The sequence below is a fragment of the Cetorhinus maximus genome, chromosome 18, assembly GCF_964194155.1.
Source record: "Cetorhinus maximus chromosome 18, sCetMax3.hap1.1, whole genome shotgun sequence".
NCBI lineage: Eukaryota > Metazoa > Chordata > Chondrichthyes > Lamniformes > Cetorhinidae > Cetorhinus > Cetorhinus maximus.
The window spans coordinates 97,356,752-97,428,840 of record NC_135896.1 but is presented as its reverse complement, the minus strand read 5'-3'; the positions used below and the strand labels follow the sequence as shown (position 1 = coordinate 97,428,840).

General features: G+C 42.1%; 1 protein-coding gene across 2 annotated transcripts; it reads left to right on the top strand.

The window, feature by feature from the left end:
* Window positions 1–14,902: 14,902 nt before the first annotated feature.
* Window positions 14,903–65,824, top strand: spred1 (sprouty related EVH1 domain containing 1). 2 transcript variants are annotated; one of them, XM_078563254.1, is made up of 5 exons: window positions 14,903–15,071; window positions 31,636–31,804; window positions 38,701–38,750; window positions 63,315–63,476; window positions 64,560–65,824. In XM_078563254.1, the coding sequence occupies exons 1-5, from the start codon at window positions 14,931–14,933 to the stop codon at window positions 65,217–65,219; spliced, it is 1,182 nt and encodes a 393-aa protein (XP_078419380.1). In that variant the 5' UTR covers window positions 14,903–14,930; the 3' UTR covers window positions 65,220–65,824. The 2 variants fall into 2 exon arrangements, with proteins under 2 accessions (XP_078419380.1, XP_078419381.1); XM_078563255.1 differs by lacking the exon at window positions 63,315–63,476.
* The last annotated feature ends 6,265 nt before the right edge of the window (window positions 65,825–72,089 follow it).

Sequence of the window (72,089 nt, the reverse complement as noted above, 5' to 3'; positions counted from 1 at the left end):
TAGATACAATGTTTCATATTTCCGAAACGTCTGTAGAGACATTGTGATTTAATCCATTCCAGTATCCGTCAGGATAGACCATTTCAAGTGCATTTGCTGCATCAGCTTTTAAGAATATTATTCCATGGTCTGATTTTCAATGCAATTTAAACGTGAGCATGAGTGACCTATGTGCAGTTCAGATCAGACGCTTTCAGGTGGCTGTTGCACTCCTTAAAACGTTAATAATTGTTCAAAGTGTTCATGGCACATGAATGGCCCCTAACACAAGCATAAATATGTACTTCAAAGAATTTAACCTTTTTTTACAGTTGCTTAGGAAGCACCAGCACTCTGTACTAGTTGCTGCACATTATGCTTAGATGGTACAGTTGTATAGTGGCAGGTTGTGATGCTGGAGACTGAAGTTTCTATTGCACAATTAATCTCCTCCTTCTTAAGCAGTGCCTTAGGATGGAGGATGGCTTGTTTCCACTCTGGTCCATGGGGTTCTGAGGTGGCTGATAAGTCCAATGCACGATCTGCAGACTTTGTCACATGCGGGGCAGGTGGTGCTTGAAGAGTCAGGTAGGTGAGTTGTTTGGAGGTTTTGGACGTAGAAGGAGCCCTTCGACGCCTCAAGATCACCTCTGCATGTTCCTGACCAAGTTTCTCAATGTGCTCGGCGCTTTCCTAAATGGATCTTCTCCATTTTGGTTCTCTCCTGAGTCAGCGGGGGATGTTTGACCACTTCAGGGATGCTTTGAGGACATCCCTAAAGCATTTCCACTGTCCTCCTGGGACTCCCCTGCCATGGCTGAGTTCCAGCTAGAGCAGTTGCTTCGAGAGTCTGGCGTCAGGCATATGAACGACATGTCCTGTCCAGAGGAGCTGGTTTGGAGTGATTCCTGCCTTGACACTTGGCATGTTGGCTCAGGAGAGGATGCTAATGTTGGACTACCTTTCTAGTGGCACAAGTAGCAATATCAATTTGTCCAACAACTCGCCTTTTGCAGATCCTTTTTAATTAGAGCAGTTGAAATTGAGCAGGAGTCCAAAAAGCACAATAACTGTTCAAGTGATTATGTGACATCAGAATGTAATAACTCCTGTTCTTGTCTGCTATGTTGCCCCAGCAAATGGCACCAACTATTTTTGTAACACATAATTGTTTTGCCATCAGTCATGTTGGGGATTTAGGATAAGGGTGTGTCTATTTGCATAGAATACATTACCAGCCGTATGACTTGAGTTGGCAATGTTGGAGATGTGTTTTCAAAGTAAATGTCATCAAAATTCTTTGAGCACTTTTTATAGTTCCATAAATACTAATGGGTTGTTCTAATTAAAATATTATAGGGCTGCTTTTCTCTAATTGCATAATTCCATAAAATTCAACAAACAGCTTCATTGTTCCTTCCAGTGAATCAAGTCCGCAGTCTGCATTAGATATAGCCCACTGTTATTACTCTTTTGTGAATGCCTGTGGCACCATGTCCAGTTGTCATTAACATTCCCATGGGACTCTGTTTAAAGAACAGTGCAATTTTTTTTAACATTGCCATTTTTATCTTCCATTGAAAATGTATATAATAAACACCAGCTTGGCAAGAGTAAGGATGCCTATAAACCACACAAACTCTTTTTTTTTTCTTCATTTGTTTTAGAGCCAGTCAATTGAACTTACTTCTTGTTCTGTACCAGAAGATTCACTACCTCTTGGCATAGTCGTTTTGCAAATGATGAAGATAATAGTACAATAAAAATAATTGAAATGTATTCAATATATTTAAAGATGCAGTCACATGCCACCTTTTAGTGTGGCTTCACAGGGTGCAGTAGTCTTGAAGTTATGGTATTGGATCAGCAATTCAGAAATTCTACCGTGACCTTGAATCCAATAAATCTGGTAATTTGTGGATCAGGCACAGAAAACGATCATGAAATTGCCCAGATTGTTGTAAAATCCCAACTAGATTACAAAAGGAACCCCGCACCTCCTGCCTGTGGCTATGGGCTGTTCTAATATCACATTGTGTGATTGACTCTTATCCTTGGGGCAACTGGAGATGGGTGATAACTGCTATCTTGCTCGTGCTGCCCATAATCCCAGGAACTTTTTTTCTTAAAAGCACAGTTCCCACTTCACAATGATACTGAAGGTTGTTTATAACTCAAGTCAGCGGCAAACAGAAGAGAACTGTCCAATCCCAGCACACGATGATGGCTGGTCCGAGTTTGGGTCCTAAGGGAAAAGATTCAATGGGCTGAGAAGACAACAACTTCCTCTGTTGCCCCCAGATAATTTTTCCGTTGCTCGTTCCATCTGAGATAATAACGTCGAAAGTAAATTTAATACCTTCGAAATGAATCTGCTTGTCCTTTGTGGTATCACCATCTCCACCAGAGGAACCCCATGAGCTTAGCTCTAGTTCAGGAGGAGTCTGTGTGAAACTGGCCTGGGGGCGATTTTTGTCCCATCAGTGGAGTATGAACGTACCACAACTGATCAAATTTGCGAAGTTAACAGCCCAGTGTCAAGTCATATGTGTTAGCTCATTTAATGCAAAGGAGCTGAACATAAAAAACATCAGCTTCAATAGCATTGCCCTTCTATTCCCTCCCCTTATACTCTTCCTAACATCACGTTAATTGTGCATAATGCTAATAACCCACAACAATGCCATTTAACACTGACAGAAAAGTATATTAAAATAAAATAAATGTGGGAAATATTTGGATTCTTATGATTGCCAGGTCAGAAAGAAAAAGTTGCTTGTGCATTTATGTTGATTTCAATCTCTAGTTTTCAATCCCAATGGCCTAACCCATGTGATATTATTCACTGTCTAGTCAGGCCAGTCTCCTCCATAAACTTACAAAGCTTTTGAGTTTCTGATGAGATCCAGAAGCTCTGTAAACTTAATCTTTGAAGGTGGCAGGTCAAGATGAGAAGCATGTTGAAGCAGTATATGGGATCCTTGAATTTATTCATAGAGTATTAGACTACAAAAAACAAGGACCTTATGCTAAACCTTTATAAAATACTGGTTAGGCCTCTGTTAGAATATTGTGTTCAATTCCGGGCACCACACTTTAGGAAGGTTGTCAACGCCTTGAAGAGGATGAAGAAGAGATTTGCTGGACTCTTGAGGATGAGTGACTTCAGTTATGTGGAGACACTGGAGAAGCTAGGGTTGTTTCCTTTAGAGCTGAGAAGAGGAGATTTGACAGAGGTGTTCGAAATCATGAATGATTTTGAGGGAGAAAATAAGGAGCTACTTTTCAGTGTGGAAAAGTCAGTCACCTGAGGACATAGTTAGGGTTATTGACAAAAGAACCAGAGGCAACCTGATAATACATTGTTTCCACACTTGAGCTATTGTGAACTGAATTGCACTGCCTGGATGGGTGGTGGAAATCAATTCAATAGTAACATTCAAACCAGAATGTTATTCCACAGCTCTAAGGAAAGAACATGGGGTCTTGAATATTGTGCCCAGTTCTGAGCACCGCACTTTAGGAAGGATGTGAAGACTTCAGAGAAGGTGCAGAAAAGATTTTTGAGAATGGTTCAAGAGGTGAGGGACTTCAGTTACTTGGATAGATTGGAGAAGCTGGAGTTGCTCTCCTTAGAGAAGAGAACCTTCAGAGGATGTCCAAAATCCAGAGGATGTCCAAAAACTTGAGGGGTCTAGACAGGTTAGATAGAGAGGAACTGTGCAAGTTGTGTTAACTTGTATTGGCAGGAGTTTGAATTGACACTCCAAAGTGAGCCTAACATTATGTTGCTGATGGTCAGAACTTTAATTTTGACAAATGGCAAATAAAATTAGGTTTATAGAGAAATCCTGGGCATAATTATGCCCTCAACTGACCTGGAAGTGATGTGCAGTGTGGCTGCAGAAAGAAACGTTTTGTGTCCATGGCACCATCTTAACTTGCATTGGTGATTGAAGCTAATTAAAAAGGCATGCCAGATCATGATCAGAACACCCGTGAGTATTAAATGAAAACCTGGTGCAAAGGCCAAGAGCTATTCTGTAATGTAGAAAGCATAAAGAAGCTGTGTATGTAAATTACATCCAACACTAAATTAGACAACCATTTCCGAATGGTTTGATTGTCAAATAATGGGGAGGAAACAAATCTTGAATTTCTGCTATTGTTTAACAGTTATATGCTGCATGTGTTTGTGCAATATTAAAGAATGTACAAACTTTTTGTCTGTTTAAAATATATACTGAGCATGCAAGAGCAAAACTAAAGTGCTCATTTGCGGTTATCTCATTGGAATGCAGCTACAGGTTTCAATTTACTAAACTGCTTTATTTTGATTAAAAGCATAGCATTATCTGCTAATGGTCCCTCAGCAGCAAATGTGGAAAACGAGGACCACCTTTCAGTTATAGGGAAAGGGCAAGGAAACAAAGTTAACTTGGAATTTACTGAGTGCAGTTATGGTTTTACCGATTACTGGCAAATACTACTTTGAATATTCCCCAAACTCATTGCTGCCTTTCTCTTTGGTTTTTTTTTAAGGTGAATGCTTTATAACTTGTTTCTTAGCACTAACCAGAATCTCACAGCCTTATTCATAGTACAATATCGTAGTGATTACAGTCCAAGTATCTAATCTATTTGGAGCTGAGAATAACTTCAATAACACTGGTGTCTACTTCGTAGACTTCAAAAGTTGTTGAGAGCTTTGTGTCTGTGGCTGTTTATTTCTGCCTTTGCCCCAAGGCATCACCACATGATTGGCTTAATAGATAATCTCTTAATTTAGTTTGGCATTGAGCCTTACAGACTGGGAACTCCTCTCTTGCAGTGGAATGCATGGCTAGATGAGAGACCAAGAGTGAGTTTGACCTTGGATCTTGGTCAGCTCGAGTGAAGAGGTCCTTCTGCGGTCAGGGGTGATCCCAGAGTGAACTTTTGGTATTCATAGAGGCTGATTCCAGGGAGAGCCACAGTTGCTGGGATTGCCCAGTGGCTGGATTTGAGCCATCTCACAAGTTTGCTTCTGCTTGCTATCTGAGTCCTACCTATGTGTAGGGAATTGGTGCACGTAACCAGTATAATAGCAGTTTTAGTTTTTGTTTGCGGGGGGGGCGTTGGGGTGAAGGCAGGGTATAAGACACTTTTTCTAAGATGGGTAGGAGAAAATTGCCGGAGGTTTTCAATTCTAGTTGTTGATCCTGGTTAGAGATGCTCATGTATAAAGGCTGAGGAAAGCATGGCTTTGATCTTAACATCTCCATGAACAAACAACATGTACTGCCTTTTAATTGAAGTGAATTTTAATTCCTCACTCTTCACCTATCCTCCAAGGAGATGTTGATGTGCTTGTGGTTGGATTGTATGCTATCTGAATGCTACTGAAAATATTTCTTCAGTTATGAACCTGCAGAATGTATAGGTGGTATTTAACAACTGAGGCGTCACTCCTGAACTTGGTCATGTGCTCACTCAGTGTCCATAGTTGTACACTTCAAACAAAAGGCACTGTAAGCGATTGGGAATGGGAAACCTGGCTGAATATGTATTCGGTAATGGCTGAGGCGTCTGTTGTTTGAGTAATTGGGAAATGGGGAAAATAAGCTCGTGAAGAAGCAAGAAAGTGTGCAGTGGAAAGCATGGTTAGATGAGGCATGGATGAGTTTGAACGAGTAGTTAGCATCTTTGTCAGTTTGCTGGGACCAAAGGTGTGTGTAAAACTTGGTAGCGATGGACAGTGGTGGGTGCATTGGCCTTCTGGCGAATGCCAAAATAAGCCATGTCAATCTAGATGAGTTTGTTAGATGAGGGTGGAAGAGGACGTCCAGTGTTAGGGAGATGAAGTTTCACAAGAGCAACGTGCGCTAGTAGAGCATTTGTCGATTTTCTTTTTTTAAATCTAAACATTCCCTGATGTTTCAGAGGCTTAATAAGGCAAATTTAGATGCTAAGCCTAAGGAGAACATGTTAAAAGGGATGACAAAAAGCTTGATTAAAGAGTTAGATTTTAAGGAGGACCTAAAAGGAGGTGGAAAGGCAGAGAGGTTTAAAGAAGGAATTCCAAAGTTACAGGGCCTAGATGGCTGAGGAATAGCCACCAGTGCTGGGGGTGGGAGGTTCAGGGGGCAGGGTTGAGGGGGCAGGAGGGGCAATGCTGTGCATGGCCAGGAGAATGGAGAGTTAAGGGGTAACATGGGAATAAAGGTTACAAACATAGAAGGCATGAGGCCATGAAGGGAGTGAAATGTGAGCAGGAGAATTTTAAATTGCAGGCATTGGATGACCAGGAGCCATCGGATAGGAGTGATAAATGAGTGGGATCTGGCATGTTATTGGATAGAGGCAGCAGAGTTATGGAAGAACTAAGTTTATGGAAGATGGGAAGCTAGTTGCAGTAGTATCAGAATTGTCGAGTCTGGAGGCAACAGAGGCACAGTTGAGGTGGTGATAGAGGTGGAAGTAGGTGATGGAGAGTATTTAGAGTCAGAAGCTCCCAATCAGGGTTGAATAGAATTTCAGGATTGTGAATGGCCTGTTTGAGAGGGAGAAGACGGCCATGGAGGCTTGTTACTGGCAGGGCTAAACTATTGTTTTGGTCTTCCCAGTGTTTTGTAAGAAATTGTGATTAATTCATGACTAGATATTGGCAAATATTCTGACAGCACCAGCAATGAAGGTCTCAAGGGATAGCAGAGATATCGAGCCGTGTATTGTCAGCATACATATGGAAGCGGACCTTGTCTCTATGGATGGTATTGCAAAAGACGATGTAAAGAGAAGAGGGTCCGAGGATAGGGTAGTCTCACTGAGCTGGACAGAAAGGAAGTTAAGTGGGCAGCAGTCGCACAGGAGCAAGGTCAAAGGACGGCATGATTTAGCGTTCTGTCAGGAAGGGCAGCTGTAGGAGTGGAGGCAGGCAAGGTTCAACATAAAGGTGGTTGTAATCAGTTTAATGAACCAATAGCACACGGGTGGTGTGGAGGAAAGCTGAGCTTGAGGTGAAACACTGTGGAAAAGTTATGCATCTCTGGACTTAGGCAGTCGTAGCGGCTGGAGAGGGTGGACAATATGAGCTGTGAGTACTTGATACATGACTTGCCCAACAATGCCGGTGTCAAAGCAAGTGTCAAAATATTTCACTTGGCAGGGTTATAATCAGCAGGGTGGTATGCAAATACTGAATGTGGAATTTTTTGATTTTGAGCTATCCTTAATAGCAAATGACATTTAACAAATAATTTGAGCTTAGTTTATGCTTCTATTTATTTTAAGTACTTTTTACATGTAGCCTGTTACTTGTTAAATTTGGACTGCTAAAATTTACTATTAAAATGGGTGGTCACCATAGTATTGTAAAATGCAAAATATTGAAACTCAAAATGCCTGAAGCATTAAATGTGATGCAAAATATTTTTATAGTAATGAACAAAATTGAGTCTGTGAAATGCACAGCTTATGCTTTATTCAGCTGTTCAGATATCAGTGCAAATGCAGTTAGGACGTTGTGGATTATTGAATGCAATGCTTTCATCAATAAACCTTGGTAGCACAGCATTGAAAAAACAGTGCAGTTATTTTACTTCAGTGCTTGATTTATTAGAAATGCTGAAACCAGACTGAATTAGTAACCTGACCTTTTCATGCCTGGGTTCCCTAGTGCTCAGGTGGCCTGTGTACGAAAGTCAGGGTTTGGACAAAGCTTGGAGGGTGGTTGCCTTTTACCCTTTCGGTGTGACTTCCATGGCTTCTGGTTTCCTGGTCGTTTCTGTGAATTGGAGTGAGGCATTCAATATAATTGCTTTGCTTGTGACATGACTCACTCTTCAGGCTTCTGTTACAAGCACAGCAGCTGTGTACATTCTTAAACCAGATACTTGAAAGGGAAGAAATGACTTACCTGCAAGATGAGAAATCTAGCATTCATAGTTATTGCTGTAAATTGCACCAACTGCTTGCTATAATCCTGTCTAGGTGAATTGGGATAGTGGATTAAGTCAACAATTCGCAAATGTCAGAATGCTTGGATGAGTGCTATTCCAACAACTCATGTATTAAAACCTGAAAAATGCACATTATTCCAAACCATATAAAATGCTGGAAATTGAAATGAAAACAAGAGCACTGGAAGTACCCAGCTGCTGAAGCAGCATCTGTGGAGAAAGAGAAATACTGTCTGGTTAATGTTTCAGATTGATGATCTTTCATTGGGAGTGGATAAAGTTAGGGATGTAACAATTCTAAAGCTAGTGCAGAAGCCCAGTGTGCTGCAATGAACAGTCATAGATTTAAAAATTGAACGGCTTAGATTTTTTAAATGGCACATTTCAGTTTAATTAGGCATAATGAAACCAGTTTACTACAGCTTCATAATTCAGAGGCACATTCAAGATACACTTCCATTCAGATAAGCAAATAATTTAGCTAACTGTTCCTTATCACTTGCAATGTTGCAGTGTATTAAATATTAATTCAGCACAGAAATGGATATCTAATATATACAGATAGGGGTTGTAACTAGGGGTCATGGATTAAAAATAAGGGGCCGCCCATTTAAGACAGAGATGAGGAGAATTTTTTTCTGAGGGTCGTGAGTCTTTGGAACTCTTCCTCAAAAGGCAGTAGAAGCAAGGTCTTTTGAGCATTTTTATGGAAAAGCTAGATAGATTCTTGATTAATAAGGGGGCGGTGAAAGTTTGTCGGGGGTAGGCGGGAGGTTAACATCGGATCAGCCACGATCTTATTGAATGGCGGAGCAGGCTGGATGGGCCGAGTGGCCTACTCCTGCTCCCAGTTCGTATGTAAGGTTAATTTGAATAAGTGGCGACCATAGAAAACAAGAAAAGAAATCTGAACTGTGAAAGGGAATCAGAATCCCTGCAGTGCAGAAGGAGGCCATTCGGCCCATCGAGCCCGAGATCTCTGAAAGAGCATTGTACTTAGCCCCACTAACCCCACCCCCCCCTCCCTTTATCACTGTAACCTGCACATTCCCTCTCTAGCAAACCTTTCACTGATAAGTTAACTCCCATACTAGCCCCCTCTCCACCCAAACCCCCCACCCCCCCCCCAAAACAATATTTTTACTTCATGAAGGTGATAGCATCTTGGCAAATAGCTACAATGTTCATGCTTCAGGTCGATGATTTTAAAAGGTCATTGACTGAAACGTTAGCTCTTTTTCTCTTTCCACAGATACAGCAAGACCTCATCTAAAGTTAGGGTTACGTTCCTGAAAATTGAGACTTGAAGTGAAACAAGTGAATTATGGGCTCCCATCGGAATCAATGTTAAAGCTGGAGTTAGGTTCCTTCAAACATTTCTTGCTCAGAAAAACCAATGTACAAGTTGAAACACTACTGTATATGTGCAGCCCTGTGCATTCCTGGCTGGAACTTACTAAATAAATTACATAATTGAATATAACAGAAATACTATAATAATTCAAATTGGATAACACTGAATCACCCAAACAAGCCCTGGGTAGCACAGCTTCTCTCACCCATAGCACACACCTCGACCTTTTGCTTAGTTTCCTTTTCCTCTCTCTCCCTCCTTTCCTGCTCTGTCTGTCTGTCTCTCCTTTCCCGCTCTGTATCTCTCTGTCTCGCTCTTTCCTGCTCTGTCTGTCTCTCTCTCTTTCCTGCTCTGCCTCTCTTTCTCTCTTTCCTGCTCTGTCTCTTTCTCTCTCTCTCTCTTTTCTGCTCTGTCTCTTTCTCTCTCTCTTTCTCTTTTCTGCTCTGTCTCTCTCTCTCTTTCTCTTTTCTGCTCTGTCTCTCTCTCTCTTTCTCTTTTCTGCTCTGTCTCTCTCTTTCTCTTTTCTGCTCTGTCTCTCTCTCTTTCTCTTTTCTGCTCTGTCTCTCTCTCTCTCTCTTTCTCTTTTCTGCTCTGTCTCTCTCTCTCTGTTTTCTGCTCTGTCTCTCTCTCTCTCTTTTTCCTGCTCTCTCACTCCCTCTCTCTTTCCTGCTCTGTCTCTCTCTCTTTCCTGCTCTGTCTCTCTCTCTCTTTCCTGCTCTGTCTCTCTCTCTCTTTCCTGCTCTGTCTCTCTCTTTCCTGCTCTGTCTCTCTCTCTCTTTTCTGCTCTGTCTCTCTCTTTCTCTTTTCTGCTCTGTGTCTCTCTCTCTCTCTCTCTTTTTCCTGCTCTCTCTCTCTCTCTCTCTTTTTCCTGCTCTCTCTCTCTCTCTCTCTCTCTTTTTCCTGCTCTCTCTCTCTCTCTCTCTCTCTTTCCTGCTCTGTCTCTCTCTCTTTCCTGCTCTGTCTCTCTCTCTTTCCTGCTCTGTCTCTCTCTCTTTCCTGCTCTGTCTCTCTCTCTTTCCTGCTCTGTCTCTCTCTCTTTCCTGCTCTGTCTCTCTCTCTTTCCTGCTCTGTCTCTCTCTCTTTCCTGCTCTGTCTCTCTCTCTTTCCTGCTCTGTCTCTCTCTCTTTCCTGCTCTGTCTCTCTCTCTTTCCTGCTCTGTCTCTCTCTCTTTCCTGCTCTGTCTCTCTCTCTTTCCTGCTCTGTCTCTCTCTCTTTCCTGCTCTGTCTCTCTCTCTTTCCTGCTCTGTCTCTCTCTCTTTCCTGCTCTGTCTCTCTCTCTTTCCTGCTCTGTCTCTCTCTCTTTCCTGCTCTGTCTCTCTCTCTTTCCTGCTCTGTCTCTCTCTCTTTCCTGCTCTGTCTCTCTCTCTTTCCTGCTCTGTCTCTCTCTCTTTCCTGCTCTGTCTCTCTCTCTTTCCTGCTCTGTCTCTCTCTCTTTCCTGCTCTGTCTCTGTCTCTCTCTCTCTCTCTCTCTCTCTCTCTTTTCTGCTTTGTCTCTCTCTCTCTCTCTCTTTCCTGCTCTCTCTCTCCTTTCCCACTCTGTCTGTCTCTCATGCTCTCTCATTCTCTATCCTTTCACACTCTGTCCCACATCCACCCCCCTCCCCTCTTCAATCACAGCCCCAACTCCGAGCTCCAACAGTTACTCAACAATCTGAGGCTGGGGCCAACTTCCGGTTTGAGGCTGCGCCTGAATTTGGAGCATGGACCCCGTCCGGACAGTCTACAGGGGGCCGAGCCCCTGTCCTGGGCCACAGATGGAGTGGGGGAGGGGCCTGCGGATTGAGTTGGGGTGCCCCCCTCCCCCCTGGGCCACACACACACACTTCACCACCTGATTGGTGATCAGCAGCTTCCTGTTCTGAGCCACCAGGTGACCTCTCCGAGTGGCAGTGACTGTCCCAGTCAGGCTCCCTCCACTGCGCTCCTACTCCTGGGATCTCAGGCCTCAATCTCTCTGAAACCTTGGCCTCTGGTGACAGCGGCAGTGACTCCAGCATCAGGACATGACGGCGCTGGACCAGAATGCAATGTGCGGGGGAGTGGTGGGGGCCGGAGTGCAGCACCGGGGGGGGCGGGGATGCAGAGCCAGAGTGCAGCATGCGGGGGGAAGTGTGCAAGGGCACAGGGCAGAGTGCAGCGCGCTGGGGTGCAGGGGTCAGAGTGCAGCACTGGGGTGGGGGGTCAGAGTGCAGCGCGCTGGGGTGGGGGGGCAGAGTGTAGTGCGCTGGGGTGGGGGGTCAGAATGCAGCACTGGGGTGGGGGGCAGAGTCAGAATAGCGGGCACAGAGGAAGAGTGCAGTGTGCGGGGGCAGAGTGCAGCATGCAGGTGGACGGGGTAAGAGTGCAGCCCCCGGGGTAGGGGTGGTGCAGGGGCCAGAGTGCCGCTTAGGTAAAATCGAAAGTAGCACACAACTGGGAGAAATAGGCCCTAAAGAATAAACAATGTTAAAACGAAACACAGTGAAGTGAGGTGACTTAAAGTGAGGACTTACTCTGCAGCTCGAGCTCCCTCAGTATTTTGCACTTGCAAATAACTATGTCGGTTATGACTTTATAGAACAAGCAGAAGATCAATGAGGGGGATTTCGAATTTATTTCTGTCCGGTGATTTCAAGATCTATTTATACTGCGTAAATAGTAGCACATTATGCAAAATGCTGCCAATTTTTGAGAGACAATCATTTTCCATTCACGCATTTGTCTAAAGCTTTTGATGCATCGATTTTCTCAAATAAACTCATCTAAAAAAGTCTGTTTTGAGAGAAATATTCTTTTGTACAGGGGCCTCTATGAAGGATTACAGTTCATCTCAGCTGTTATAAGGAGTGGAGGAACTACGGGGGTTTCAATGTGAAGAGTTGGAGGAAAAAGAAGCAGGATCTTTTTCAATTATCCTCTTGGTATCTCCCTTTGCCGTCTTGTTTAAACCACTTGTCGTTTCTGGTTTTCCCCTCTTTCCTTCCTTTTTATCTCAAATGTTGGAAGATACTATCAACATCTTGGGGGTTACCATTGACCAGAAACTGAACTGGACCAGCCATGTAAATACTGTGGCTAAAAGAGCAGCTCAAGAGGCTGAGAGTCCTGTGGTGTGTAACTCACCTCCTGACTCCTCAAAGCCTGCGCACAAGGTACAAGTCAGGAGTGTGATGGAATACTCCCCACTTGCTTGGATGAGTGCAGCTCTAACAACACTCGAGAAGCTCAACACCATCCCAGGACAAAACAGCCCCATCCACAAACATTCACTCCCTCCACCAGCGATGCACATGGGCAGCAGTGTGTACCATCTACAAGATGCACTGCAGGAACTCACCAAGGCTCCTTAGGCAGCACCTTCCAAACCCATGACTGCTACCATCCAGAAGGACAAGGGCAGCAGATACATGGGAACACCAGCACTCGGAGATTCCCTTCCAAACCACTCAGCATCCTGACTTGGAAATATATCACTGTTCCTTTGCTGTCACTGGGTCAAAATGCTGGAACTCCCTCCCTAACAGCACTGTGGGTGTACCTACACCACATGGGCTGCAGCGGTTCAAAAAGGCGGCTCACCACCACCTTCTCAAGGGCAATTAGGGATGGGCAAAAAATGCTGGGCCAGCCAGTGATGCCCACATCCCAAATGAATAAGTTTGGTATTGATACAGAGGACAAGGTGATCATGCTTAGTAATTAACCTGATCGTAAAACATGATTGGCAATTGATCATTTATGCATGGTCGCTCTTCTCTTCCGGTTGCTTTAATTCCCACCAAGTTTCAGTCTTTCTGGTACACTTTGACCCCAGCTTCACATTGCCTCCTCCCTCCCAAGATTTAGTTTTAGTCATGTGTTGGTCAGTGTTTAGTGAAAACTACAATACTTTTAGGACAGATTTATCCCTAATTATTTTCTGACATTTCACTATTTGGGCCTAAGACTAAAATAGTTGACCACTGTTGTTAGGGGATTGTGCATTAAAGTAATGCTAATAGCAGAAGCAGCATTTTGTGATTATCCAACATTTACAATAAAATCTTGATATTGACGCAAACATATACAATTAAAACCTTGGGTAACCTGAAAATTGCACGTAATCTCGAACCATTTAAAATGTTTTAAATCACTGAGTAAACAATTGGTGTAAAGTGATTCGGCAATGAATCCAAACCACAAACTTTAGCTCCTTCGAAAATGGTTATGATCTGGTCCCTTTGATTTTATCGTACCTTTCATGTAATTTTGAATAGGTTACTGGGGTAATGGGATGCTCTTGCTCCTTTGATTACTATGGAGTCAATCAAATTTAGCAATCCATTCAATAATTTACCAGCAGTTTTATTAGCAAGGGGCTGAATGACAGATTTCTGATTTGCCACTTTCAGTATGTTATATGCTTCTTTTAGTTTACTGTGATGTTCTGATGAAGCATTAAACTGAGACCCCCATCTTTCCTCTTGGGAGATCCCAAGGCACCATTCGAAGGAGAGCAGGAGATTTCTGCCCAGTAGCTACCCCTGAACCATTGACACCTAAAACAGATAATCTGGCCACTATCTCATTCCTAGGACGCTGATGTGCACAAATTGGCTGCCGTGCTTCCTATATTACAGCAATAATTACACTTAAATAAAATTAACCTGTTGGCTGTAAAATGATTTGGTACATCCTGCAAGATGCTACATAAATAAAAATCTCTTTCCTAATTCATCTCACATTTATTAACCCACCTCTTCCAAGTTTTTGTTATTCATGAGATATGGGCATTGCAGCCAATGCTTATTGCCCAACCCTAATTGCCCTCAAGAAGGTGGTGGTGAGCTGCGTTGAACCGCTACAGTCCATGTGGTGTGGGTACTCCCACAGTGCTGTTGGGGAGGGAGTTCCAGGGATTTCTGACCCAGTAACAATGAAGGAACGGTGATATATTTCCAAGTCACCATGGTGTGCGGCCTGGAAGGGGAACTTGCAGGTGGTGGTGTCGCTATGCATCTGCTGCCCTTGTTCTTCTAGGCGGTGGAGATCAAGAGTGTGGAAGGTGTTGTCGAAGGAACTTTGGCAAGTTTCTGCAGTGCATCTTATAGGTGTTACACACTGCTGCCACTGTGTGTCAAAGGAGAAGGAAATGAATGCTTGGAGTGGTGTGGAGGGTGCCAATCAAGTGGGCTGCTTAGACCCGGATAGCTGTCAAGCTCTTTGAGTTCAGACCCTTGCTGAATAAAACAGCTTCTAAACTGTTAACCCGCTTCCTAAACTTGAAGAAAAGAGCAAGAGTATCCTGTTATCGTAGTAACCCTATATTGTTGTAGTATGCTGTGCATCCACTGAAATCTGACTCCATTAGTAACTGTCCATTCCATTGTGTACGTTTTTTATCATTGCAAATTGTACCTCCTAGTATTTAGAGATGTCACCTTCTTCCTTGCTTCCATGTTGCTGTGGGGAAGTGCCAGATAAGAAGCCAGTTGACTCTTAACGCACTTCTGAGCCACTGATGTGGAGCCATATTGTTGGAGGCTTAGGAGTGAGTCATCTTCCCCTCAAGGTTGGTTTGGACATAAGATGGGAAGAAAATGTGGGCAAGAGCAGGGACGTTAATCTCTAGAAAAAAACCTAATTTGCTGTCTTCTTTTTGCAGTGATAGTTACTTTGCACGTGTGCGAGCAGTGGTGATGACCCGTGATGACTCGAGTGGAGGTTGGGTGCCACTGGGAGGGGGCGGCCTCAGCTGTGTCACTGTTTTTAAAGTTCATTTGGATGAAAGTGGCTGTGATGATTTTCTTATCCAAGGTGAAAGGCTCCGGGACAAAACGGTAAGAGCTAAATTTTTTTTAAAAATTATATAATAATTTGCTTTAATCTGTAAAGTGTTGAAACCATGATATCCAACTTCAGATAAGTTGTTCATAACATTAAATTGTAGCAAAAAAGCTTCCATTTCCTGCGCTACTTCATATATTTAAGCTTTACTTGTTCTGAAAATTAGTATATATATTTATCATGCGCTCCCAATGTTTTGTCAGGCCTGAAAGGTTTATATTTCCAGAATAGTTTACTTGTATTTTACAATAAAGTCAAGTTATCCAGTGTTACAGATTGGACAATTTTAATAAAATAGTATAAGTAAATAAGTAAATAGTAATGATGTTGAGATTTTAATTTAAATTTGAGCGACTATGAATTATGAAGAGTAGATTCTATTTGCATGTTCTCGCCATTCAATCCTCCCAGATCCTGAGGTTTTTTGCCACAGCCTCATATACATTGAGATTAATATACCCGTAACTACCCCCTTCAATCTCCTTCCTTTTTCTCCTCATATGATCTCTTCCTATCCCTGCCCCCGGAAGAAAAACTTGCATTTATATAGCGCCTTTCCTGACCGAAAGACATCCCAAAGTGCTTTATAGCCAATGAAGTACTTTTTGAACTGCGGTCACTGTTGTAATGTAGGAAGTGCAGCAGCTAATTTGCACACAGCAAGCTCCCACAAACAGCCATGTGATAAAGGCCAGATAATCTGTTTTTTTGTGGTATCAGTTGAGGAGTAAATATTGGCTAGGACACCAGGGATAACCCTCCTGCTCTTCTTCAATATAGTGGCGTGGGATTTTTTACACCTCGGTTTCAAAGTCTCATCCAAAATCCAGCACCACCTCCAGCACTGGAGTGTCAGCCTGGATTGCTGTGCTCAAGTTCTGGAGTGGGGCTTGAGCCCACAACCTCCTGACTCAGGCATGAGAGTGCTACGAACTGAGCCGCAGCTGACACCACACGTGTCTCAAACCTCATGGCCTCCTACTGATAACCATGCTTTCAAGCAAAACAAAAACCTGGTCTTCAGACTCCGCCACCTCAGAATGGGCGTTCTTCCATTGGAGCACTGTCCAGCACACCCAGGCCCAATCCCTTTCCACCTCCCAGACACCACTGGGGGCCAAGGTGCCATCACCATTAAAAGGGAGGGGGGGGGGTAGAAAAGTGGAATAAAGACTTAAAAGAAACACACAATAAAAAAGAACAGAGGAAGAGGAGATACAGAGCATACCAGAACATAAAAGGGAAGGGGGAGTAAAGCGGAATAAAAACTAAAAAAAAACACAATAAAAAAAAAGAGGAAGAGGAGATACAGAGCATTCCACAACACACAAGAGGAGGTATGGAATATCCAGATATATTTAAAAATAGCATCTAAAAAATGGAGAAAAATGCAAACAAGCAGACAGACAGAAGGAGAAAAAGCCATAGATTTAAAAACCAGAAGAGGAACAGAGTTAGAATAAACCAATTACACAGAGACACCAGACAGGCCAGTGTCTGTGTCTGTGAATATATGCATATTCATGAATTATATATTGAAAGTATTGCATACGTTACATTTCCTGCCAGTATGACTTGCTTCCTCTTGCACTTCCAGCCTCCCCACCATACTTTTGCTGGTTGAGAATATTCCTGTTATCAGACGATGTGTCAACTGAGTCACTCCACAGGACATCTGCTAGTAACTAATTAAAAATGAGTCTGGCAGTGCACTTTCTGTGTCACAATTTAGTCATGTCTAGGCGTTTGTTGCACACCGAAATGCTCATTAACATCTTTATACATAGCTTCACCGTACCCTTCTGCAAATCTGTTTCGCCACTGCAACCAAACCCTTGTCCTGCCTGATCCACACAGCGAGCCCTCATGCTGTCAATCATGTTGCAACTGATTTTAAAGTTAAAAATGTGATTTATTTATTTATCTTTAAACTTCCAGTTTCTTTGTGAGCATTTTTAAATTCAGACAAGCAATTCTTTGCCAGCCCACTCCTGCTCAGGCTGTTTTCAATTCCTGTATTTTTTTAAAAATGTAACTTTTTAATTTTCTCTCCATTAGTTAATCTGCCTTTTACTGAATTAGCTTGCAGCTAGTCTGTCCTTAGCAATTATTGCTTTTATTGATATTTGATTCCTTTCCCCGGGGTGGAACGGGCGGGGAAGGGTAAAATTCCATTTTCTGAGTCCTTCCCATGATTGATATTTGCTAGCTGCCTGGTTGATTTTAAGTTTTGGTAACTTCTAGAACGAACATTCAGGCAGAAGGCCAGTTCTGCTTAATGACTTCCATGGGAGCGCATTCTGAGCGCAGGCTGCTGACACCTGACCTTTCATTTCCCAAAACCCATTCCAAGGCTCAATGGCACTTGAGACGTCCCTTATTTTATATTGCGAGGCAGTTTGCTATGCTCCTCTTTTAATCTGTTTCTTTGGGTGAAAACCTTCCCTTCCTGCTGCCTTTATACCTCACACATTAATTTGGGGAGACCCTCTTGTCCATTTTGCCTGGCAGTCCACTGAGCTGGTAATTAACTTGAGGGAAAGCCATTCATCTCTCCCTTATGGCTCCCTGCACGCACTTAGTCCATGCTTTAGATGCTGTTCTCCAAATCCTTCCTTCCATCCAACTCTGCTCCAGTTGTATTTATTTCATACTACAGCCTTCGGATTTCTCCTGTCCTGATTGCTTCAACCATCTCTCCCACCCTGGGCCCATTTCCCAACCACCCAGTCCTCTTCCAAATAGTTACCGCCTCAATACCTCCAACCCGGCATCCAAACTCATCACTCACCAGCTCCAAAGAAGAGTCGTAAGACTCTTCTTTGGAGCTGGTGAGTGATGAGTTTGGATGCCGGGATCCATAAGGATCCGAAACGTTAATGGTTTTTATCTCTCCATGGGTGCTGCCAAACCCGCTGAGTTTTTCCAGCATGTTCTGTTTTTATTACTCACTACCTCAGCTGTCCTCTCTTTCAGTACTCTCTATCCTCAGTAACTCATTATACTGAGACACATTCCCTACAACCCCATTATTACTTATACCACCCGAGTTCTTACCTTACTGCCCCACACCACTCATCATGAGGATTGACTAATTCCCCATGGAATTCCTTAACCTTAAGCTACTCACTATCCATGACTTCTCAACCTTAACCCAAAATAATTTCTTCTCCCAATTTATCGCTACTCTACCTCAAATTATTGACTAGCATATGGTACGCATTACGTTGCAACTCACGTGACACTCCCCAAGTTAACACAAAAGCAACACCCTCATCCTGAAAGCTGTATCCTCTCAGACACCAGCATTGACGTGAGCTTAACATACCTACTTCTGTTTTTAAAACGCCAATCTCTAGTTTCACATTGGCAATGTGACGGGAGATCCGGCAGTAATACACTCGAGGTTTTGTGCATAGCAGTCAGGCCTTGTGTCACTTGTGCCCTGTAGCACTTTCCCTTCTCACAGTTTGCTAGCAGAATGGGTCATTCACAGATTATGCTTTTGCAAGCCCCGTCATCCACTTTGTAAACAGTGCACACGGAGTTTCACCAATACCGAGTTTTAAAAAAAAAACTTCTTTAAGGCCGCTGGATGTTTACTGTTCCACAGGAGCACTGAATGGAATCTGTATTTTTTTTTAATGCTGCTGTGATATTATTTAAGGAAATAGTATTTATTTTTCTGGAAACCAATCATAAAACACTTCATACAATATTTACATAAAGCTTACAAGTCCACTGTGCACTGCCAGAATTGGGGCACCCCTTCACTCCCTGGTGCTGTCAGATATGTTTCCCCTTCTTCACCCCAAAATTCCACTAAGGCTATCCTATTTACCCCTCCCCCTATCCTTCACCAACATCCCCCATTCCACCCCACCCCCGCAAAAGCACACGGACACACTGCCTGTTCCCACTGGATACCAGATACCTGTCAGAAGCCCAGCACACCTTGCAGACCATCTTTGTGTCCTTATCATTGAAAAGGGAAAGAGCTTTTTTTAAAAAAAAATGTGTAAACGTGGATAAATCCCTCCCTTTTGCATGTCTGTTCTTCCTCACCCGCCCTTACTTTCGCACATGTTTATATCGCTTTCACAAATAATGGCCAGAGTCATGGAATCCCATCATTAAAGCACCAATAAAAATAGAGCGGGTGGACAGGGGAATGGTGGATGACGGGAGAAGAATGATTAGGATGGGGCGTTATTGAAATGACGTGGCTTTGAGAGAGCTTTTAAAATGTGGAGCGGAGCGGTGCAATAATGTAGAAGGGCCCCATAGCATCCTGACAAGGCAATGGAAAACCCTGTCATCAATGATGGGAGGAAGGGATGGACAATGCACAACACAGCATATATTTTGACAATAACATGAGGTACATCTATAGATGTGATGTTGATCAGTGTCAGAGTACACCATTTTATGATGCTTGAAGCCTTTTGCTTTGTAAGGCACAATGTATTATCAGGGTCACAGTTGTATAGTACTGAGTAAGTCAGATGGTGTTTTTATTGATCGATATTTTACTAGTTTTCTCAGTGCTTTGGGGGTTAACTATGTCGTCTCTATTCTGTGAAAACAGTAAATGAATGGCCACCTTTTATAATCATGCTGATAAATCAAATATTTAAGGGCATAAAGCAGGTAAATTAATGAATTATGCTGGTGAATGAAATAAGATGGAGTGTGGAATGGGGTGGAGAAGTGCTATTAATTACTGGGGCCTGTATAGCCTGGGGAAGGAGGCACAAGTATGTTGAAATAACAGGTGTCGTCTGTGATATGGGCTTCTTGTCAAGCAGGCCTAATGAACTAAACAGGGCTATAAATACATCAACCCCTCCAACCAATGGGGCAGAGGTGGTGAATCCAATAGAACGGCTCATGGGATTGGGAAATGAACTAATTATTGGAATTAAACTATAAATGGGGAAATGAACTAATTTTGGAATTAAACTATAAATGGGGAAGGGAGTAAGGAACAGTGCAAGAAGTGAATTTATTGAAATATGCTTCAACATATGTGCATAAGTCATTGAAGGCAGCAGGACAGACTGACTGAGCAGTTAATGAAGCATACAGTTGCCTAAGTTTTATTAATAGGGGCACCATGTAAAAGAGCAAGGAGGTTATATTGAACTTGAATAAGAGACTAGTTCAGTCTGAGCTGGAGTATTGCGTCCAATTCTTGGTGCCTCAAAATCTACTTTTTGTTCTTAACTGAAATACAAACATGTTCCAGAATATGCATGGTGTTGTTTTTTACTGTAGAAATTGAATTTTGTAACTATCTGCTTTTCTGGGAGGAAGTTAAATGATAGTACTTTATTCCTTTAATGTTTCTTTCTTGAGATGGTCTCTTGGGTACAGGGATATAGCCACTCTTAAGAGACCTGAATGTTTTGTGTTTAAGGGTGTGTTGTACTGTTTAATATTTAACAATATAATGGCGTAACTCAGGAGAATAACAATAGTGTCCCATTGTGATGTGAAGCTGATTTGTATCTTTTACGTTTCCCCAAAAACCTGCCCAAACTTTGAGGCAGACTAGAGTCAAAAAATGGTGTGAAATAAGTGAACATTTGGAAAGAGACAGTCTAAGTCATGTGGATAGGAGTGGGAAGTTGCAAAGGGACATATACAGTCTGTGTGATTGGGTAAAACTGTGACTGATGGTGCTCAGTGTGGGGAAGTGAGGAAAATAGTCTCAGTATCTCAGATCTCTCCTTGCCTTGCATGCTTGTGAATGTACATTGTTTGCTCTCTGGCTTTAATATTCTTTTATCATCGAGTTCCCGCTATTGCAGCATTCCTAACTGTTATAAGTAATGTTTGAATCAATTAATTCCTCTTGTTCTGTTCTAAAATACAATTTTGTTGTTTGCAATGTGCTTTGAGAGACCCTCAGATGCTATCAAAATGCATGTTTGTCTGTCCAAACCATATGCCTAACGTTATCTGATAAAAAAATTTCTTGTAATATATTTTATTGGCACTTTCTGAAAATCCATGTGCAGTACATTAACCGTATTCCCATTATCCAATTCTTTAGTAAAAGATTCTATTAAAGTTGGTCAAAAATGACTTTAACAAACCTGTGCTGGCTATCCTTGATTAGCCTATCTATTTCTAAATACTGACTAAATTGGTCTTGAGTTATGGATTTCAAGAGTTTCCACAACTGGTAAGACAAATTGTTCTATATAATTGCTTGGTTTAACCTTTCTTTCCTTCCCTCCCTCCCAAAACCTGGATGTTACATGAACCACTCCTCCTCTGTCCCAAAGCATCATTTGCATATTTAATGAGGGTTCAAATCTTGAGCTTTTTAAGGAAACTGGCATATCGTAAAGGGAATGCAGTGGAGATTGTACGTATGGATTTTAAGATCACAGAATAATGGATGACACAGCACAGAAGGAGGCCATTCAGTCCATCGTGTTCGTGCAGGCTTTTTGGTAGAGCCAACCAAATAGTCAAAGGTCTTTTGGCGCAGTGGATAGTGTCCCTGCCTCTGAACCAGAAGCTCCGGGTTCAAGTCCCACCTCAGGACTTGATGGCCAAGGAAGGTGCGTTCATAACGTGGCCAAACAGGTTGGGTATTAACCTGCAAATCCTTCCAACACACGCCAATGTCAGGCAGTAAGAGCGGGAGAGATTCTGGGTCAGCCATGTTTTAGAAAGAATGTTGGAGCCTCTACATCACTATCCATAGCTCCAGACTACAACATGCATGTAAAAGTGTATGTTACCACAGTAACTCAAGCTCCCGCAGTGAAGTGTAACACACCACCAGCACCCAACTAGTTCCACTCCCCTGGGCTTACACCATAACTTTGTAATTTTGTTCCCTGTAATTTTTTTCCCTCAATGCATTTACCCAATTCCCTTCTGAAAGTGACTATTGAAACTGCTTCCACCACACTTTCCGCAGTGCTTTTTAGATCACCATGGTTTGCTGCATTTTTTATTTAATTCCTCCTGTTGCCTTTTGTTCTTTTGCCAATCACCTTTAATCTGTGTCCTTTGATTACTGACTTTCTGTCACTGCAAACGGTTTGTGAGGTTGGCCTTATTATAAGATAAGCATTAGGCTGTATTCAGCCATCCAAGTGTTGACCCTTTTGGCCATCTCAGTTGTCCGTGTGAGGACCTTGAGTAGGGAAGTAGAAAGACTGTTGTTTCCATTTGCCTCCACCATCAACTAGCAAATCCCAACAAAAACAGAAGATGCTAGAAAACGTAAATCCCAATCTCAGTTACTCGGCTTCAGGAGAGAAGGAGACTCAGTGGAGGATTGGTTCTTTTCAGAGTCACAAAGTAGCGCCAAATCTCTTTTAGATGCATGGATGAGGCAGCTTTCAAAGAAAAGTTATGGTTACCATATGAGTGGTTAAAACTCCATTACTAACAGACAACCTGCTTCTCATTGCTACACAAATAGCTGTGACCAACAACTTCTTTCAGGTTGCTTTGTTGACTCTGCTAAAGGTCTAAATTATGTGGAATAGCAGCATGTTTGGAGGGGGAAATCGTTCAGAGGTGCTGAGGCACATAGCTTCTAAATTGATGGAGAATGCATTGCATTTAAAATAAATGAAACATGTAAAGTAGTGTATCTCAGCACCGAAAAAGGAAACAGTGTCGCAGATGTTGGAGCGTTTAGAGAACTGGGATGAGAACCAAAAGAAATATCCAAGTGACTGAAGACTTGGAGTAGCTATCAAGTGTAGAAGTCTGTTACCGTGTGCAATAAATGAGCTGCCCCGAGTCATTCAAAACAAGGGCCATATCACTGTTTATAACAAAAACAGAAATACCTGGAAAAACTCAGCAAGTCTGGCAGCATCGGCGGAGAAGAGCAAAGTTGACGTTTCGAGTCCTCATGACCCTTTGCTCTTCTCCACCAAGGGTCATGAGGACTCGAAATGTCAACTTTGCTCTTCTCCGCCAAGGGTCATGAGGACTCAAAACGTCAACTTTGCTCTTCTCCGCCGATGCTGCCAGACCTGCTGAGTTTTCCCAGGTATTTCTGTTTTTGTTTTGGATTTCCAGCATCCGCAGTTTTTTTGTTTTTATCCCTGTTTATAACCCTCTACTCCCTATTAAGCAGCAGCATTATAAGAGAGAGCTGGGATGTGTAGCTGTAAATGATGGTTAGCTAGGCTGTACTCGATGAGGGATGGTAGATCTAAAAATGAATCTTGTTTTCTTAATTATAGCAAATGAACTATTTTTTGGAAATCTGTGAATTATTTGCTTGGTACCACAAAGCTTAAACATTGCTGAGAAACAGTACAGTGGAATCTCATGCGGTGTAAATTGTTGCTCCCTTTGAAGTTTAGTATTCTTGGGTCTGTCCTAATGAGCGCAAGACAAAAGGCTTCAACAGCATGTTTTGTTTTCGCAATAAATCCACAAAAGACGCATTTTCAGAAGGGCTATTGATGAGGGGTTAATCTATTGTTAAACAGCTCTAAAATTATTCCAATTTTTCTATCTGTGTTGATGCCCTTTGCCATCCCCTCACTGATTTGCTCGCCTCTGGCTACACCATTTATAAAACAGTTCTTGGAAGGCATGTGAGTGTTTTGCTTGACTAACACACTAGTATTTTTCTCCTCTTCTTCTCTGTCCCAACCCTTTGGGAAAAATCCTTGGCCTCAGGCAGTACCTTCTTGTCCTTGCAATCTGGCTGAGTTTTGAAGCTGTGGGTAACCACAAGGGGAGAATCCCATGTCCTGACACTGCATGATGTAGTACATTGCTGTACATCTGGGCTGCAGCTGGAATCTTCTTGATGTGGCCTGAAATCATTTCCTGACAGAGACTGTAGACAGGAAAATCGTCTTTAAACCAAGTGTAGATGTAGAGAAACATTTCATCAGGTAAGCAACTTGGCTTCCAAGGTATTGGGGCAGCATTTTCCTGGTTGATGGACTAGGAGGTGGGAGGTGTCGGGAAAATAGAGGGAAGCCGCTTCCCAATGCATTTCCACCGGTAGGAAAGTGTCCTGTGGGGCGGGCCAACAGGTGGACCGGCTGCCCACTCGATGCTGATCCCTCTGAATTTCTGTTGTCAGCTCCCCCCTCTGAGGGCACCTCTGCGTCCAGGTGCCCTCTCAATCCCCAACCTGCCTCAGCAGCGGCCACACCTGCCGGTGGGGCTGCCGAGGCTTCAGCGCTCTCAGCCCTCTGGTTGGGCTGGCAGCATCAGTAGCCCCGCTGCTTTCCTTAATTGGATGTTGAGCACAGATACAGCCAGTTAGGAGGCCACCTTCAGGTAAGTGGCTCCACTGATCTAGTTCCTGGCACATGTGGGCACAAGACCCACATTTGGTCCCGACATCAGGGTCCCAAAGCCTGTGGTAAAATTCCCCCTGGTATCTTCTACCAGAAAAGCAGCAATGAATTATTTAAGTCAACACAGTATTAAAGCTAGATCAAGTGTCTTGATTTGATTCAAATCACTAACCTTTGAGAATAGAGGGAAGAAATATAGGTTCCTTATTAAGAATAAAGATTGGGATAGGGCAAGAATTAAACTATAATTTTAAAAACCAGTTTGTGGCCTAACTGCAGAAACTTTAAAGATGATATTTGAGTGACCCGTGATTGTTGCTTAGTGAACTCAAGATTGGTGACCTTCTGCCATAATGATATGAAATTGTTAGCAAACTTACATAAGAAATAGGAATAGGAGTAGATCATTCGGCCCCTCGAGCCTGCTCCGCCATTCATTAAGATCATGGCTGATCATCTTATATTTCGATTCCTGCGTTCCCATCCAACCCAATAACCTTCAATTCCCTTGCCTAACAAGAACCTATCTACCTCTGCCTTAAAAATATTCAATGACCCCGACTCCACCTCCTTCTGAGGCAGAGAGTTCCAAAGTCACACAACCCTCTGAGAGAAAAAATATTCTCCTCATCTCTGTCCTAAAAGGGCAACCCCTAATTTTAAAACCATGCCCCTAGTTCTGGACTCACCCTCAAGAGGAAACATCCTTTCAATGTCCACCTTGTCGAGGCCGTTCAGGATCTTGTAAACTTCAATCAAATCACCCCTCCTTCTAAACTCCACTGGAAACAAGCCCAGTCTGTCTAACATTTCCTCATAAGACAACCCGCTCATTCCAGATATCAATCTAGTAAACCTCTCCTGAACCACTTCCAATACATTTGCATTGTTCCTTAAATAAGGAGACCAAAACTGCACACAGTATTCGAGGTGCGATCTCACCAATGCCCTGTATAACTGAAGCATAACATCTTTACTTTTATATTCAATCCCTCTAGTAATAAAGGATAGCATTCCATTAGCCTTCTTAATTACTTGCTGTACCTGCATATTAACCTTTTGTGATTGATGTACTAGAACACCTAGATCCCTCTGCACCTCAGAATTATACAGCCATTCTCCATTTAATTAATACTCTGCTTTTTTGTTCTTCCTGCCAAAGTGAACAACCTTGCGTTTTCCCACATTAAACTCTATTTGCCAGACCTTTGCCCACTCACTCAACCTATCTATACCCATCTGCAACCTCTTCATGTCCTCTTCACAACATACTTTCCTACCTATGTTTGTGTCATCTGCAAATTTAGCTACCGTGTCTTCACCCCCCTCATCTAAGTCATTGATGTAAATCGTAAAAAGCTGAGGCCCCAGCACAACAGAACCCTGTGGGACTCCACTCATCACATCCTGCCAATCGGAAAAAGACCCATTTATGCATATTCCCTGCTTTCTGCCAGCCAGTCAATCTTCTATCCATGCTAATATGTTACCCGCCCCCCTACACCTTGCGCTTTTATTTTCCATATGGAAAACTTTGGTATTTTAAACATTTAATTTTGAGAATCAAAGCATTGTTCCTTTGAGTATGATCCAAAACTGAAAATTAACTTTAAAAAGTGTGGAGGCTCATTCCTTTGGAGTTTCATTAGCGTTGGATATTTCCAAAAAATAAATTTTAATCTCTCTCTCTCAATGCAATCCTTCAATCCCTCTCTGCTGCTTTTTGTATCCGATTCGATAATGAATTTGTTATTCTAACTCATGGGCTGGGATGTTTCAGCTTTGCCGCGGCAGGTTTCCCCATGGTGGGCGGATGCGGCAAACCATTCAAATCTCCGCTGACTTCGGTGGGACCAGAAGATCCCGTCGGCGGGAGGGACCGGAAAATCCCTCCCGTCGTTTCTCAGTTGCTCGTTATTGATCCTTCGTTTTGATTTGCTAAAGAGCAACACAGTCGCTTGCCCTGTTGACACGGGTTCCAGCTTTACTTTTTGCATAGTTAGCTGATGAGAGCTTCCAGTGCAGAATGTCCATGGACAAATGCAAGTGTAGCAAGGTTGCATTCACTTGCTGCTGACTGCAAAATGCAGCCCTATGTCTTGAATAACCAAGTGACGTTTTTCACCTACCTTGGCTTCCAGTCCTCAGTTGCCTGCGGTTTAAAATTCTCATTGTTATGGTTGTGAGGAACCAGACATTGTAGGGATTACTGAGACTTGGCTACAAAAGAATCAAATAGTCTGTTGGTTGGGGGATAAATGTTGGCCAACACACTAGGGGTAAAATTCCTTAACGCTGTGCATTAGTCAAATAAATTCCCCATTCTGCTTGACATAATGACACATTCTTGGTCTGCTTTCATTATTGGCTTCAGAAAATGTTTAGTATTTTTTTTCTGTTTGTTTCATGGTCTAGCTATTCTCTCCACTTTCAAGTTCCGCACTGATTTTTTTGGTGAATATTTTGCAAAGCAAAAATGTTCTTGCCGATTTATATTTATCTTTTTTTGGAAAATATACCTGCGCTGGTACTTGCCCCATTGAGGTCTGCCTATGTCAGTACAGTTAAGATTTGCCCCATGGCTTTTCATTGACCCAAGTCCTTCAATGCAAGACACTGAAGATTTTGAAACTGTCACAGATGTGTAAATTTTGCTTTTCGGTTTGAAGTGAAGCTCAAATGGTGGCTACTGTTCCAAATGTCAGAAGGCTGCTTTGATCCTCCATCAGTCTTAGTGTCCAATTGCTAATGGATGTAGTAGACTTGTCACTGCCACAGTTCATGTGATCTGAACGAGCTAATTGTAATGTCCGGAAAACATGTGATTTGGGTAAACCACCAGACAGAAATGGATGTTCAGATGTAATGATGCTCATCTTTGTCAAGCTTCAAACTTGTTGAATTATTGAAAGGAGCTTCTGTTCTATGAAATCTGGTTTAGCTAAGCTTTGTCTGGTCACCAGACTTCTAGGGGAAAGTTTTTTTTTAAATGCTGCAGGCCCTAGAATTGTGGTTAGCTTCTGAAGTTCTCAAAAACAGAAACATGCTGGAAGGAACATTTTTTTTTTGCAGTAAATTATCTGGAGCTTTGATAACTGAATGGAGCAGCAGAAAATCTTTTGACACCTGGTGTTTTTATGCAATATTTTCTTACCATCTTAATATTATGTCATTGAAAATATTTTCACCAGAAAATCATCTCTGTGGTTGATATCTGTTAATGTCAGTCACCTACAAATGTGTAACATAAGGATAGGAATAATCCTTTAGAGTGTTACTGGAGATGAAGATATTGTTGATCCTCGTGTTCCTCAAGTTCATGTGCAGGCATATCTGAAACTCTTCAGTGAAAATGGTCCAATATAAACTCAAAAGTTGTATTTTCTAGGATTGACAAATGACCTACACTCTTAACTCAGTGCCATGTAGAGTATTTGCTTTGGAGCCTATCAGTTGTCAAACTTTCAGACTAGCCAATATTTTGTGTAGAGAGAACACTCTGACTCTGGGACATAAGATTTGGGCCTCTGTTGCTCACTGTTTTTAATTCCTTTCCACTTCAACCATCTGTTTTCTAAGCACTATTGATCTTGCAAATATTCACTCCAAATAAATTGAGGGATTTTTTTTTTCTGAAATGTGAAACCAATACGTTGTTGTCTTCTACTAACTTTGTACCTCCAGATGTATCACAATACATGTGTTAGATGTGCCTTCTGCCTTTATTGAGGTGGAAATCTTTTGATATATATTAGAGGCTTTAATAGCATAACAACATTATGAAGCAAAAAAGATGTGACTTCAAAGTTAAATTGACCTGTTTGTTTTGCACCCTCAAAAAAAAAAGGCAAGTAGTTTTTGCTTTGGGGTTTTGGAACTTTCGTAATAAAATAATTGTATCCTTGTCTTGTAGCCTAGATTATTAATACACCCTACTGTACGGCATTAGGATCACCACTTGAATCGGAAAGGGCATCAAAAAGAGCAGAAAGATTGATCTTGTGTAAAATGGATTAGAGGAGGAAGATATGAACATACAAAATAGGAGCAAAAGTAGGCCATTCGGCCCCTGAAGCCTGCCCTGCCATTCAATAAGATCATGGTTGATCTGTTTGTGTTTTGAATTCCACATTCCCATCTACCCCTGATAACCTTGGGAATCTATCTACCTGCACCTTAAAAATATTCAATGATCCAGTATTCACTGCCTTTTGAGGTAGAGTGTTCCAAAGTCACTCGGCCCTCCGAGAGAACAAAGTCCTTCTCATCTCTGTCCTAAAAGGGTGACCCCTAATTTTAAAACAGTGCCCCCTAGTTCTGGACTCGCCCACAAGAGGAAATATCCCTTCCACATCTACCTTGTCAAGATCATTCAGGGTCTTGTAAACTTCAATCTAGTCACCCCTCACTCTTCTAAACACCAATGGAAACAAGCCCAGTCTGTCCAACCTTTCCTCACAAGACAACCCACTCGTTCCAGGCATCAATCTAGTAAACCTCCTCTGAACCACCCCCAACGCATTTACATCCTTCCATAAATAAGGAGACCAAAACTGCACACAGTATTCAAGATGATGTCTCACCAATGCCGTGTATAACTGAAGCATAACATTCTTTTATGTTCAATTCTTCTCATTATAAAGAGTAGCATTCCATTAGTCGTCTTAATTACTTGCTGTGCCTGCATACTAACTTTTTGAGACACATGCGCTATATTGAAGAAGATTGAAGAAATTTAAAGTGCAATATCTAAGGGAAATATAAATATAGAAATAGAAAATCGGAGATTGTGCTCATCAAGTAAAGAGAGATTTTTCTCCCCACCCCAAGGCAAGCAATTTGCCCCAACAGGACAGATTAAAATGCAGCAAATGAGTCACAACTGAGTCAGGAGAAGGTCAAAGCCAGGTAGAACCTCTTAGCTGACTGAAATATAATAGACAGGGAGGAAAATCAACGTGAACTGTAATGATCAAGCCAATGTTGTGCGATGGAGTTGCATTTATTTTAAATGGACAGTGCAGTTTGTTGAAATTATCTCAGTCGAATGTAACAGCTTACATTTGTGTAGCGTCTTCAACATAGGAAAACTGTGTAGAATCATAATCGGGCAAAAATCAATGTCTAACCAAAGAAGGAAATAATAGAGGGAGTGATTAAAAGCTTGTTCAAAGCCATGAGTTTTAAGAGGGTCCTTAAAGGAGGACAGGGGGTGGAGAGGTTTAGGGTGGAAATTTCAGAACATCGAGTTGTTGAAAGCACAGTCACCAATGGTGAGTGATGGGAATGTGGAGGGAATGCACACGAGACCAGAATTCTTGTTGGTTGGAGAATGCTACAAAGATTGGGACTGGTGAGACCCTGAAGAGATTTAAACACGAGGGTGAGAAATTTAAATTTGAGTTAACTGAAGTATTTCCACTTTTTTCCTCATATTTTAAATTAACTAAAATCCACTTTGGCCTCAATCTGGGCGAGTGGGCCCAATTCTGGGAACCGCATTTTAAGGAGAATGTGAAGGCTTTAGACAGGGTATAGAAAAGATTCATGCAAATGGTTCCCGGGATGAGGGACTTCAATTATGTGGATACATTGGAAAAGTTGGGCTTGTTCTCCTTGAACAAGAGAAGGTTGAGAGAAGAATTGATAAAGTTATTCAAAGTCATGAGGAGTATGGACAGAGAAGAAACTGTTCCCATTGGTAAAAGGGTTGAGAACCAGAAGACACAGGTTTAAGGTGATTGGCAAAAGAATCAAAGACAGCATGAAGTAAAACTTGCTCACGCAGTGGGTGGTTAAGACTGGTGGAGTTGGATTTAATCATGGCTTTCAAAAAGAAATTGGATAAGCACCTGAAAGGAAAAAATTGCAGGGCGATGAGGAAAAGGGAAAGTGGGATTAGTTAAATAGCTCTTGCAGAGTATTGGCATGAGCTTGATGGGTGGAATGGCCTCATTCTCTGATTCACTGATGCAGCATCTACTGCTTTTTTGTAGGAGGTGCTCTAAATTTCTCCACCCTTTGTGTGAAGAAGCGTTCTTGACTTTGCTGAATGGCCTGGCTCTGATTTTAAGGCAATGCCCCCTTTCCGTGACTCGCTTTGCCCCCGCTCCCCCCCAACTCCTGCAAAACCCCAGCAGCAGAGAATGTTTCATTATCTGCCCTATAAATTCCTTTCAAAGTCTTGAGATCCTCAATGGCCCTTACTCTTCTGTATTCCAGGGAATACAAGCCTAGTTTATGTAATCGCTCCTCATGATCTAACACCTGGATGGATCCCTGCCAACATTCTGCTGAATCTGCACTACGCTCTTTCCAAAGCTAAAACATCCTTTCTTAAGATACTGTGCCCAGTATTCCAGATGTGGTCTAACCAGGGTTTTGAAAATTTGTAGCAGAACGACCTCCCCTTTTTATATCCGATCTTTTTTTTTGTGTATCTGGCTGCTACATTTTAGTGATTTCCCTGTATGGACCTCTAAATCTCTTCAGACATTCACTGTTCCTAGCTTTTCACAGCTTGGACCTAAGCCTTTTTTGGCCCCAAATTCGATAGCCTCATAATTATCTGTGTTTAAATCCATCTTCCACAGTTTCACCTACTCTGTCAGTGTCTCTTTAACATTTTATGTTCCTGTCTACACTACTTGCTATACTGCCAATCTTTGTGTCATCAGCAAACGTGGGTATATAGCCCTCCATTGTGTTATCTAAGCCATTGACAAATATAGTGAACTGTTGAGGCCACAGCACCGATCCTTGTGGGACACAACTAGTCACTTCCTTCCCATTTGGGCACATACTCGTTACCTGTGTCTTCTATTGCCTAAACTGGAGAAAAAAACTAATGGAGAGTTTAGGTCAATCTTAGTGGTTACTGTAGGTGACAAGTCACCAGCAGCAATGGATACTGTAATATCCATGGCATTCATTTCAAAAGTGTTGAATACTCAATGAGAAAGATTGCATGTTTTTTTTTTGGATTGTACAACATCCAGTTTATTAATTGATATTTTAGACTGCGAAATCTTTAAAGATGGTTTAATGTGGTTTGTTCACTTGAAGTTGTAATCTGGAGCTTTTATTATCTTGCAGCCAATTAAAATCTACTTCTAAATGTAACGGGATTAGATTACTTTATGCAGAGGTGCAGATTGTATTTAGTTTATTGGTTGTAAGCATGTTTAGCATGTGTGTTGTAAGTTGTTATTTTTTTTAAATTACTTCTTTTTGCTATTTTAATGTGCAGGTGGTTTTGGAATGTGCCCTGAAGAAGGATCTAGTTTACAACAAGGTTACGCCAATATTTCACCACTGGAGGGTAGATGATAAAAAATTTGGACTTACCTTTCAGAGTCCTGCTGATGCTAGAGCATTTGACCGTGGTATTCGCAGAGCTACTGAAGCTATCTCAGAAGGTACATGCCCTTGCGTTTTATAAGCAGCGATATTTTCGACAATTTATTGCCATGATTCACTTGTGAAATATCTTGCAGAGGGGGAAAAAAAAAATTCTGGAAGAGGCAAAGTGTGCCTCAAATGTAATATGAAGCTTTCAATACCAGGTTAAGGCATCCCTTGCATAGAGAGGGGAGAGGAAACAAATATGAAGGTTTCTCTTGGGTTTTTTTTTTAAGCCCCTCCCTTTGCCAAATTAAAAATTGGTACCCATTTGGGTTAATATGCACCTTCCACTTGATAATCCACAGAGCAGCAATGATAATTGAACCCTGGGGGTGGTATGCCTATCAGTATGTCCAAGTCTTCTGACTAAAGAGTAATAATGGCAGTTGTTGTGCCTGGTCATGGGTAGGAGGGAAGGGCAAAAATACGAGTGACAATTTTGTTCCACACCTGTTGCAACAATCACGATAAGAGTTAACCCAAATAATATGCAAAGTTAGATTCAAAAATGGAGGGCAAGTATTTGAAAAGAGCATGCAGGAAGACTGCTTATTGAAGACCCTGTGACTAAGGCTTCTCATTTAAGAAGGGGCCACCATCAGTTTGAATCAATGAGGGATGTTCCATTGTGATGCAAACTGTAGTTCTGTGTGCTGGCAAATGAGGCAGATAAAAAGTTGAATATGCCTCTGCTAAATTAACTAGTATCTGGTGGGGATATAAAAAAAAAGCATACACAAGTCTGTTAGACTGGAGTTAACACACGAAGCAATGCAAGGTCATTTTCAGGAGCACTCCTGAAAGCAGCACCAAGCCTGAAGGCAGCAAGCAAAAAAGGTTTTGCAAGCAAAGGAGGCCAAATTTCCTGGCTGCCGACAGGCTGAGCAGTTTGCCTGTGCGTGCCAGCAGAGTAGCTGTTTTGTAAAAGGCATGTTTTGTGCTTTCGAGAGCCGTTGGGAGAAGGTACAGCAATCAGCTGAAAATGGTGATTAATGAAGTGAAAGTGCAGAGCTTTTCTGTTCTAAATACCATGAAATTTTCTGTTGGCCATGTTTACATTTTCTTTGTTATTTTCTCTTTCCCTAACTCTTAAAAAGTCATCCTGTCATCCACCCTCACCACCCCCTGCCCCCCCAGGCATATACTGCAAAAAAAAATTGTTTTTTAATTCCTTCATGGGATGTGGGCGTCGCTGGCTGGGCCAGCATTTATTGCCCATCCCTAGTTGCCCTTGAGAAGGTGGTGGTGAGCTGCCTTCTTGAATCGCTGCAGTCCATGTGGTGTAGGTACACCCACAGTGCTGTTAGGGAGGGAGTTCCAGGCTTTTGACCCAGCGACAGTGAAGGAACGGTGATATATTTACAAGTCAGGATGGTGAATGGCTTGGAGGGGAACTTCCTGGTGGGTGGCGTTCCCATGTGTCTGCTGCCCTTGTCCTTCTAGATGGTAGTGGTTGTGTGTTTGGAAGGTGCTGTCTAAGGAGCCTTAGCGAGTTGCCGCAGTGCATCTTGTAGATGGTACACACTGCTGCCACTGTGCCTCAGTGGTGGAGGGAGTGAATGTTTGTGGATGGGGTGCCAATCAAGCGGGCTGCTTAATCCTGGCTGTTGTTGAGCTTCTGGAGTGTTGTTGAGGCTGCAGTCATCCAGGTAATATTTGCAATAATATTAATGAAAGCTGAAGGATTGCCCACCAAATTGGCTTCATACAGTTTTAAAAACAATGAAAAATAAAAAAAGGAATGAATATATGATTACGTTCCTATGATTCTCTTTGGAATGCTCTATATTAAAGGCTGTATATCAATAGAAGTATTTTTTGTTGGAGAGATGGAAAGTTACAGGTGGAAGGGATTAAAAATAGGACACTGAGGAAGAGAGAGAATTTAGAGGCAATGAGGAAAGACACCTAAGTAAAATGAAAATATAACAATTAAACTGAGGAGTGAGGAGAGAATATAGTGTATGGGCAAAGGCAATCGGAAAAGCAGTCATGGACACTCAGCGGCAACTGGAGAATGAGAGAAGAAGATATGGACATGATAAATCCATAACTGTATTCTCACTTGTTTTTGGAACATTATCATCAGAAAATATATTTGCTGCCAAAGAGAAGTGGAAATGTGATGAAATTTACACTGTTTAAGTGGGATGAAGCTGGATAGAAGATCAGCGATAGGTGGGGACTAAGGAGCGATCGGCAAAGATGTCATGGACGCAAGATAAAGGGAGTGTTAATGGTAGTGGTAAGGGCTAAAGAAGGTGCTGATGGTGGCATAAGTGTAAGAAACCAATGTGTTAATAGCAGAACACAGGTCAGCACTCTGAAAGAACAACATGGGACAGGCAACAGATGGTCCTTTTGGGGGTGGGGGGAGGGGGTGGCAGTTGGAGAGAAAGGCTGGAAAAAGGGATAAAAAGGGGATGAAACAATGAAAAAATGAATAAAAATAAGTGAATAAAAATATTTTTTTTAAAAGTGATTAAAAAGGGTGAAGATAGAGGAAAGAGTTCATGGTCTGAAGTTGTTGAACTCAGTGTTAAGTCCGGAAGGCTGTAAAGTGCCTAATCGGAAGATGAGGTGCTGTTCCTCCAGTTTGCGTTGGAACACTATTTCTTGAATCCTCAAACAGGGTTTTCCCTCTTCCTCCACACAAAGCCTTACCCTAAAAAGGGCCTCTCTCCACAGATGCTGCCAGACCGACTGAGTTTTCCTGGCATTTTCTGTTTTTGTTTCAGGTTTCCAGCAGCCTCAGTCTTTTGCTTTTACATATTTGCTGCTGTTTGATTAGAATAATATCAGGTGAAGTTGTATTCTCTTAAAATTATATTTATGTGGCTGTGCTTTGCTTTAAGATATCGGGAGGGGGGTGGGGGGGCTACTCCTGGATTGGATTTTGATGGCTATCAGGCAAAGATTTGAAAATTTAAGAGTCAAGCAACTGCGGTTAGAGAACTGGGAAGAGGAGTAGAAAAGATAAGGTTGACTCTGTCAGGAGAATGGAGCAAGGGGAAAACAAATATGGAGAGAGGAACGAAAAAGAGAGGGAGAGAGGATAAGGCTTTGTGTAGAGGAAGAGGGAAGACCCTATTTGAGGATTCAAGAAACAGCATTCCTTGTTGAGTGGGAACAGAAATGGAGACAGGTTCTCTGTTGCAGGGGGTGAAGAGAGATAAGTTCTCAAGGGTGGCAGCACTCCAGTTTGGAGGGAGAACGGGAGATAACTTGTTGAAAGAGTGGGGAGGGAGGGGAAGAGAAAGGATGCTGCAGATGTTACAGATTTTTAATCTTTCATGGGATGTGAGGGTCACTGGGAAATCCAGCATTTGTTGCCTGTCCCTAATTACCCAAGAAAGTCGAGAAGGAATGATTATGATTGGGCTTCAACAAGCCCAGCTTGAGTGGCTATTGAGCCAAACAAAAAGTCACTGCTGCCTTTTTAAAAAAAGAAAATCTAAAGAAGGACTCCAAATGAGAGAGAATGAAGATAATTCCTACTGCTGTTGTACTCGTTTTTAATCTAACTGGGGTCAACTGTCAGCGTGGATTCTTATATATAATGTTCACAACCCATGTTAAACATAACAAATAGTGTTAATTCGGATTGTACTTCTTAGACCCAAGTGCAAGCACTCCTAGTCAGTTTGGCATTACCTAGCAAATACATGTGGCTCCTTTTTGAAACAAATGTTAAACTTTTGTTATCCCCTACGGAGTTGATGATTTTGTCAACACAGCTCTGTTCATATTTGGTATTTGGCGGCCATTTCAGTAACTCAGTAATTTTTCTTATACAATATGTGCACTTTCAAAGGGGAACTAAACATATTTAAGATGATAAAACCTGAACCTTCTGCCAAAAGCCCTCAACCACATACAGCTGTGTTGTAAAGGAATCCACCTTGTCTTTTTTTTTGCATTGTCACGTGTGTTGACATTTTGTGTGTTTCTGCTTATGTAGCTTTAGATGTGGATTATTTCCCAGTGAAAATGCTACCATATGATATCTATTCAAAATACTGTGTTGGAAAGTACTGGTGCAAGTAATAATTGATGCAGAAAATAACTAACTGGTCAGCATAATAATGTGTTCCACTGTAATTGTTATTACCATGGCAACATAAGGTTGCTGTAATAAGCATGCTGTAGAACTTGAAATTAGTAGAATATTAGTAACAACAAATGAAGAAGTGGCTGTTTGAGTTCTAATAACCTGCTTTTGCACCTTTGGTTTCTCCACTCTGCCAATAAGGAGTTCTGTTTTTGTAGGGCTATTAGCAGTCTTGACGATTTATTTTTCATTGGTGAAACTCATAGATATATATTTTGGGTGCTACCTTATAACTTTAGCACAACAAAGGTCACCCATTTCAGTGGATAATTTGGAAATATTACATTTCCCTGTAATTTATTTGAAATAAGTAGTCGGGTATTATTTGCCCTTATTTCTTGGGTACAATTTCTGACATTAATTTTAGATGTTAAAATGGAAAACAAAATATTTAGATTTTTTAAAAATCATGGCTGAGAGTCTCTGGATGGAATGGGTCTAATTGTACACATTATGTATCCTTGTCCTTTAACACATGCCTGCTGTTCTGTTTTAAAATTCACATTGGGTTAAGAATGCGCCAGGCAACCTGGAGCTATGCAACATCTTAGCAAAGCCAGTTGTAGAAAGTTCTGTCTTTCCTACTAGCGAGTTGAGGCCTGTAAATCCAAACGACTAGGAAGTCATGTTATTCATTTTAGACCTTATTGTACTTTATTGAAGTGATGGCTCTTCATACATTTAGCTCGCTGATGGATCGCTGGTTATTTGACTGGACTGTCCAGCTCAGTTCTGCCTTGTGCAGATGATTCTTCCGTTAAGCGTCACTGGATAGCAAGGAGGAATAAGAAGTCAGATTGTCTTCTATTTCCTTTATAGCCTTAGAATGCAGCATTTATAACAGCAGCATCCTAGCTGAAGTCAGCAAAGTTGGAAAGAACCCCAAGACAAAACCTTTGGCTTAGACGGTGTACTTACCTTCCAAACATTTTGGGAGCCTTGAATCCACGTTTCTAATCAAGAAGGCTATTTTGATTTAATTTTTTTTTAAAGAGTAATTAAACACCACATTACAATTGAGAAAACCTCTCAGAAGAGTACTGCAGATTTTTTTGATCTCTCTTTATATAAAGATATCACACCACGCCAAAGAGCACTCCATTTGATGGACTGTGTTCAAATGATTCATTGTCTCCTTGCATTCATCCAAAATTGGAAGTGCAGAACTTTGAATATATTCCACCAAAAATTACATTCACAGGAAAACCAAGGGTCATTTCTTCATATCCCATCATGTCAAGTTGAGAAAGTGAATTCAAAAGAATCTATTTCATGAGCCAACATCCAAAAAAAGGCATTGGATTGTTGTAAAAATCCAACTGGGTCATTAACGTTTTTCAGGGAGGGAGCGGCTACCCCTACATGTGACACCAGCCTCTGACCTTGTGGTTGACTGTTAATTGCCTCAAAGCAACTAGGGACAGACAGTAAATACTGCCTTATGTCACCCATATCCCAGGAATAAAACAAATGAACCGGCGAGCCTGTTCATCACCGGTGTTATTGTATTCTCTTTGTTCCTGCCGCACCCTGTTCAGTGTTAAGTTTCTTCACAGCATAGCTGTGCAAAGTTGAGAGGTTTGTGCAGGTGAATCAGCTATTGAAAGTTGTAGCTCAAGGAGGGATTAGAGCTTCCTTCAATGTCAGCATTCAGTAAATTGAAAGAAACTTAAAGGTTCCCTGGTAAGTGTGGGTTTATAAGGTAATTGATCACTTTCTTGACATTATTTTTGCTACCAGGTTTCAGCCTCCTCCTCTACACAACAATCTAATACCCAATGTAGACTAACAAAATAATTTCAAGCATGTATTATACAAAACGCAAGATGTCTGGTGCAAAATTTTGAACTTTTTGAATGACCATGCTTTTCATGTGATTTCACTTCTCGTCTGATGATGTGAAACTTGATTTAATTTAAAGGAATACAACTTCATCTAACTCCTCCAATGTTAATTCTGGCTCCTTTTCAGCTAGAGAAAATGTAACCTTTTACGCTGAATGTCTGTGTGTTTTTGATTACATAAACATCTATTAACTTTTAGTTAGACTGCAAGAAATCTTTCTTCTGACTTGGCCAATCAATGTTTTATTTTTTTTTTCCGATTTTGCTAGTGCTACTCTCTCTTAGAATTTGTCACTCATGGTATGGGTTTTGAGAGGAGGGGGAGATGGTGGAGTAGTGATAATTTCACTGGTCCCGTAACCCATAGGTCCAGGCTAATGCCTCGAGTTCAAATCCCACCACCGCAGCGGGTGCAATTTCACTTTAAGTAATGAAATCTGGAATTGGAAAGCAAGACTCAGTAATGGTGACCAGAAAACTATCATCAATTGTCATAAAAACCCATCTGGTTCACTAATGTCCCTCAGGGAAGGAAATCTGCCTTCTTTACCTGGTCTGATCTACATGTGACCCCAGACCCACAGCCATGTGGTTAACTCTTGACTGCCCTGTGAATTAGCCTGGCAAGCCACTCTGTTCAAAGGCAATTAGGGATGGGTAAAAAATGCTGGCCCTGACAGTGACTTCACATGAAAGAATTTTTTTTTAAAAAAACAGTTTGTTGCTGATTGCCACTAAAATGCCAATAAGGGAAGTGACAGAAACCCTAGTGGCTGCTGTGAACTTTGTCCATAATCATTTATTGTTTTATTAGCTATTGTATCCCAACTGCCAATAATATTTTTGGGCAGAGCTGGTATAATTGAGAAGCTTTTTATCATTGTAAGTTTCAAATTTTAAAGAATGACTACTGGTGAGTGAAGTCTGGTGACATAAATGTTTTATTTGTGGGCAGGTTGCCAAGAATGTGTCGTTGAAGCAACAGTTCCTGATGATGGCTTTCAAGTAAGTAACACAAAGAAATGTGTAAATTGAGTTAATTAAGGCCACCTCTGCTCAAAGCTTTCCAAAGTGGATATCGGTTGGATCTGCTCTGTATTAACAGTGAGAAACCTATCATGTTCCTCTGGAACTTGAGGGGGGGAAAAAATCCATTAATTTGGTGGATTGAGAATGAATATTTCAGAATTAAATAATGACCAAGTAGATGTGAATGTTCATTTTGCTCAATCGTTAAGATTTATTAAGACTTTTTAATGCCATTCAACCAAAGGTTTTTAAATGCTTCGCTGCATTTTCCCTTTTTTTAAAAAATCTACAACAAGCATTGTGTGGGAGGAAATGTCATTACTTTAAATGGATATGCTAAAGGAATAATGGATATATCCATGAGAATGATGTCGTATTGAGATATAGAATTTCAGAAACTCAGCATAAGAATATGATTTTTGGAATGACTTTCCTGGCCTCTATCCAGTTTATTTGAGCAATTTTGGGGCTTTGTGACCTTGATCTGTGATTGCAAAAGGGTTACAATTTTTAACCACTTTGTTTAATGAAGCTGATTACTACAAACGTCAGGCGTTTGTTGATCCGTGTATGTCTTTGTGTGAACTTATTCCAGAAAACACTTGTGGAAAATGCATTTTTAGAAGCTTCAGTAGATTGAAAAGCCTACTGACCATGTTTGGTTCGAAAATCGCATCAATTCTATAGATCACAGAATATCCTTTATGTTAAGTTATTGGCTACAGATTAATAGGAAGCACCTCATCAAAACGCTCCCAAATAATACTGAAAAACAGTCGTCTTATCAAAATGAATCCTTGTACTCGCTAAGGGGAGCAGCAGACTGCATTTGCTTCCTTGCTGGGTGTTCCTGACAGTATCAATAGGAAGTGTTCTATAAAATGCTTCACAGAAAAACAACAGGGACCACAACCTCAGAGAGGTCCAAGAGTGAAATGAAAGCTGTGGAAGCCTGGAAAATCACACTATCAGCAGGATATACAGGGTATCCAAGTGCTGTCATGAACTTCTGGATGGGTGCCGATAGAATTATACCCCAGCAAGAGTTGGTGCATTCAGGGAAAAGAAAATTGGCAATGGAAAATAAACTGCATTATACTAAATGTGGTGACAGAACGAAATGGCGAAATGCTTCAAGCTGGAGCAGGGTTGAAGAAACCTATAGACGGCATAAGTCTGTAGATCTTAGGGGACAAAATCTGCCTATTTATGCCAAGGGAAAAAATGCAATAGCTTTCAAACTGTGTCAAGCTATCGAATCATCCGTGACTTTTTCTGACAGTTCACATTATAATTTTTAAAAAAGGATTCTTTGAAAACAGCGCATTATGTGTATTAAGTAACCTTCCTAGATGATTATTAGTGTCAGTTGCTTTGTTCTCCCGATCAGATTTAAAAAGAAATGGTGCGCCGGGTTCTCGGGTTTACTCGAGAAGGTAATTGAGATTTCCAGTTCGTAATGCAACCAGATATAAGCTTTGTAGGCAGGTGTTTTGGCACGGCTGACTGCCAGCAATCTTTTGTGCTGGGCTGAGGCTAAAATGGAAGTTCTAAGATTTCTGGCTGTAGGCACAGGAAAGATGAGTAATACACTGGGCAAAATATCAGTCTAAAATTGTCAACTTTGTTCTTCTGCCTCGGGCAATGTTTTGTCTGACTCCTTTGTGGGTGTGAGGCTGTCCAGTATTGCACCAGAAATTTGAAAGACCTGTGATTTACTCGCACAGTCTGAAGTGGTTTTGCTCTAGGCAGGTAGGATAGTCACTTTAATGGATTGCTTAGCAGACAAAGGTAAGCTCTATTTCTGAGGCTATGTCAGCTACCTTAAAATTCTTGCATTAAGAAGGAAAGGATGATTTTAAAATCTCGTACACAGTACTTAAGCAGTTAGCAAGTTACACTGATTAACTTTCTTCTCATTTTTAACCAATTTTATTACCCAGTGAGCTTCATCATAATCAGAAAGATGACCGTAGAATTATCTAATTGTCTAGAATACAAAGAAAATAACCAGTTATCTGTCATTTTCTAATCATGGATAAGGTACTTGATAACACGACAAAAGAGTGGTTCATTTTATTCCTTTTGATAAAAGCCAAATATGCCCATGAAGGTGGCAGGAAAGTTGCTGCAGTTACATAGCTAGGATTTGCATAAAACCAGAGCGGGAGGCTGGTGAGAGTGTGAGAAGGTGGTCTTGGAGTGTGGGAGTACTGGAGACTGAGAGGAGAGCTTGTGAGATGTTATAGCTCGGGAAGAACTGTCTTGGGCCAGAATTTTATGTGCTGCGATTGGACGCGCGGTCAACGTGACCTAGCCCGGGAGAACATCGGGTAGGCGTCCCAGTGTCACATCGGCGATGCGCCATATCACGGGTCAGCCGACACGCGTGGGAGTCAGAAGCGCGCCTGCCCACGAAGTTCCAGTTAAGCCAATTAAAGCCGCAATCGACTGGGATTTTTAGTGCCCCGTGCACTTTTTACACTTGGCGCGCAGGCCAGTTGGCCAGACAGGCTTCATGTTTTTGCATCCTTCTCGATCCAGGGCGGGATAAAATGCTCAGAAGATGTCTGAAGGTTGAGGAGTTATGAGTACTGCTGTCAGCTGTTTGTGTTGCATAAGAGAGAGAGTTTCTGGCATTTTTTTTGGGTGCAAATGTCCTTTGAACAATACTGCAGCCCCTTGTGGCAGCTCCACAGCAGTTGTCAGCCTTCAGGGAGCTCATTGTAAACCGCCCGCCCGCACTCTCCGCTGTCTCAGCACCTGCCCTCTCCCCACCCACTCCCCCCAGCAACGCTGAGCTTCTCTCAGCACACGTTTCACACTGGTCGCCAGTTACTTGGCCAGTCAGAGTGAAATTGCAGGTCAGTTGCTCATATCGCATCCGCTTCCGGGCCCTCTGATCGTGCACAACAAGCACAAAATCCAGACCCTGGTGTCTGGACTACGGAGAGTAGGGTAATGGGTCCTGATAAGAGCAGTGGAACAGCGTCAGAGTATGTGTGACAGCACTTGGGTATGAGACTGAGAGATCCTGCGATGTGAGAATACTTGGCCCAGCATTAGTGTGATGATGGACTGACGATACGGCTGCTTTGATGGAAGGAGTTGCTTATTTTCAGAGTATTGAGAGAGGGTTTGTGGGGATTGAATTGAATTAATGGAGTTTTTTTTTAAGTGAAGGTCAGCATTAGGGAGGGAAATCATGGGTACTTGCCTTCTGAGATGAAAGCATTGAGAGACGTTAGGCTAGGAGACATTATGATGTCGGGGGAAAGGATAGGGTCCTGTTGCAGCAGAGAAAGGGCAGGAATTTCTTCAAAGGGTTACCCAACCAACAACTTGGAAAATCTTGCACTTTCAATGTTTTCTCAAGTCATTGCTGGGAAAACCCTTTAAAGTAATATTTCCCCTTCAATCCCTTCTCTGTCCTTCTATAGGCACTGATGTTAAAGCTCAGGTGGGTTCAGGTAGGGAGAATATAGAGGAAGCCCCCTTCAGCTAATCGCTGTCATGACTGAACCCAAAGCTGACCTTGAGATCTGGTGGTGTGGTTTGGGGACAAATCATTGGATTTAGTGCAGGTTTCTTGAGAAGACACGTTTATTTTAAAAATAGATTTCCTTAATGCTGAAAATGATTCCTTTCAACCAAAAATAAAAAGGAAGGCTTGTATTTATGTGGCACCTTTCAAAATCACAGGATATCCTAGAGTGTTCCATAGCCAATGAAGTACTTTTGAAATGTAGTCATTGTTTTTGCAGGAAACACAGCAGCAATTTGTGCACAGCAAGCTCCCACAAGCAACAATGTGATAATAACGAGATAATCTGTTTTCCTTTGATTGAGGAATAAATATTGGGCAGGATACGGGACAACTCTCCTTCTCTCCTGTCCTTCAAAACACTGCCATTGGATCTCTTATATCCATCGGAGAGTACAGATCAACGTTTCATCCAAAAGACATCACCTCTGACATTGCAGCACCTCCACAGTACTGCACAGGAGTGTCGGCCTTGCTTTTTGTGCTCAAAGTCTTGGAGTGGGGCTTAAACCCACAACCTTCTGACCCCGGCAAGAGTGCCAGCCACTAAGCCACAGCTAAAACCACTCTAACAATTAAAAAAGATGCATCAATTTTGAAAGCAATGAAGAACTTGTGTCAGACTCTCCACAAGCAAGGAGGGTGTTGAGGAAGAGAATCAGCTGGTTACTGGCAGGGAGAGGAGTCAGTGACAGACTTGAGGTCAGTTGGGAAGTTGAGACAGGGGTTCCAGTTGCAAGGGTCAGGTGACAGTGTCAAATTTGTGGTCCAATTTTGTGCCTCCAAAGTGGGAGATGCTGTGGAGAACAAGGTTTCTTCGTTGAGAGAGAGAGTCCTGAGCTAAGTAAACAGTGCCAACTACCTCAGGGCCTATTTGAGCACTGATTCATAAGAGGAATGGCTAAATTTCAGTGTTGGAAAGTAGCATAACAGTAAAGTATTACAGTGAGTAAATGTTACATGACAGGTAGATGCAGATGAAGGACTACTTAATTATATATTCAGAGAAGTATAGCCATTGGAGGTTACGCAGAGAGGTTACAGTATGCTGAAGAGCAACTTGTTCTGTTTGGTTATCGCGCTCCAAAAAAACACCTGCATTTGGAGTGGGGCTATAAGAACATAAGAAACCAGAACAGGAGTAGGCCATTTGGCCCCTCAAGCTGGCTCTGCCACTCAGTAAGATCATGGCTAATCTTCTGCTTCAACTCCACCTTCCCATACTATCCCCATATCCTTTAATTCCCTTAGCACCCAAAAATCTATCAACTTCTGTCTTGAATATATTCAACAGCTGAGCCCCAGAGCTCTCTAGAGTAGAGAATTCCAAAGATTCACGACCATTTTGAGTGAAGAAATTTCTCCTCATCTCGGTCCTAAGTGGCTGACCCTTTATTCTAAGACTCCATGTTCTAGATTCCCTAGTCAGGGGAAATGTTTTCTCAGCATTTACCCTGTTAAGCCGCTTAAGAATTTAAATATTTTAATGAGATTACCTCTCATTCTTCTAAACTCCAGGGAATATAGGCCTAGCCTATTGAATCCCTTCTAATAGGACGTTCCCCTCATCCCAAAACCAGTCCAGCGAGCCTTCGTTGCACCCCCTCTAGGGAAAGTATTTCCTTTCTTTAGTAAGGAGACCAAAAGTGCATGTACTACTCCAGGTGTGGCCCCAACAATGACCTGTATCATTGTAGTAAGATTCCTTGTTTCTTATGCTCCAGTTCCTTTGTAATAAAAGCTAACATACCATCTGCCTTCCTAATTATTTGCAGGGCCTGCATGTTAATTTTCCGTGATTCATGTAAAAGAACATTCAGGTCTCTTCTGAATGAAAGCATTTCCCAGTCTCGCCTGTCTCTGCCTGTAATGGCCCCACATTTACTTTTACTAATCTCCTCCCATTTATAACCATAGAAACACGTAGAATCCGGTTTTTTATGTCTCTTGCGAGTGCAATCTTTTCTTTTTCCTTATCAATTTCATGGCCCAACCTGCACTGAATTCTAAAATCCTCCTCACCCTCAGGGCTTGCCACTCTTTTTTGGTAGCATTATAAGCCGCCTGCTGTGATCTAATACGACAGTATCTTACACTCCTATTGTTAGCCACAAGTGGACCACTTTTTGTGGGGCTTTTGTGCCGTAGAGGTAAATTTGTTGCAAATTATGTACTCGTTCTTTAAATGCTAACCAGTCTACCTTTAGGCAATTTTCCCCTCATACCTATGTGGCTTGCTTTGTCTAGATTAAAGATTTAAGACCCTAATTTCAAACTTAACTAAATAATTTTCGAAATCAGTATAAAATTCCATGCTATGGTTACTCTTCCCCAGAGGCCCCTTTTGCCACAAGGTTATTAATTAAACCTTTATCATTGCACCATTGTAGATCCGAACTAACTTGTTCCTCAATCTTGTGTTTCAATGAGATCAACTCCCATTCTTCAAAATGCCAGAGGGTGCAAGTCCGTTCTACTCGATCTCTACACCTAAGACAACCCACTCCTCTCGGGAATCAATCTAGTGACCCTTTGCTGCTCCCCTCAAAGGATAGTATATTCTTCCTTGGATACAGAGACCAAAACTGTGCTTAGCGCTCCAGGTGTGATCTCACCAAAGCTCCATAGCATTACAATAAATTTTCCTTACTCTTGTGCTCCAACCCCTTTACAATAAAAGACAACTTACTATTTACCCTCCTAATTGCTTGCAGTACCTTTTGTGTTAACTTTGTTTCTGGTACAAGGTCACCCAAATCCCTCTGAGCACCAATGTTTATTATTTTCTCCATCATTTATCATTTTTTTTGGTAATTTTTCCTGCCAAAGTGAATAACTTGGCCTTTCTTACATTATACTCCATCAGCTATTTTGTCCACACACTTATATGTTCCTTTACAGACTCTGTGTCATCCTCTCAGCTTACTTTCCCATCAAATTTTCTATCGTCAGCAAACTTGGATGCATTACACTCAGTCCCTTCACCCAAGTCATTAATAAAGATTGTAAATAGCTTGAGATCCCAGCACCGGAAAACCCTGCTAACCAGAATGATGTGTTTATTCCTACCCTGTTTTGTATCCTTTAACCAATCCTCCATCCATCCTAACCTCATGAACTCCTGCCTATGTGTTGTCTTATTGAATGCCTTTTGAAAATCTACATATACTACATTCACTATTTCCCTTTATCTACCCTGCTAGTTACACCCTCCAAAAACATTTATAGGTTTGTAAAACACAGTTTCCCTTTCACAAAACCATGTTAACCAAGCTTAATCATATTATGAGTTTCTAAGTGCCCTGATAACACTTTCTTAATAATGGATTCCTATATTTTTTCAAAGACTGATGTCAGGCTAACTGACTTGTAGTTCCTGTTTTCTCTCTCTCTCTTAGCATTTAGCATTTTCTAACTCCCAAACCACCAGGATCCTGGGGAATTTTGGAAGAGCACAACCGTTGCATCCACTATCTCTACAGCCACCAGGATGCACCCTAGATGTAAGCCATCAGGTCCAGAAGATGTGTTATTTTTTAGTCCCACTAATATCTCCAGGACTTTTTCTGTACCAATATTAATTGCTTTAAGTTCTTAACTATCTCATTAGACCCTCAGTTCCCTGCTATTTCTGGTATGTTCCTTGTGACTTCCATTGTAAAGACATTATCAAAATATTTGTTTAACATTTGTCATTTCCTTATCCCCCATAACACTTTGTCGTGTCTCTGTCTTTAAGGAACCCATATTTACTTTTGCTACTCTCTTTTTACATATCTATAAGAAGCTCTTACAATCTGTTTTTATATTTCTACTAGCTTACGCCCATATTCTGTATTCTCACTCTTTATCATTTTTTGGTCATCCTTTGTTGGTTTCTAAAACCCTCCCAATTCTGAACCTTGACACTCTTAAATTATTAGAAGCCCCCAATTTTAATGTAAGATTATCCTTGACCTCTTTAGTTAACCTTGGCGATGGATCACTTTTCCAGGAATTTTTATTTCACAAAGGAATGTAAATCCACTGAGAATTATGAAATTATTTTTAAAACTCACCATTGCTTACCCATTATGATAACTTTTAACCTGATTTTTTCAGCTCACCTTGACCAACTGCCCCCACACAGTCATACCAATGTAATTAGCTTTATTTAGATTTAAGATCCTTTTGGACTTAAATCTGGCACACTCAAACCTGATCTGAAATTCATCGTAATATGACCATCCTCCCCCAGAGAATCCCTTATTATGGGATAACTAATTCACCCTGTTTTATTACAGAAGACACCATCTAAAATAGCCTGTTCCCTGCTTGGTTCCGTGGTGTGCTTATCCAGGAAATTGTCTTGAATGCATTCCATGAACTCATCCCCCAAGCTACTTCTGCTAATTTGATTTGTCCAGTCCATATGAAAATTAAAGTTGCCCATAATTACTATGTTACCCTTCTGACAAGCTCCTCTTTATTTCTCAGCCCAACACTATAGCCACTGCTGGTGGTCATCTGACCTAATATGTGGCTCATTGTTTTGATTTATAATGCTCCTGTGAAGCATGTTGGGATGCTTTATTACATTAAAGGCACTATGTAAATATTTATTGTTGTTGTAGGAGACCTATCAACTGCCCCCACTAGTGTTTTCTACCCACCCCCCACCAACCCAATTATTTCTTATCTTTACCCATACTGATTCTACTTCCTGATCTTCTGAGCCAAGATCATTCCTCGCAACTGTCCCTGTGTCATCCTTTATCACCAGGGCTACTCATCCCCCACCACATTCACCACTTTTCCACCTTGTCTATCTCTTGGAAATGCCAAATATCCTGCCATATTTTGTTCCCAACATTGGTCACCAAGCAATCCCGCCTCTGTAATGCCTATTGGATCAAACCCATTTCTCTCTGTTTGTGTTGTTAATTCATCTAGTCACAGATGCTTTCTGCTTTTAGCTAGAGCAGCTGTGGGTGGTTTTTGACGGTGATGAGATACAGTTGTTGGTTTTCTGATCACTTCTGATCTTCATCTGCATGCTGTTAGCACCCACCTCATCTTGTAAATTCAGCTTCATTTTCCTAATGTGGACAATTTCATGGCACTTATTAAATCTTGTTTTTGGAGTTCAACAAAGGCTGCTCACGAATTGATGAGTAATATTAGAGATGTAGAGATCCAGTGAAAGTGGCCTTAACCTATATTTGCTGTCAGTAAACCCATGGTTAATTTATTTGGTAGAAAATGAGTATCCCTGATTTAATGCGCAAGTAGACCTAACCTATTGTGTCCCATTGTGTGTAATAATGGTGAGGTTTTGAGATTCTAGCAGTCAATATGAAGTGCATGGATTTTGAGTTTGCTATCAAAGACCACACCATAATGCGCAATTAGCTCTGAGATTGATGGCTGGACCCCTAGTTTGACTATGTTTTTCTTTCAAAATGATCGTTTAGCCTTTGTGGTGTAAAACTTTCTTAATGGGGGAAAATATTTTCGGCTTGTTTTTCTTTCCTTTCTGTATCAATTGAAACGATCCTGGAAGTTTTAGACGGTGAGCGTGGAAATCTGCAAAGTTGCGCGTTTGTTTTGGTGCAATTTGTTCAATATCGGTAGAAAATTAGAAAAGATCATGGAAGTTGAAGCGCAGATTGCGTCTGGCACAAAGCGAGTTTTTGTGATGTTTTGCATTCGTTTAAAAACGAATCAGGCTGAAAGTTGCCTCAACCCCAATGCCTACCCCACCCCAGATTGAGTTAATCACCATTGCAAGTTTTCATTTATAACACCTATTCAAGAACCTTAAACATTAGGGGTTTTTTAGACATAAGGGCACTAATAGACAGACTTTAAAAGCTTGAATATAATCCTTTTAGATTCAAACTGAGAAACTGTACACCAACATAACCAGCAAATTGTTCTGTGTATTTGTCATTTTTAGTTACTTTAAAATTGGGTTGCACAATGGTTGTGAACCAGGTGCCAATTAAAATGCTTATCTTTTATGATAATCCAATTTTCAGCTGTCCTAATCAAAATACACCAAATTACCATTCTTGAATATAACCAGGAATATTTCTTAAAGCAAAATTTAAAAAAAAAAACTTTCTAAAATGCTTCTGACTGTGCTGGCAGATTTGATGTTTGGCGATATGGAGATGAGCCCATGTGGAAAGCTGAGGGAGAAAACAGTTTCTGTTTGTGCTCGGGTTGCCGCCGGCCGTGGTACAACATCATGCAGATTGTGCCATAACAATTTTTCTTATACAGGATAGTTATGACTTTACTACAATCTGGCGCTTGAGGGGAAAATCTAGTAAATTGCAAATTAGAAAGAAAGCCTAAGTATAGATCTGAAGGAACCGTAACTTTTTAAATCTAGTTGAATTTTTTGGTATCTTCATCCATGCTATTCAAATGAAAGTTAAATTTAGCAGTCGAATGGGTATCTTGGGAATTTTTTTTTCCCCCTTGAACTGAGCACACTCATCTTTCTGGCTTACATTCACTTCAAACTCTTAACCCCGTAGATCTTTTTTTTTTAATATGAAAGTGCAATGGCAAGTTTAACCACTGGTATAAAACATCAACTGATGTGTTGGTTATTAGCTAAGCAAACTTTTTGTATTTTTCTTGAAATTGAACACTCCAAATCGTTCACAATAATCTCTCGGTGACTATTGCCTGAATATTTGAATTTGATGTGTTAAGTGACTTTATTTGAATATGGATAGATTGGTATCTACTTCCTAATTAATCTGATAATGCTGAAGTAGCAGCTTCTTTACATTTCCCTGAATAACGCAGCTTGTTTCATAGCGTGTAAAATATAAGAATCCAGCAGCTTGAGGGAAGTATGTTCCACTAATCTTTCCTGTTACCAGATCGTGTTGGGAGCTATAATAAAAGCAGAACCTTTTTTTTTAAAAGCTGTTAATGATTTTCTTCTTGAAGTCAAGTCTACAGAAAAGGGGAAAAGGAAGATCTGATACTTTGAAGAAGGGTAACAAAGTCTCGATCCCATTTTTCTTACAGCTGTTTTTTTTTGTGTCCCAACTTTTTACAGCTGGAATCAATTTTATTACTTTTACCCATCATCCATTTTAGTACTTTGAAGGAAAAAATATCATAGGAAACATCTCTTAGCAACCACAGGACAGTAATTACTATAACAGCAGCTGGGCGAAAGCCAGATTTCCGTTTTACATAAAAGCTGCCATGGGTTGCTTTTTACAGACAGAACTCGCCAACCTTTGTCAGCGCAGAGTAATATAGTCACAGAATGTGGGTGGTGATTGCAGTTTGTAGGCACTCAGCTGCTTTATAAAAATGTCCGTATTGCAGCCTGCTTATGCATAAATGTGTGCATGCATTATGCAATTCCCATTTGCTAGTTTAAATGAATTGCAAATTTGGAAAATTGTCTTTAATTTGATAAACAACAGGAAATGGGCCCCCGGCTAAGGCAGTGAGTGACATGATACAAAAATGCATGTTTAAGTATGTTTCCAACAAAATGGATAGGAATGAGTGTGATAATACACTAAATACTAGTTAACCAGATTGTAAACTTGTGCAGTTTGAACTATTTCTTCAGCTAATCAATATAGAACAAAGCCATGAAGCCTATGAACTCCTTGCATGGTAAGGTCAAAGGCCAAGTCATTAAAGGACCAGGGTTGTTTCCTGAAGAATTGGCCTATCAATATTTGCTGCTATTCCATTTGTAGCTTTTGCGTTCTTTTTGATGGTTGAAATCCTTTCTAAGAAAGGAAAATAAAACCTGATCAAGTACTCCAAATTTTAACTAAAATCCATCTTCATTATGATGCAACAATTGCATACACTACATAGAACGGTGTATAAAGTTGCAGTTTATAATGAGGGGCCTCTCAGATTTTTTTTTAAAATTATTAGTTGAAAGTGTTCCCCAGTTCTCAGCCAAGGTGACTGGAATTGGGAAGGGGGAGGCTGACGCTGGCAAATTTTCATGTTGATGAATTTCAATGGAGGTTGAAGGGATAAATTGGACTTGATCTCATCATGTGCTTGCTTCTTTTTGCAAATGGAAAATTAAGGCAAATTAATTTTGCCTGAGCTGGATTTTTCCAAATTTGATGTTTTTGTGATGTTAAATTGAACATTCCTTCCTCAATAATAAGCCAGCAATCTGGAATTAGTATTAAAGGTATTGAGGTGTTCATTAACCACCCAGTGGGAGAATTTTTGTGTACAGTGAGTCCAGGCATATAATGGTAAAAAGATGGCTCCTTGCAATATTTGAGGGTCAAGGTGTTGCTTTAGTTCATTCTAACAGTGGAGAGCTTAGTTATGAGTAGATGTCTGAGTCTTGTGGTTCGGTATCAGAGGGGTAGGTGTTGCCTCGTGACAGCAGCCGTGATTGACAGCTGGGTGGGCTGAGCTCCGATCGTGCCAACTTAGAGCTCTTTCCCTCAAGCATGCGGCAGCAGCGAAGTTGTTTTAAGAGTCTGACCCAGCTTAGCTCTGAAAGGAAGAGCAAAATATTGTGGCTGCTGGATATCTGAAATCAAAACAGAAAATTCTGGAAACGATCCGCTGGCTAGTGGAGAGAGTAAAGCAGAGTTCACGTTTCGGGTCAAAAACTTATCATCAGAACTAGTTTTTAAAAATGTACCTAGTTGATGTGAGCCCTGTTTCGATAGCTGTAAATTGCATTGTTTGTTTTTCAGACTAAGTGTAAAAACTCACTAACAACTATACTATAATATAGGCGAGTATGATTTTTTTTAAAATTTCATCTGCTTTGGCGCTTTTTATGTTCTACCTTTCTTAAAGAACAAAGAATTCATATAGTGGCATGTTGTCCATTTCAAGAGCTGACATAAAACATCAACAAGAATGATTTGCGTTTATTCAATGCCTTTAGCACAGTAAAACATTCCAAGGCTTGTCACAGAAGCATTGTCAAACAAAATTTGACATGAGAGTTATATTAATGAGATATTAGGACAGGTGACCAAAAGCATTGGGCAACGAGATGGGCTCTAAGGAGGGTCTGGAAAGAGAGGAGAGAGGCAGAGAGACTTGGGGAGCAAGTTCCAGCGCTTGGGCCGAGGCTGCTGTAGGCGCAGTCTTCACGGGTGGAACAATGAAAAGGGCTATATGCAAGCGAACTGAATCGGAGGAAAGCAGTAGTCTTGGACAGTTTTGTGGCTGGAGGAAGCGAGCGGTTTGTAAATAAGGATGAGCATTTCAGAATGGAGGCATTGCCGGATTGGGAAGTGTGAAGAATATCTCGCCCATGATTCATGTTAATATTTTAGAGGTAATGTTTAGCTTTGGGAAGATTGTTGTTGTGAAGGTAAAGTAACTAAAGTGCTGGGCTTTAGAGATTGCCAGAACGCCCAAAAGAAAATGGCAACTCAGAAGTTATCCACGTTTGTTTAATAGTGTCAGAATAGAAGAGCCTTAAAACAGCTGGTGGGCTTACTTAACTGGAGACATGATGTCTATACTGTTTGCAAAGAAGTGCAGTCCAGAAAGATGTTTCGGGCATTAGGGCTAAATTAATTTAAACGCATTCAGGAAATCATGAAAGGCCATGTGTCATGGAGATTGGTGGATCTTAAGAAGGCTTCTGGTTTCAATGTGCTTGTCTTTTTGCTGGGACAGGGGGTTGGTTGCAATTTGGACCTTGTGTGGCTTGCAGCTCACAGAGAAGCCCTTGGAGCTGTTAACAGGCTCCAGGCAGTTAAGACTCAGCAAAGTCCTGGGAAGCTGAGAAGGTGGCAGAAGATTGCAAGTTCTGTGCTAGGCAGTTAGGGCTCTGAGAAGCCCTGGGAGCCTTTATAGCTCAGCGCAGCCGGGAGACTGGAGGAACCCAGGGCAGTGCCAGCTTAGTGAAGATAGCAGTCTGTCAAAGAGTTGGAAGTGTGCTGGTAATTAGAGGTGGGAGCACAGCTTTGGGAATCCCATGGAACGCAGTCTCAGGAGAAGAGACTGAGCCATCAGGAGGTGAGTGATCTTTGAGGCAATTCGAGTTGGAGCGATCTCTGAGGAAATTCAGAGACTAGACCTTTGAAAGTGAGTAGTTGAAATCCTTCGCGAGGGAGATAGTTTTAATGAGATTTTGAGACTCTCGGTGGTCACTGACACCTGGGTGCGTTGCTGAGAAATCTGTGGGATTTGTCTTGGTCACATCTGCCATTTAATGTGCAGTGTGGTGTGATCGACCACAGTTTGCCTGTTAGTTCATGTTTATTTCATGTTAATTCTGAGAGTATAAGTTAGATATTGTAAATTGTTTTACTTTTCTGACTTTGTATAATAAAGTTTATTTTGTTTGCTTAGAACCATGGAATCTTGAGGCTTTATTCTCTTAGTGGGAATTCAAACTTTGTCTACTTAAACAAAAAGTTACTGATTCCTAACTGGATCATAACATAATTCATCATGTGATTCTCTTGCTGTGATTGGATAGATAGGAATAGAACAAGGTAGGGACAGTCTCACTCAGCTGGACAATGGAGAAGAGGCAGTTTAGGAGGATGGTGTGGTCAAAGGCTTCAGACAGGTTGAGAAGGATGAGAAGGGACAGTTTACGATGTCAGAGTGCATAGGATGTCATTTGGGGTTTTGAGGGCTGAAATCTGATTGGCAGGAGTTCAAAGATGGACTTGTGGGAAAGAAGGGCATGTGGTAGGCAACATGTGCAAGGATTTTGGAGTAGAAAGAGAGGTTGCTTGGACAAGGAGGAGGAGTCAAAGATGAGTTTCTTTGTGGAGGGGACAGTACCTAGGTACAAAGGCTCACTGTTACAATCCCTGGGCCATGCTACTATTTATTGTGCAGAGAAGGGCGCATTCAATTTAATAATTGATAAGCTTTCTCAACTCTTTGTTATTCCCTTGTCGGAGCGCACTGCTCATATTCATTTGTAAGAGCGCTCTGTATTCCTTAATATAGTCCACCTGTGATAGCAAGATTCACTGCGATTTATGGTCAAATGACCTGTGGATAATATAGCCTGAAACCTAATCCAGTGGTTCCCATATCGTTTGGGATGAGCTACACAAAGGAGCTGGGTCTGCAGCAGTATGAAAATGTAATTGTTACCTGTGATTTTTCCACCAAGGCCACTTGGCTCCACACCTCCTTACAGCCTTGGTCCAAACTTGGGCAAAAGAGCTGAATTCCAAAAGAGAGGTGAGAGTGACTGCTCTTGACATCAACCAGCATTTGAGTGTTGCACCAAGAATCCTGGGCAAAACTGAAGCCAATGGGAATCGGGGAAAGCCCTCCACTGGTTGGCGTCATATCTAGCACAAAGGAAGATGGCTGTTGGAGGACAATCAGCTCAGTTCCAGGACATCGCTGCAGGAGTTCCTCAGGATAGTGTCCGAGGTCCAACCACATCAGCTGCTTCGTCAATGACGTCCACTCCAAGATCAGAAGAGAAGATGTTCACTCATGGGGCTGAATTTTCTGGCTGGCGAGGGGGGTGCAGAGTGGACATGGGCGGCCGCAGACCCAATCGCCGCCTGTGATCGGGTCCACGCTGCCATTTTACACGGGCCGGCCAATTAAAGCCCGCCCAGCATGAATCACAGCTCCCAAGGACAGTGGGAGTGGGCGGGCGGCGGCGGGACTGCAATGACCACCGGGTCCAATGGTGACCCGATGGCCTGTTTTAAAAAGTTGCTGCAGCCTTTCAGAGGCTGTGAATCACGGCCAGTGGAAGGGCTCCCCAGGGCGCTGCTGGTGAGCAGGCCAGGCAGGAGGGTAGGGCAGGGGGCTCTGTGCCCCTCGTTTTTCCGATGATTGCCTTGCTGCCCTCCTCGAGGAGGTGGCAACACGGCGGGAGGTCCTGATACCCCAGGACGGGAGGAGGAGGCCCCCCCCCAACATGACCAAACGTGCCTGGGAGGAGGTGGTGGAGGTGGAGAGCTCCTGCGACGTGGTGCAGTGCACCTGGATCCAGTGTCGCAAGCACTTCAACGACCTGTTGCGCTTTGGCAGGGTGAGTACCATGTTGGCATTGGTCACTTAACCCAGCAGGTCAGCTTTCCCCCCTGGTGCCCCCCCAAGTCTGAGTGCATTGAATCATTGACAGCATGTGCCCTTCGCTGGGTGGGTCAGCAGATATTGCCCATGCCGAGGTCACCCTGAGAGGGTGGTGAAGAGATGAGTTCTGCCCCTGCAACATGTGATACACTGAAACCCACATGACTGTTCTGGGGACAACCTGGAGGAGCTGCACCTGGGCGCAGTGCTGGAACTCCAGGACATGTCAAAGTCAGGGTGATGAGATGCTGGGAGGGGAGCTTCAAGGTGGCATTGGCACCGATCGATCTGCTGTCCTCTGCGCTCCACGTGCCTGCGCCTCCTTGCTATCGAAGGTTAGACCATGTGGTGCCTGATGTGAGTGTTCGGCAGCAGCTGGGTGAGGAGGCACTGGAGCCCTGCAATGTCCCACTCTGGCTGGGCTGGGCCGTGCGTGAAGAGAGTCCAGGTACAATTAGCACTAATCAACGCTCTTCTCTCCTTTTCAGGAGAAGAATGTACATAATGCCACCGAGCGGGTGAGGACTGGTGGCGGCCTGGCACAGTTAGCAATTCTCAAAAGTTTTGAGCAGGAGGCACTGGATCTGGAGAGGTGCCATGCGCCCAGGTCCACCGGTGTTGGTGAGGCGGGGGTGCCACAGGCAGGTATGTTTGCCCAGCAGTGAGGTCACCATTGTTCTCCCAACAGCCATGGCAGTGCTGAATGTTCAGTGATTGAAGTTTGCAACATGGCTTGACCATTGGTTATGGAAGGATGAGCGCATAATGATCCGGGGGACAGGGATGCACTTTGACATTGTCTCCACGTTAACTGATTCAATGTCCTTGTTCTTCCTTTCAGCATCAGCGGAGCAGGGCCGGGAGGAGGAGCAGCAGGGGACCCCTCTCACACCTGAGGGCCCTGAGGTCTCACCAGCGTCACACCATCTCTGCCAGGCAGGCACCAGCGCAAGTACAAGCACCTCGGTGGGAATTAGAACATCAGCTAGTGTCCCGGGGCACAGCGGTGAGGGCACTTCACAGTCGCTGGAGGAGCTGGCAGAGACAGAGAGTGCCCATGGTGCCAGCAGTCGGAGGGCTGCAGGGGACCAGGTACATGCCCAGTCGGTGCCTGATGATGCGCCTCTGGAGTCGTCCGCGATGCAGCAGCTGCAGGAAATGCGGCTGGGTGTGCGGGAGCATCTGGGGAGATACACGAGGCTATGCTTGGCTTGGTGTTCGTGGTGGAGGAGTCTACACGGATTATCACCGAAGCAATGAGTCTCATGTCCGAGCGCCATGCGTCCCCCATGGAGAGAGTGGCGACTCTCGTGGAGAGGCTCCTCCAGGAGACCCATCAGGGCTTCCTGGGGATACGCTCTAACCAGCAAGCCCTCACATCGGCATTGACCTCAGTTGGTCAGTGCCAGTGTGGGAAATGGTGTGGGCACCAAGTTTCCCAGCTCAGTGCCCATCCATCCACAGTGAGCAGGGAGGTCCGAAGCAACCTCACATCGGCGCAGCAGCTGCCTGTTGTCTCTGTGGGCTCCTCTCAGGGCGCTCCGGATGAGGGCGGCAGCTCCTCCTCCCCTCTGCCAGTGATCACAGCATCCGATGCGGCTGCGACAACTGGGGAGGTGCCAGCTGTGGAACTGGCAGCTCCCTCCCAGGCGGGGCCAGCACAGACTCCACGGGCCAGAGGACGACCGCCAAGGTCATCGAGGCCAACAGGACAGCAGAGTCAGCAGGCTGGCTCAGATACCACTCCCAGCGAGGGGGCAGCACCAAGACGTAGCACCTGGAAACGTAAACATAAGGCACCTTAGGCACACCACGGGTTTATCACTGGTGCTTTTGAGTTGGCCCGAGATGAGGTGTTTATGAGTTGGTTTTTCATCTTGTTTCATTAAGTTTGTTTGGTTGTAATAATAAATTCAGACATCTCACCATGGTTGAGGGTGCCTCTTTTGTTCTGCAGGTGGATCAACAATGTAATTTGTGCTTCGTGGGGCATTAAGCTTTATTAACAAGGACCTTAGTCCCTAACCAGACAGAATTTGCACTTAGGTCTCGAATAAGGAGCATACAGCCCAGGCTTGTCCTGGAGGTCCATCTGTGGTATGCTAGCTTTGTTAGATTAAAGCCTCCCGGGTGTCCCTGCCTCCCTGCAGTATGCCCGGGTCAGCGTCTACCCCCTCAGCATTTCCCTGTGCATGCTCATCCTCGGACTCACTGCTGGACTCATTGTGTGCAGCCGCAGCCACTGCATCAACATCTTCATTGTCCCAATGGTAGTTCAGTGCGTCTGTAACCTGCTTGACACAAGTGTGGACAGCTGATTGGGAGACACCGCAAAGATCACCCACTGAGCCCTGGAAGGAACCAGAGGCATAGAAGTTGAGGGCAGTTGTGACCTTTAGAGCCACTGGCATGGGGTGTCCACCCACACAGTTTGCAGAGATCTCAGGGCCAATCATCTGACAGATATAATTGACTGTCTCCCTTGAGAGTTGGAGCCTCCTCCAGCACTGCACCTCAGACATATTGAGGTAGCTGCTTCGCTGCCTGTAAACCCTGGCAGCAGGATAGTGGCGTCTTCTGCGGTTTCTTCCGCCTTGGACAACCTCTTGGCCCTGCACCCCTTCTGCCTGCGCCTGACCTCCCAAAGGTGGCTCCTCTGGAGGCTGAATGTTTACTCCTGGCCTCCTCCCCCTTCTAGTCCTCCCTTCCTCCTCAGGAGGTGTTTCCAGTGGAGAGTTCAGCTCCCATTCCCAGGCTAAGGGAAGGCTTCCTGAAACCTGCAGGCCCAAAAGACATTCCTCACTGCAGAGTGCTGACCTGAAGGTTGTGAGTCCAGTCCAAGCAGCTGGTCTGCGTTTTGAAGTATTGCAGATCACACGGGCAAGTATCAGTAACTTTGATCAATATTCGACTGTGCACATTCGCGACCCCACTGAGCCCTCTTATCCCACCCGTGAATGAGGTTTATACAAATGTGTCCTACCCGCCTGCCCGTGCGCCGACCCGAAGACTGCATGGGCTCCAAAAAACCGTGGGCGATTGGAGTGTCAAGGGCCTTAAGTGGCCCGTTAATTAATGGCGGGCGCGCATTGGAGAGCATTGCACGCCCACCCAACGAAATATCGCAATGGCGCGCGGTGACGTCAGGACGCTCACCTGACGTCACCGCGCGCCATTTTACGCGCATGTGTGTGGGGCCCGCCCCCGCTCACCAACGGGAAAATTCTGCCCATGATTGTACAATGTTCGGTGCCTCTCGCAACCCGTCAGATACTGAAGCAGTCCCTGCCCATAAGCAGCAAGACATGGACAACATTCAGGTTTGGGCCGATAAGTGACAAGTAACATACCTGCCTCACAGGTGCCAGGCAATGACCATCTCCAACACGAAAGAATCTAACTATCTCAACATGATGTTCAATGACATTATCATCGCTAAATCCCCCGCCATCAGCATCCTGGGCATTACTACTGACCAGAAACTTAACTGGATCAGCCATATAAATACTGTGTCTACAAGGGCAGGTCAGAAGCTGAGAACTCTGTGGCAAGTAACTCACCACCTGACTCCCCAAAGCCTGTCCACTATCTACAAGGCACAAGTCAGGAGTGTGGTCAAATATTTCCCACTTACCTGGATGAGTGCAGTTCCCACAACACTCAAGAAGCTCGACACCATCACGGACAAAGCAGACTATTTGATTGGCAGCCCTTCCACCATCTTAAAATGTTCATTCCCTTCACCACCAGTACACAATGGCATCAGCGTGTACCACCTAGAAGATGCAGCAGCTCACCAAGGCTCCTTTAGCAGCACCTTCCAGATCTGTGACCTCTACCACCTAGAAGGACAAGGGCAGCAGACACATGGGAACACCGCCGCCTGCAAGTTCCCCTCCAAGCCACTCACCATCCTGACTTGGAAATATATCGGCCGTTCCTTCACTGTCGCTGGGTCAAAATCCTGGAACTCCCTCCCTAACAGTACTGTGGGTGTACCTACACCGCATGGACTGCAGCGGTTCAAGAAGGAAGCTCATCACCACCTTCTCTAGGGATGGGCAACACGTACTGGCCTTGCCAGCAATGCCCACATTGCATGAAAGAATTGTTTAAAAAAACAAGTCGGCTGTTTGGTTTGGTGGGTTTAGAAACAGCAATGGGGAATTCTGTGATTAAAGTAATGAAAGGATAACCGACACTGGACCTCAAGGTGCATTTCTTCAGAGCCTTACCTTTTTTAAGATGGGTATGTTGCACATCTGTAGATCTATCAACACATGAGAAATGTCAAGCGTTACGGGAAAAACATGTTTGTTTTAGGAGTTGCTGTCCAGTCAACAGTGGCAGGCATAACGCGTGGGTTTTATTCCTCATTTACTGCCTTCTTTATCACTTTTATTTGCCACTATGCATCTATCTCCAAATGTTGAGAAGTTCCAGTTTTGTCCTAATCATCAATTCTGCCTTCATTATAAATTAGATCCCTCTGTACCTTGCGGCAGTTATAAAGTAACTTCACTTGCTAAGTAAAGAACCCCATCAGCATCAAGAAGTTCTGAAGAAGAGTCATACGGACTTGAAACGTTAACCCTGCTTCTCTCTCCATAGACGCTGCCAGACCTGCTGGATTTTCCCAGCATTTTCTGTTTTTATTTCAGGTTTCCAGCATCTGCAGGATTTTATTTTTTATTGTAAAGATGAAACTTCTGGTTTGCAGCTCGTAGGAGCCTGATGACTATGTAGACGCAAATGAGTCTTGAAGTTAATATTCTTGCATTAATTGCATTCTTGTTAATATGCGACAGCATCGTACATCAAGGTGCTATTTTAAATGGCGTAAAATTTGTGCTCGATTCCTGTGGTTTTTGGGGCACTTTTAACCGATGTGTTTCCTTCACTTAATTTTGTTATATGTTCACCAAGCTGTCAAGGTTTTATTCTTTCTTCCTTTCCATACACTCTGCCGCTCCCTATTCACCCCCCTCACACACCCCCAAACATACTGCGCTGCCCGCATCTATAAGAATGAGGGAAATCAGCCTTTTCTCTAATCCTGATTTAAATAACTATGTGTATGTACCTACATATATTTTAAGGCACGGGAATAAGCTGTTTGACTTAACTAGTAATGCAGTTTGATTTGCCCTCCTGCTGTTATCCTGCCTTTACTCGCCAGTTCTCTTTTATGCATATTGTCTGTGGGGAGGGGGAGAAAATAAAAGAAGATTGCATAAGATAAAAGCAAAATGCTGGCGATCCGAAATAAAAAACGAAGTGCTCGACAAACTGAGAGAGAAAGAGAGTCAATGTTTCAAGTCCAATATGGCTCTTCATCGGAACTATGTTATTAAAAACCCGTCTGCTTCACTAAATTCCTTTCGGGGAAGGAAATCTGCCATCCTTACCCGGTCTGGCCTACATGTGACTCCAGACTCACAGCAGTGTGGTTGACTCTTAACTGCCCTGTGAAATGGCCACTCAGTTCAAGGGCAGTTAAGGATGGGCAACAAATGCTGGCCTTGCCAGTGATGCCCACGTCCCATGAAAGAACAAAGGATATTATGCCTTGGTGAACACGCACTGATTTTGGCCTGCATTTTACACTGATTAGGCATATGGCATGAAATGTCCCTAATATCTTAGCTACAGTAGAGTTTCACCTTCCACAAGACAAGGCAAATATGGCAAGTTACAAAAGTGCATTTTGACCACCTGCTTTCAGTAAACAGTACCTACAACTTGCATTTATATAGCACCATTAACAAAGAAAAATGTCCCAAGGCGATACAGAGCCAAGTAAGTTTTAGAGAGACCTGGTAAATGTTCAACATTATGATAGGATTAATCACTGGTGACCCATTGTTTCCAGAAAGGCAATAAGTAAGAGGTCACAAATTTAACGGACTAAAGAATTGAAGAGACGGTTTGAAAAGGAATTGCTCAGAATGGTTGAATTGTTTCAACAATGGTTTGTGGTGTTCCAGGAAGTCCATAAGTAGTTTTAACAGGGTTTAAGAGGGGAATGAGTTGGAGTATGGGGAGCAAGCAGGAGGATGGAATTAGACTGGGTAGCTGAGAGCGAAAATCATCAGATCAACCACATGGCCTTTTCTCTTTGCTGTCGCATTCGAGGCTCAGATGAAGACCACTCAGTCTGTTTGCCTCTCCTTCCATAACACCGGCTCTTCCTAACACCAGCGGGTTTCTTTCTAACATCCAGCTTTCATTGTTGAGTGGAGAGACATGTTGCTGAAGCTTCTCGCCCTGGTCTCATCAAGACAAATGCAAGAATGTCAAATTTCAGACTATCACAAGGAGAAAAGGGAGGTGTTTGTTTGACAAGTCAGCTCTGATTGGCCACGTTCAGAGCAATGGCAAAGGCTCCCCAAACATTTGCACTTGCTCAAAGTGACATCCATTCACACGCATGGTCCTGTTTTCTGCAAACCATAGGAATGTGTTTAAGCATTGTGCCTTTTTTGCATTACACGGGAGCTTGGGGAGCCTATAGTTGCCTGTTGCTTTCTCCTTGGCAACACCTCGGCCAACCAGAGTCAGTTTGCCAACCAATCAGCGCCCTTTTCTCCAGTAGTATAAACTGTCGTGTTTGTTTGAAGTTTGGCATTCTTGTGTTTGTCCTGATGAGTGCAAGACGAAAAACTTCAGCAAACATGTCTCTTCAGCAACACCTAGCTTTCAAATAAATCTCGAGTTGCCTTCAACCTTCTTTCCTGGAAGCCCTGTTTACTATCAGTCATCATCCAATGCCCTCCTGTTCCTACCTTTCATTGCTGTTGGAGTTTTATTGTATAGACTCCTGGCAGCAATAGTGTAAAAGCAGTGTCATGACAGGTATTGTTAATGAATATGATCCATTGTGACTCGTTCCTTTTCCCACTGTCGCTTGTGCACTGTGCCAAGGAGAGATTCTATTCATATTGATTTGTTTTTTATTTACCATTTACAATGGGTGCAGTTATTATGTGTATGGCTGGAGTGAACCTTTCTAAGAGCCTTGTGTATCCAGTAACTTTTCTGTGATTCATTTTGCGTTCTCCTTCCTAAAGAGGAAGCAAGCAGCCTGCGCTTGGCATTTAGAATTTCCCAGCCAAAAACAGGAACTCGCCATGTGAGCTACTTGAACAAATCCTGTTAATTCCACTGCGGTTGAGAAATGCCGGCTGTGATTATCCTTTGCAGATAAATAAGATGTAAATGCAGATTGAGCTGATTGAAACTTCTACATTCAGACCGAAGATTGACACCATAAACCTACAAATATTATGCAGTGAAACTTAGCAGCTTGAAAGAATGTTACTGTTCCGCACCTATCCCCTCTGGCACATGTGTAGTACGATTTCCAGCACCCCTGTTAACATTCTTGGCTGCCCATCTAGTAGAACAGGTACTACACATGGACATGACTAAATAAGCATGTCACATTCCCTCCCACTTACCAAAAAACCCTATTAACCTGCCGCTGGTGATCCTTTTGCCTCTGAAGATCCAAATGAGGAACTCATTCATGCTGGGAACTTGCCTGCAAACTTTTAATTTGCTAACCCCCGGAAGGATACTTGGGATCGGCAAACAAAACGACCGACTGCGTGTTTATAGCACACTGTCTGACTGATGGCTCACAATGTGACTTGGCCATAATGTGAAAATTTGCCTCTTGGCTTCCAAAGTTTGGGGCAGAAGGCAAAGATGCTGGAGGTGTGTATGTGACAAGGGTTCCTAGCCCCCAGTTGGTATCCAGCAAACCAGCTGGAGGTGCATTCATGTAATTATTAGGGACTAGATTCATCCTGTGGGAACAGCTGTAATGGCCCATGTTGTCTGCAATGCATTGCCAATAGATTCTATACTGACCACAACTAAAGTGGCCACTTGCAGGATGAGGCAGAGGATTTCCTGTCGAACAGTATCTCAGTATAAAAGTTGTCCCTTGTCAGCTGCAAAAAATGTAAATCGATGAAGTCAGAGGGAAAATAAACTGCAAGCAATGCAGTGCGTAAATCATTGTCTTTTGGGAGCTAGTTTGAATCTCTAGTGCACTCAATGGTTTTGATAGGCTTTTAAAATAGTTCAAAAAGGCACACTTGGAGCAGTGACGATCACTGATTCCTTCGTCACATCCTCTATTCAACTCCAAATTTATTATAAGTTTTCAAGCACCCATTGAGGTCAGTAACTGTAGAGCATGAAGAATGGTTATATTGTGGCTTGGTGCCGAAACATAAGTTTTATGATGTCAAGGCAAAATACTGCAGATGCTGGAAATCTGAAACAAAAACAAAGAAGTGCTGAAAAAACTCAGCAGGTTCTGAAGAAGGGTCATACGGACTCGAAACGTTAAATCTGCCTTTCTCTCCACAGATGCTGTCAGACCTGCTGAGTTTTATCAGCACTTTTTTTTTTGTTTTTGTTTCATGATGTCAAATTGTTTAACAGAACTCCACAATTGTAAAAGCACTTTTTCAGGGTCAGTTCTGTTATTCATCAAGTTTTATTAATGCCATCACCATTAAAAAAAACCCAGTTACACCCGATTGAGCAAGGTGTAGCTTTTTATATGGGGCTTCTAACAGGGACATGGGAGCGGGAACGTTGAGAATTCTTACTGATTTCACCATTGCTGACTCTGGGGCGCTGCACAATGACAGCCTGAATCGGAGCCCTGAGTGACAGAAACGACCTCAGGATTTCTGCGCGTGCCCCACGCAACCAAGTTTCAGATGGGTAATGATGGCAAATTCCGACAGTGTGCCGTCAATAATTTCCCCTCCAGCCCAGGAAATCTAACCCACGGTGTTTCAGTGCACTTTTTCCAGTTCCTGTGATAGGCTGACCTCTGCTGGCCAGTCTGAAAATGTACCATTAGGGTTGCAAGATTCTGATTATTTTGAAGGACAATGAAGGATTTTTTTCTTGTATTTTCTTTTTTGCAGCCTGCACAAGAAAACGATCTCAATTCTTTGATAAGGAAAGAACGGATTTCACGGCACGACACAGTAGTGACCAATGATCCTTGCAGAAGCTGCTATGTTAGTACCCCCCCATTTGAAGAATTCAGTTCTCAAAGATTGTACTTTCCTGTTCAGCAGAATCAGGTAACTTTTCACTTTTGAAGAAAGGTACATTGCAAGATGTGAAACTGTTTTATGGAGCGGAAAATGGACAAATGTGTGTGTGTTTTTTTTTGATATTCAGTTTTACATAATTGACTTCTGAATATTTTTTAGCATAGTCTGGCCATTGTGTCAGATTATTATTTCCTGAAGAACTAATCAATGTGGTCACAAAAGCTGCACTTTGAAAGATACGCCACTAATAAAAGTGTTGCTGAGCTTGTGCTCTGAGGAGCATCTTTTATAAAGTGCTGTTTGTAAGGGTTCCAAATAGTCCAGGGACGAGGGATTTCAGCGATTATGTTTTCCTCGGGGAAGAGAAGCTCGAAAGGAGATTTGACAGAGGTGTTCAAAATCCCGAGGGCTCTGCAAGCAGTAGGTAGAGAGAAACTGTTCCCGTTGGCAGGTGGGCCAAGAACCAGAGGGGGACAGACTTCAGAGGACTGGCATCAGCAACATGAAGCAAAATGTTTCTTCCCCCCCCACCTCCACCACGCACACAGCGAGTGGTTAGGATCAGGAGTACGCAGCCTGAGGGTATGGTGGAGGCAGGTTTAATCATGGCTTTCAAAAGGGAATTGGATGGTTACCTGAAGAGAGAAGATTTTGCAGGGTGGTAGGGAAAAGGTGGGGGCAGTGGAGCTAGCTGAGTTGCTCATGTAGAGCGCCAGCACAAGCCCAAAAGACTGCCTCCCGTGCTACAACCATTCTATAGTGTATTACAGTAAGAACAGGACATTTTCTCAAACTTCATTTGAATTTCAGAATCTTGAAGCTTAAAATCTTAGTGGTTTTGCATACATTATGGAGGCTTGTGGCGGTGGGGGGGGTTGTATCTGTAATCAGATTCCTTTACCCTCCTGCAAATAAAGTGCCTCAGCTGGGAACTGAGCTATTACTACGCTTGCACAAGGCAGCTGTAAAATTAGTTCCACGGGATTGGCTGGATAAGATATTCAAAGAATGGTTTCTATTAAAAATTGTTTTCTTCTACTTTCAAAGTTGTATCATTCACCTACATGGTTTTAATTTCCTCTAAAGAAGAAAATGTTGAATCTCTTGCAGATCAAGCTGAAATCAACGAGGCATGTCAGTTTTCAGGACGAAGATGAAGTGGTGAGGATAAACCCGCGGAAGGATATATTGATTAGGGGCTATGAAGACTACAGACATCCCATTGTACGAAAAAATGAATTGGAAACTGAAATAGACTCGTATGTGTGTTTCAAACCTGAATCCAAAAAACACGATTATGTATATCCTTCTGTGGAAGGGATTGAAACTGAACACATCAAAGATTCAAAAGGTTCTATTGTATTCAAAGCACAGCCATCCCCTTCACTAAAATCAAAAAAATCCAGGCGGAGGAAAGAAGATGGAGAACGCTCTCGTTGTGTATATTGTCGAGACATATTTAATCATGAGGAAAACCAGAGAGGACAGTGTCAGGATGCTCCAGACCCCATCAAGAGATGCATTTATCAAGTGAGCTGCATGCTGTGTGCTGAGAGTATGCTCTACCACTGCATGTCGGACTCTGAGGGAGATTTCTCTGATCCATGCTCGTGTGACACTAGCGATGACAAGTTCTGTTTGCGATGGCTGGCACTTATAGCCTTGTCCGTCATTGCACCATGTATGTGCTGCTATCTTCCTCTGAGAGCATGTCACCACTGTGGGGAGATGTGCGGATGTTGTGGAGGGAAGCACAAAGCAGCTGGATGATGTGACCAGTCAGGAGCCAAGCTGTGCTTAATAGTTCCTCTCCAGGCAGCATCAACCCTGGGTCTCAAGGGTTTTGGCCTACTGGTATTAAAAGCCAGCACCAATTGCAGAGCTGTGCAAGTCTCCGAGGTTCGAGGAGAAGTGACGTGTTTTAAATGATCGTGGCACTTCACAAGGTCACCGTGTCTAATCGTTTGCAATGCACAGCCTAACTTGAGATGGTTTTGTGAAGCAGAGAATTCTTTGCTTTTTGGTTGTTCAGTGAATACTGTATGTGATTATGCTGAAGGCATTCATTTTGCAGTTTTGTACATTGAGTTGACTAATGGGTCTGGTTTCTCACATTGAAGCCACAGATGAGACTGAAATGTTAGACTAAAAGCACTAGGTAACTGTTTGATTTTTGTTCAGAAAGATTTCAACTTGTTTTAGGCTTTGGTTCTAATAAGTATTTACTTACTATGTGCATTTACAGAATCACTTAACTGGCAGTGCAGATGAATTTACAGTCTGTGAATAATTAGAAATATTTAATACATGTGAAGTGTCAAACTCTATATAACTAAATTTGAGATGGCTTGTACTTTCTCAATAAAACCATTTATCCTTTCAGTTCTTCTATGCCAGGAAACAAAAGATTTTGACATGTAATGAACCCATAGATAGATCTTTTATTTTTGATGTCTTGTGATATGCATGCTTACTTATTCACACAAGATTTTACTTCAGTTTGAACAATTTTTTTCATCTTTCTCTCTGAAGGCTAAAAATTGTTGACTAATTTTCATTGTGGTGATTAAGCACATGCTGTTTTCTTTTCTGTATATGTGTGCTTTGTGAGAACCAAATTGCAAGTTAGTGGCATATTTTGATTTTTTTTTTAGATATCTTTTTAAAAACACTTCTAAGATTTTTGCTCAACCAGCAAGTTTTCTGTTAGTGGTCCAAGAATATCAAATGGCTTCTTGCATTGACATAACTGAGTATCATGGTATTAAAAATCTAAAGTTTGGAGCATAGTCAATTCATGTATTTCAGGCCTATCTTTGTATCGGTGACCTAACGGAAGCAGTGTAGCTGCAATTTTGGAAAAACCCAGGTTTACTTTGTAAATTAAACACACTCAAGAATATTTTATGCAAGATACTAAGCTACGCTAGTTTAATTTGTTATTCTAGGATTATTAAGTGAATGCTTTTAGCTAGTTAAAACAACCACTAGGTGCTACATTTCCCTGTATACTTGTGCATGTAGGAACACCCACATTGCTCACCCTGAAGTGGATATGTAAATAGACATGATTCATACTTAAATGTGTATCTATAGTACATAGGTGTGCATGGACGAGATAAATATTTGATTTTAAATTTCCGTTTAGGCTGGGGGAGGTTACCAATGTGTATTTCAGACTTGCAGCACTCATACCTGAAATATTCACAATGACGCCAAATTCTGAGCCTGAATGGATTAAATTCTTAGGCTATATCTATCTCGTAACCTTTTAAAATATATATATAATTAAATGAGGTCATTTGTCACTTTTGTACCGTGCTCTATGGTTGTAACTAGTCCCAGCAATATGTGGAATGAACCTAAATATTTAAATTAACTCATTAATGTGCAAGGACACATTTGATTTTTATGCATTTCCTATGCACACCTTTATACTCTGTCTGTGGAGGGGAAAATCGAGCTATTGTGGTTGTACTAGGACCATCCTCATCCTAAGGTTTAATGCTTTTAAATTTTATCAAATATTTATTCACCAGAAACGGCATTTAAAATTTAGGACTTTGGTAAAGCTACTTGCCCGGGTTCTAATTTTTAAATATGTAAATAATTAACCCCATTTGTAAGATACTGCACATTAGAATGCATTGATATTTATCAGCTGTGAGTAGGTGAAATGAACTGACAGCATTTCTGTACATAAGCCAACTTTGAGTATTATTTCACATTGAAAAGTAGAGGCTAAAGATATGAGACTTAATTTTAAAAAAAGAGCTTGTTTCTAGTTTTGTACTTAATAGCAGAATGGCTTCACTAGAAAAATTGTTTGGTGATGGGGGCAATACTTTCATTTGCCTTTTGAGTATTTAACGATTGTGTGTGATTTTTTTTCATGATAGGATTCTATCCGCATGCTTATGAACTTTAACTTCATCAGCGTTCTGCACATGGGGGAACCCTAAATGAATTTGAAACTGCGCTCTGAGTGCTGGCACATTGTCTGCGATTCCCCGTATAATCAAATTTCTACCTGCAAATTTTCATTGTCCAAGTTTCGGAAAACTGTTTTCCACAGTTCAATTAAAAAGCTCTTGATTTACCGGAACAAAAATGTAACAACTGCAAGCTATCCGAGGGAAAATGTCTGATTATGCTGGCCTGCCATCTACAGTTATTGATGTCCACGTTAGACAGGCATAACTAATGTTGAAGAATCCTTTTAGCCCTAGCATCAGAACCTCTGACTCTGATGGTTCCGCTGTGTGCTGTCTGGAGGATAAGGTTACTGTCGGATTCTGGGATGATCCAGTACATCATATTCTGATTGGGAACTCTCAGTTTAGGAGATTTCAAAGGATTCAACAGGCTTCCACATTTCATCCAGTGTGGCTTTTCATGTGAACATCTGGGCTCAGTCTCATTCTTGCAGGAATTCCTGAAGATCTTGAGTAATTAAAGGTTTTGTGTTCTTCCTGCCTTCTGGGGTCTGGTCAAGAACATGTGGTGTAAATCAGCTCTCTCGTCTGCCCTTTCACAGTAAATGGATAGTATGAAGTACCTAGACCTGAGTGAATCCTTTTCCCATTCCTATATGTTAAGCTGATAGTCATAATATTGATTACAAATTGAATAGTGAATTGAAGCCAGATTTTTTTTTTGCAAGCCCTATATTCCGAGCTAGAAGTTTACAGATATTAATCACCAAAATAAGCCTTAATCCCTCAGTTTCTGACCCTTTATCTTTTAGAGCGATGTTCCCTCTGCTTGTGATGGAGTGAGCATTCTTAGCAGTATACTCTCTTTGTGAAAATGAGCTGCTGTGAAAATCTGATAGATATTTTCATGTAAGCTAATTACATTGTTTTCTGATTGTGTTTGGATTTTAAGTTCAATCAGCATTTCCCCTTCCATCTCCCTTTTGCACCCTTCCTCATGTGCAGATAAGATCAGAGTTTGTAACTATTCTTATGAAGACCCTTAATGTTTTTTTTTTAAAAGTTGCTCTTATGGTTGAAACATTTTCCAACTCCGTTTGAAAATAAATTTTTACTTGTCAGCAGACTGTTAAACATTAAGTCATTCTTAACATAAACTTAAGCTGCTTTTTTTTTTTGGCTGGGGGAGGGTCTGATGCTGCTTGTATGTGGAATGTAAGAAAACGTGACTACCCTCAAGAGGAGAACTTGCTGGCTGTAGCAAAGTTTTTGTTTGTTGTAATAGGTACACTCCAACCTTAGAATAATGAAGCACTACTAACTAGTATGGTACATCTCCTAGCCATGTACTGTAATTTATATGCAATGTCTGCTTTATGGATTTAAACAGCCTAAAAGGCATGCTAATAACTCTAATTTTAAAGGAATTGACCATACTGAATACTGATGGTGCGTTTATGCACCAAGAACTATCATATTATTTTGTTCTACTTCCAATTACTTTTTTTAATGGTTTTGCTTTTTTGAATTTGAGACATTATCTAATAATAGAAAACATTAAGCTACAGAATGCTTAATATCTAGAGGTTTTTTTTTATTTTTTTCTAAATACTGCCTATTGTTTGCTCTGTGCCACTTGTTTAATGCCTAGCCACTATCCAAAAAGTGCCTCGCTTGTTCATTTTAAAAACTCCATTTAAATCTAACTGCTATTGTGTTTGTTACTTTTTGTTCTTAGGCATTTTTATCTTTGCGTTGAAAAGATACCAAGTATGTGATGTACAATTTACTTTAATATCTCCTGCCATAGGTGTAATTTCTTAACTGTATGAGGGCGTAGCTTCTTAATTTCTTGAATATATATAATGTAAATATGCATATATAAGTTTGTAACTGATTTGTTACATCATACACTTGTAATTTGACGTATCAAATAACTATCATAATAAAACAATAAGTTTTAATTTCTTTACATTCTGTTAGTTGCAATATTCTCTGATGCCAGAATGCTAGCTATATCAATGAGTGGTTGCCACCATGCACAAACTGTGTCTGACATATTCTGAAGAAGAATGTTCGATAACAGCCTTGCAATTTAATACCAGGTAGAACTAAAATAATTACTGCATCTTATTCCAAGTGTCTTGCCCTGTCTTTCATCTGTACTCATTCTGCGGGTTGGCCACACTATGAACAATCTCTCTCCGCTGCCCTCACTGCCTGTCCCGTAGACAGGCCAGCCCACATTCTGATATGAGCTATCCATGCCATCTTGGGTCTGCTGTCTTCTGCATGTTTTCCAGATGTTTTGCCTTGCATTACCTCTTTTGCCAAACACTTCTCCGCAACCTCCTTCCTTCCCCCCAACCCTGTTTGCGTCACATGTCCAAAATCTGTGAGCTTCCTTGATATCACTGCCTCAAACATGTTCCTCTAAACATCAGCTTTCTTGAGCACCCACTCGTTTGTCTGCCTGGCCATCCATATGAGACTAGTAATACCTGTCTGAGTCCTTTCATTTCAAATGCCCTTATTCGAGCTTCGTCACTCTTCCTGATGGTCCAGCTTTCTCATCCATACCTTGTCACCAGCCGCACAAGGGATTTCAGAAGACAAGATTTTGCTGTATTCGAGATGCTGTGGCTATTCCATACTCTTTTAGGTGAGTTCACAATGCCCTGACCCTTTAAGTCTAGCCCAGATTTCTTTGGTAGACTCTGCATCTTCCATGATGAGTGACCCAAAATAGTGGAAGGTATCAACCTGTTCAAGCTGAACTCTGTTAATCAGAATCTTGCAGGTCTTTCCACCCATCCCTATCACCTTCCTCTTGTCGACATTGATTAGGAGACTATTTCCGGTTAACTTGATCAAAGTGATCAACTCCTGTAGCTCCTCCACAGTGTTAGTGAGCAGAGTAATGTCATCGGTGTATTGTGTACCATATTCAAATTAGCAACCAGAATGTGGACAATAGTGTAATGTTGCACTGAATATGGCTAACCAAGGTCACAACATTTTGTAGATGAATAATTGTGATATTTCATTACTTAAAAGAGAAAAATGATAGCTATGGGGCAGTCAATTTGCAACAAACTTAAACTGATTAAGATTCTCTCCATAGCACAGGGAAAAAAAACTGTTTTTAATGCCAGAGATTAAAGGATTGGAAAGGCTCAAGAGTTATTTACATCACCTTTGGTGATATCAAAAATACATCCCCTTTTAGTTTCAGTACCAACTGCGACAGGACCAATATCTCCCGCTGGAATTTGGAGAATCTTACAATGAAGTACTGCTTGCAATAATACAGAAATTAATACCATATTCTTTAACTCATTTTAGCTAGAAAGAGTACATAGAATTACACAGACATTTACAGGGCTGTCTCCTCAACAGGTCTATGCTAGTGTTTTATGCCTGACATGAGTCTCAACCAATTGTACTTCATCTCACCCTATCAATAGATCCTTCAATTTCTTTTTCCTCCATGTTCTGTGCTCATGCAGCTGCCGTATCCATGTGGTAGCGAGTTCCACAGTCTCACCACTGAGTAAAATTTCCCCTTGGATTCCTGTGGATTTATTGGGCCTACCTTATTAATGGTCTCTAATTTTGGACTTGTCAACAAGTGGAAACATCTCTACACCTGCCCAATCAAAACCCCTTCGAAATGTTAATAAAAAATACTCAGGACATCCCTGAGCCTTGTCTTTTTCATAGGATGGACCCGTATCCTGTTCAGTCTATCTTGGTGATTTTATATATATATATATATATATATATATATATATAAATCTCCTTGACCGGACTGCTCCCCATTTCATCTAGATCCACAGCTTATATTGGCGACTGGACATTGAGCCAGTTAACCAAAGTGCATCTCAACACAAAGATTTATTGGGCATCTTTTCCCAGTGAGTTCAATTCTAATGGTAGCTTTGATTCTTCTAACCCAAGGAGCTCAGTAGGGCTGGATACAGACGTGCAAAAAAGGTCACTACTCATGCTCCACACCTCCATGAGGTGCAGGTAAATTCCAACAGTGTAATTCTGAGGATGGTTACAGTATTTTAGCAATTATGTCCATGCAGAATGAAGCAGATTTGTGTTGCTCATCAGTGTATGCAGTCTCTTTCTGTTCCCAAATATTATGAATAGAGCTTGCTGGTTTCACAATAATAATAAAAAATGAGATTTTGGTTGACTGCAAAGTGGCTGGTGTAGGAAGTAGGAAAAATTGGAATCAAAGCACATTTTTGAAGCAAAGTAGGCAGAAGTTTACCTCTCAACTTTCTATGCTTCTCTTTGACCATAGGAGTGCTCAGTCATGGAATGACAAAATGAATAGTCTGTTCCTCAACATTGACATCCTCTGCTCTTGGTGTCAAATTCATCCATTAAATTCCAAGGTAACAACTTAGCGAGAGAAGCTTCTCCCTTGCCATACCAAAGAAATGGGACCATTGGTGACTTTTGTTGAATGTCCACCTCTAGCCCAAAGAGATGAATGTAGAAATGATTTAAAATGACAATCTTTAAAGGTTTTTTTTTATTTTAAGAGATTTATAGAACCAAATTAGCCCTCTGTCGAGCATTCGAGAGAGGCATCTTAGACTATTGCCTGTGAAATCCAAAATCTCTATGAACAACTGATACATGAAAAATATTGAGTTTGCTCAAGAGGTGAGTTGTGTAACAATCC

What these genes read in the sequence shown, in the direction of transcription:
- spred1 (XM_078563254.1), top strand. Translation starts at nt 14,931, where the DNA reads ATGACCCGTGATGACTCGAGTGGAGGTTGGGTGCCACTGGGAGGGGGC. An exon ending in TTCCTGATGATGGCTTTCAA is followed by an intron (nt 38,751 to 63,314) that starts GTAAGTAACACA and finishes TCTTTTTTGCAG; the next exon opens with CCTGCACAAGAAAACGATCT. An exon ending in TTCCTGTTCAGCAGAATCAG is followed by an intron (nt 63,477 to 64,559) that starts GTAACTTTTCAC and finishes AATCTCTTGCAG; the next exon opens with ATCAAGCTGAAATCAACGAG.